The sequence below is a fragment of the Silene latifolia genome, chromosome 1 (assembly GCF_048544455.1).
Source record: "Silene latifolia isolate original U9 population chromosome 1, ASM4854445v1, whole genome shotgun sequence".
Taxonomy (NCBI): Eukaryota; Viridiplantae; Streptophyta; class Magnoliopsida; order Caryophyllales; family Caryophyllaceae; genus Silene; species Silene latifolia.
The window spans coordinates 105,633,999-105,706,087 of record NC_133526.1 but is presented as its reverse complement, the minus strand read 5'-3'; the positions used below and the strand labels follow the sequence as shown (position 1 = coordinate 105,706,087).

Below are 72,089 nucleotides of genomic sequence, written 5' to 3'. Positions count from 1 at the left end.
TTTTTTATCAAGCATGTGACTGTGATGTATATAGCGAGTTTATGAGTGACGCCAAAGGGAGGAAAGTCCTCATCTGAGAAAGTAACTGGGTTACTTAGCTTGACCGAGTCTTGGAAGACTAGGTTGACGACGTCATTTGGTGTAGAGTCGTGTGCTACATTTAATTTAGCCAATGCTTGCAGTAAAGCCTGGCGATGAGGAAATGAACTTGCAACTAGTTGCCAGACTGAAAGATCAGCCTTTGTCTTTTGAAGTTACTTCAATAAATTTTCAGCAGATGTATCTTTGACATCATTTGGTGTGACGACATTGGTGTTAGTAGTTGGGCCATTAGCAACTGGACCACTCGTTTGTCCTTGAGTGACATTTTGATATGGACGTCCCGAGCGAGTAAGGTGGTCTACATCTTAATTTTCACTAGCCTTGATTAGAGGGTGTTCTTTGAGGTAAACATCTTCATCGTCATCCGCCCATATTCTATTGACGATACTGAGCTCTCTCAAGCTTATGATTTCAGCTTCTAGACTGATTATTTGCTCGACTAGATTGTCGGTTACTGCGATCACTTGTTGCATTGTGGATCCTTGAGATAAGATTGGAACCACTGGCATGTCTCCCCTAGGTATAGTGCTCGGATTGCGTAGGGATGCCACTGTAGCTTCTAGCTTTGAAACTTGTCTACTTACACCCTTTGCCCATGCGACAAAATCAGCGATATTAGGGGAGATGGTGGAATAACTCTCCTCATTTTCTAGTGCATTGACCTCATTTTGAGCTGGAGAAATGAGGTGCGAACAATCCAAGGTGAATTCCTCATCTGTGATCATCAGAATTCCAAGAGGATTCTGAGTATTGCTAGGCTTGCTTGCAGGAGGTATAGGTAAGCGCCCATCTTCAATCATATCATGTATGGCATGCTTCAATTTGAAGCAATTCTCTGTATCATGCCCTTTGCCTCTATGGTACTCGCAATAGGCATTCTCATCCCAGAACCTAGACTTCTTCCCTGGGTCAGGTGTAGGTCCTATGGGTTGGAGTTTGCCTTGTTTCATCAATCTTTTTAGAGCATTGGAGTACGAGTCACCAACGTTGTTGAACTTCCTCCATGGGTTATTCTTCTTAGTAGACGATTTGACAAGGTTGACCTCGTCGGTCTTGCTAGTGGAGCCATAAGAACGACTCGTTGTGCCTTGATATCCGCGACCTACTGTTTTGGACAAGAGTCCTTTACGGATGTCGTCTTCAATTCTTGTTCCTAGCACAGTTAAGTCTTTGAAAGACTTTATGTTTTGGTACCTTAGATGGTTCGCTTAGATTGGCCTTAAATTGTCCACGAACTTTTCAACAAGAGTAGCTTCGTCTGGGCATTCGACGAGTTGCGTGCTAGTCTTTCTCCACCTACTTAGGAAGTCGGTGAAACCTTCTTTCTCATTTTTGATAAGAACCACTAGAGTGCGCATATTGACTTGGATTTCAGCATTATCTGCGTACCGTTTGGTGAACTCAATTGCAGCATCGTCCCAAGTAGTAATTTTCTTATGATCTAAGGAGTAGAACCATTGCTTATGAATAGTATCAAGAGATGATAAGGAAAGATCCTTAGGAACATCTCTGGCTTAATACCTTTGATAGACATATAATCTTTGAACACACGAATATGGTTCAAAGGGCTTTCATGCCCCTTAAACTTCGGGATGTCAGTCATGTTGAAGTTAGTTGGTAGTTGGGCATTTACTGCCTCATATTTGCGACTGTTTTCCCTATAGATGTCATCTCCCTTAAGATACATTAGTTGCTCCTCCAAATACTGGAGCCGCTTTTCAGCTTCAGTAGGACCTGGTGGAAGATTGACTTCTGGTGGTTCAAAGGGTGGAGGATTATCGTGTATGAGCGCGTCGGGAATGGGTCCCTCTGCAGAAGGAAGTCTAGTTTCTACAGCGACAATACGGCCCTCAATAGCGTTAAGGCGAGCATAAGCTAGGTCTTGGCTTGTCTGGATATGAAGGAGTGCAGCTAGGATTTGATCATTACCATTTACGGGCTTCTAGGGTTTACCATTAAAGCTTCCATGACTAGTTCCCACCATTTTGGACTAAGGATAAGAGATTGACGACGAATCAAACCACAATCGACCATTTTTGCACATTTACTCAAAAAAAGACTCGACTCGTGAAGTGGGTGTGTGCCACTGTGTCAAGTGGGATTTGAAAATGACAAATTTTGAAATGTTTGTCCTACACAACTGTAGTGTAGTTGTAGGAGTGCTGACTCGAAGTGAGTTTTGAAATGGGTTTGAGGCCCAAAGTTTGACTCGACATTTGGACAGAGTTTCGGCTTATTTTGCGCTGTTTTAGGCCATTTTTGAAAATGTTTATATTTTGAAATGGATTTTATTTTACAAAATATGGTTTTGTTTACAAATGGTGATCAAGTATATGATACAAACATACATGTGGGCATTATAACGGTATGCTGAGTGCATTTAAAGGGATTTGGCTTAAAAAGGTGGGTTGCCATACCAAGCAATCAAACCCTGGTCTGTGGAGAGGTCCGTGCCAAACATAAGTAAGGTCGGTTCCTAGTCCATTTCCTCGAGTAGTGAAAGCTCTCGATACAAACATGAGTATGTACCGCAGTATGGTTGACGTCAATCGTTATCCATCTTTAGGCCCAGATAGGAATTTAGACCGTCCGGACGGGACGATTGGTCGAATGGGTTGGTTTAGGGCCTAGGAAAACCAAATGAAACGACTTAAGAAGGTCGAGTAATGAAAATCGACAACTGTCTCATATAAACTATTCCCTAACCTTGTTCAAGTTTCACCCTGGGTAACACGTAAGTGTATCATCCCCATCGGAGTCGCCAAACTGTGGACAGGGGCCACCCGCGCGTTGTTGGTTTTGAGGCGGCGGCACTTCTCTCACGGGACCTTGGTTTGTCAAAGCACGTCATGGGCCATTACCGATTTGTGAGGCATTGAAGTCAGTGAAAGGTTGAATAAGCCTGGATTTGTGGAGTCGCCACCAATTTATTGTGGAAAAATTGGAAACCATTCGAATACCCCATGCCATGTCAAGACACAAAGTAATGACATGAACACTAAGAACTTGTTATCCTTAGCATTCTATGTCTAGAATGACTCTTGAGATGCCAATGGACACGGATGTCCAGAGATAACTGGAGTAATGGGTGAGGGTACGTATTAGGAAGTTCTTTAATTCGAACAACTAATCCCGCCGGCCTCGATAGCAGCCTCTACTAATGATTAGGGAAATTGTTCATATTTGATATGTCGTCGATGTAATGCATGCAATGCAACAAACATGGATTAATCCTAGCATGTGAAATTAGACTATGTAGGTTAACACGTGTTTTAGTAAACAATTTGGTCGAAGTAAATGTTAGATTCAATACATGTGAATGCCATACAATTAAATCATACGTAATAATAATTATGATAAATGAATTACAATAATTAAAATTACAAAAATTACAAGGTTCATTTTATCTACGTCAAAAGCACGTTCAAAGACGGGATTTCGAAGAAGAAAATAAAAGGAAAATAAAATTAGAATTAAAATGTGATAATATGTCAGATTAGAGGTGATAATATGAATAATAGTTGATTTAAACCGTAATTAGGAGCTACGTCAAAGCGAGAAAGAGTTCAGGGGCAGAAACCAATCCAGAACAGGCGCAGTATCTGCTGCGTCCTTTAGAAGAGGCGCAGCACTTTATGCGTCTGTTCTCGAGCTGGGTTCTGGCTGTGAAGTCAGAATCGCAACACCGTTATTGTTCGTTGGTAGATTTAAGATGGATTATCGATATAGACTCGAATTGAAGTGTTTTAACCGATTATATGTATCTGGACAAGTCATAAAACGATTAAAACGAGAAATTACAACGGTTTACATGATTAAGATTATACGATGAACTCGTGTCGGAAATACAAAAAATGGCGAAACTTGAGGTTAGATTAAGACGAAACTGGACAAATAAGATTCGGAAGAAAACTTATGTATCAAATTAGGATTCCAGAACCTCGACGTGAACAAGTCGAAACTCCGAAGAATCGATTTGAATTAAAACGGCAAAAACCCGCGAGTATTGAATTACTCGGGATTAAGGACGAAAGAAGCATTGTAATTAAAAGGGAATTGTTAAAATATGATTTATATACTGAAATAACAAAGAGAACGAAGGAAAAAGAAAGAATAAAGAAAAGGAAGAAACTTGCAGGAAGTTCGAGGAAGAAGAAGAAGAGCAGGAGCAGCAGGCAGCCTCTGGAAGAGGTGCTGCAAGGCTGCGATCCTTCCTGAAGGCACAACTGCTGCTGCGTTTCTTCTCGATGTCTGAGCTCTGCTGTTTCATAAGAACGGCTTTAAAAGGTGGATTTAAATCGATTTTCGAACGTGCTCTTGATATAGATTTCCATTAATTGATACAAAATAAAAGTACAATAATAAAATGGGATTTACACCCTTGGACTTACATGTTTGACGAAACGAGATTGACTAAAGTTATCGTTTAGTAATTGCTCGACTCGAATATGCGTAGAAAGTGCCCTCGTTAGAGGATTTAGTAGATTGATTAGGTTGATTAAAGGTGGAGTTGGTCAAATTGGTCGTCTATGCAACGTGACTGAGACTCAGAATGATCTGAGCTTACGTGGTCGATTGATCAAGCACGTAGGCATCGAAAGGCAATAGCGTAGTCTAGAATGCAAAGAGAGAGAGGGAAAGGGTGGAACACTCGCGTGCCAAATATGGAGGTCGAAGGCCTCTATTTGTACTAAACATATGGAAGAGTTTTGGAATGACACGGATTTGGAAACAAATCTTGAAAATATTCTGAAAAATGTGAAAAGAGGGTTGGAGAAGAGGCGCGGCAACTACTGCGATTCTTCGAAGAGGCGCAGGATTTGCTGCGTCTTTTCTCCAGAGGTTTCCTCCTTGGCAAGAAAGATTTCCGCGTTTTATTATGGAATTTCGGTAGATTTACACTTCCTTATTCCATGAAACACAATATTACGGTAGATATTTACTTAAAATATTAATTTTAATTAGGAATAAATATCTAGAGAATTCTAGAACATTTCGGAATATTCCGACTCGGGATTTAAATGGTTTTTAGAAAATGAAGCGGTTTTTGACCCGGACTCCAAATAAACTCTAATTACTGTCAAAACGACCGTATCGGTGCGTAGATGACGATCCAGGGGTTGACTTGAGTGTTTGAGCTATCACTTGACGATGAACTTACGGACTGTCATAAATCGTTCCGCGTATCAAACATGCGGCCCAATCATCACTCGGTGGTTGGCGGGAGGTGTAGAAATGAGGTGTCTACAAATGTTTATAGAAAACCGATTTTAAAAATCGTCAATATGACGGCCTAAAAAAGCGTGCTTTTTTTAAATGCAACGGTCGGCGAAAGGCCGAGGTTTGAAATGGCCATTACAACGGCGCAAAAGGTGTTTTTGAAAGTTTGAAATGACACGGAAGGACTTATAATCACATAACACATAAGCACTCGCAGTTTCATTATATTATGCATAATGCTGACACGGGTTTTGGCTTAAAAGGGTGGGTTACACACCAAGCGATCAAAGCCCGATTTTCGAGAGGAATACCAATCCAAACAAAATGTGTAAGGAGGGTGCCCTAGCCTCATGCACGAAGGAAATGAAAGCTCTTTGATGAAACAGAAATGTGTATCATCAACGGGATGAGCCAATTGGTCGATAAAGTTTAGGTTGTGGTCCCGGACAAGGAACCCGACTTATGACCGTAATATCAATTAATGCATTTCAACCAAGACCTCGTTCGAGTCTCACCATCTAGGAATCACAAAGACACAAGTGTCCTAGTTTTCCCCAGCGGAGTCGCCAATCTATGGACATGGGCCCACCTACACGCCAAGCCGAATCTGTGGACGTATAGCGGTCTTTTGAAAGCCACGCTCGGCGGCGTAAAAATGATTTCGACAGGATCGTTTTACATCGGTCGATTTCGTCTCGGCAAGGGTCTCGAAACGATGTAAGAGATGTTCGGAGTCGCCAACAAGCATTTGTGGGATGCTTGGAACCCGTTCGCATCCAGTTTATACCTAGGTCCACCAAGGCAAAAAGCGGTGTTTGACATAGGTACTAAAGATAAGGAGTCGTCCCTCTTTAGCATCCTATCTCTAGAATGACTCTCGTTTGCCCTGGATAAGGTCGTCCACTATCCAAAGTTTATGAGTAAGAGGTGAAGGTACGTATTGGGAAACCCTTTAATCAGACACCCAATGCCGCCCGCGGTAGCGGCCTCTACTGATCGATCTTGGTTGGTTAAATGCAAAAGTTGATAAAACGGGTAAATGCATGAATGTGCATCCACAAGTTTGAACCTAACATGTGAGCTTTCTATGTGGGTTGTTTTATCCAAGTATAAAGTAATTGATGTCAAGATGGATTTATTGTTGATTTGCATGCAAGACGGAAATTAAACATCCATTTACCGAGTTAGGTTTATGGTGCATAACGTGATCCATTTGTCTTAGAAAGGCGTTTTGCGAATACAAAGTAAAAGGGCAGTTTTGCCATCTGATCTGTCCTATATTCGGGCTAATCGAAGTCGGCATCGTCCTAGACAAGTGCTGGAAAGGAAGCAAGACCTGCATCAGGCAGCCTATTGAGGCGCGAGCCGTCAGGCGATGCAAGTAGGCCTGTCCTGGTTTGAAAACTGGAAAACAGTTCGCCAGTTTAGGCGCGGGGCAGTAGACGATCCAAGGGGACGTCTTCTGACTGTTGAAATCGTTTGTAAAATGGTTTGTAAGGGGGTGTTCAAACCCGTCTTTGTTTTAAAAGGTCGTTTAGACCGCTTTTATGCCAATATGAAGAACGGGACTTGAATAATCATCATTGCATTGACGATATTCGATGTCGGGTTCGATTTTTCAAGCTTGACATGAATAGTTTTGAAAAATGATTATGAAATAATTGTATTAAGTTCATTTATTTGTAATTAGTCAATGTTTATCATCGTACTCGGGTTTCAAACCGACATGGTATGTAGAACCAAGGATGACTTTGCATGTATGACTAATATGGTTGTTTTTGAAATGTAAAGAAATGAAATAAAAGGTTTTAAAATACCTTTTAAAATATAATTAACCAAATATTATCACCGAAACACGGATTAACCCGTCATGGAATAAGGAACCAAGGGTGAAAATGTTTTATGGTTAAAAACGTTTATCATAAAAATGATTTGAAACGGTAAAAACCGGTTGTAAAATGAGATAAAAAATGGAAAGAATGAACTCAAACACATTTGAGTTCTGACCTGGACACCTCATTGAGGCGCGAGGCACCTAGTGGTGACTAGGGCCTTCTGTTTTCAGTCAAAACTCGATTTTGGCTCATTCGGTCCGTATTTTGGACCATGTTATGCAAGTTTTAGCATGTTAAGGTCATAAAATAGATAAAAAGACATGAAAGAAGAGGATTATTACACCCTCATACTTACATGCTAGGTTTGAGATGAGAAATCGACAAAAGTGTGACAACTTGTTAGGTCGGAAAACTCGGTTGAAAACCGTTTTAGCAACGTAAATAGTGTTTTGTTTAGTTTAGTGAGTGTGTAGTTGGTCGAGATGGTCGGTTAAGTGATTTAATGCACGCTGACGGTACAAAACAATATGTATGGCCTGTATTTTCGATCGGTAGATCAAAAACACGCGTCGGTTTGTGACTTAAGAAGTCGAGTCGAGAATTTAAAGGGAGAAATGAGGGGGCGGACACTCGCGTACCTTCAAATGGTGGCATTTGAGGGGTATTTATAGAAGATTAAGTGGTTGTGTGCGTTTTGATAGACGTGGCCGCATGGGCTACCCGAAGAGGCGCGAGCCATTTCGCGGGTCTTCGAGCTGTCTTGTCACTATGGAAACTTTGTGATGTTTGTTTTTTGTGTTTGACTCGGTTTGACTCGTTGTTAGAGTCGGGATTTGAATTTTTGAGTCGGTTTTTTGTCCGGTGTCGGTTTTGACTCTAGTTAGTGTCATGGTGACCCCGTCGTCGTGTATTAAACACTCCAGGTACTTGTGAAAAGTTTTTGAAATGTTTTGTTTTTGAAATCGTTTTGAGTTTTCCGACGTATAGTTATACAAAACTGTCGATTAAACGTATCGATTCCTAAGCATGTTGTAGTCCGATAATCATCGGGTGTTTGTTAGAGACTCGACAGATAATGGGTATCTACAAACGGCAAAACATAACTATCATCTAATCTAACTGAACTTTTTATCGTCACGTATTCTCGAACGATCTCAATAGCTATTCCATGCCATCACAGATACACCGGAAAAGTCTCATTGCTTCCCATTTGCTAGCATTATCAAATGGATCACCACAGACACAGTCAGAATAGGACAACAAGCAAATAAACACCACACAAGATCATTAACAGCAAATACGATTAACCACAAGAATTACATACAGACAAGCAATCAGAATAAACATCACATAGCATCTCCAAACTCCGTTGTAACCTATGTTTGAACCGCAACGCGGACACTACTAGCTCTCATCGCAACGAGAAGCCTGGTTCCCTTTGCAACAGGTAACTAACCCTTGCCAATGTCAGACCGTAGTACTGGACATCAAAAGCCCCGCTCATTGTAACGAGCAAACTCAGATCCTCAATGTGCACACTCGCCTTGTGACGGGAGTCACAAGAGGCGATACATGGGGGCAAAGTTCATCTCCCTACATGGCTTCACAATCACAACCACAACCTCTATTACCATCAACAACACAAGAATAATCATGATACCACAATAATCATAGAATCACATAAAACAAATCATCTCATAATTAATCATACAACTGTACTGAGTAGGGAAACCTTATCTTTAACAATCTATTGCAATTGCAGCCAATCATATAAATGTATAACGAGTGATACTGTCGTTTCTGTACCAAAAATAAATACCTAAATATACTAACAGAAGCTAGTGATAAGTAGGGTCGATCTCCACAAGGAGGCAAGGTATCCATCTGAAAGTCCGTCTATCTAAGTCACAAATGGGGGTTTTGTAATTGATTTTCTAAACTACTAAAGGTTTAAGGGAAAGAGAAATAGGGAAAGAGCAATAAGGCATAAAAATAGTAGACAAGTGATCAGATAAAAGAGGTATGTCAGGATTTCGGTTCACCATGGTAGTCTATCGACTCAGCTGCAAATAGCCTAGACAGTCTACTGTGAGAAGAATACAGGAAAGGTCCTTCCGGTCTACTTTCTATCCTAGATTTCCGCTAACTTAACTTCCGTCCTCATTAGGGTAGTCTACTGTTCATAGCAGGTCTGTTCATTCCAATCTTCCGATCCAGGAACGAAATTAACCAGATTAATGTAATTTAGAAGCATGCATTCAACTAAATTGGTGTACAGTTATATTGCTATGGGGACAGATTCTCACAAGTAAACCATCTAGTCTATTCGCTACATCGTCGCAATCCTACCATGGATTCCCTAGTCCTAACATAAGAGAAATTAGCTACTCATATTACTAATGTTGTCAATATTAATTACAGTGAATGAACTAATTGAAAGCATGATGAAATAATAATAAAATTGCATAAATGAAATTAGGGCAGAAATTAATGATAAGAGAAACAAGGGATTAAAGCAATTAATAACAAGATTAAGATTAATAAAGAGAAGAGGGATTACAATCACAAGAATTCCGGCGTAAAGAACAACCCAAATCCGAGCAAAGAAATCCAAGAGCAAAGTTACAGTAGAAAGTTTAAGGGAAAGATTAAGAGAGTAAAGTGTATTAAGAGAAGTCTTAAAAGATAAAAGAAGAAGTGTCTATTAACCTAGTTACGACTCCCTTATATAGGAAAGTGAAAATTAACAAAACTAAACCAATCACGGGATAAAAATCCCGAGTATAATAGCTGAATACTCGATCGAGGACTTTTATATCACTCGATCGAGCAAATCCAAGCTAAAACCTCTCGATCGAGTACTTTAGGTACTCGATCGAACACTTATTAAATAGGCACTACTCGATCGAGTAGAAAAAGGAGTCGATCGAACACAATTGTACTCGATCGAGTACTTTCCCTGCACAATTCTTGCCACAAGACTTTGAACTTCAAATGGCTTCCATTTCTTCGTTACTTGGGCAAACAAGGCGTTTCTGGTGGCGTTGGAAAGCTAAGAGGACAAGATTTCCTCTCCAGTTAGAATAATCTGAAAATCTGTTGTAGAACTCGAGATATGACTCTTCAAAGTAATCACTAGTAATTTGAAGTTCTTCCTTTGCTCGCCTAGCTAACTTACTTCTTTGCGCATCTCAAAATAGTAGTCTTAAGGCTCCGACTCAACTAATCTCCTAAATGCATGCATAGGGACAGGTATTAATCTTGATTATGCTCCTATTTGATTCATTCCTGCAAATAAGACAAGAGAAACCAAAGTAGACAATTCGGGGGACATTTGTAGCTAAACACTACACAAAATGCATAGAAATGCGTGCAAATGAAGTACGAAATACCTATATAAAATGCACGCATCAAATCTCCCCAAACCAAACCTTTGATTGTCCCCAAGCTTAAATGCAAACTAATGGAACGGAAATGAAAACTCGGAGCTAGCTATAACCTGTCTACTTGAACCAAATTAATGCAATCAAAAATTAACAATCATAGCTACAGTAGTCAATACGCAAACGAGTTATAAGATGTCCATAAACAAGGCTGACCTATCGACCTTGCAAGACCAACAAAATCGGACTCTCACGTGGTCACTCTTCTCTCATGAAGCAACGGGTGAATAATTATGTGTAAGAGGGAAAGAGAATACAATCACTCACCTAAACTGCGACCTACATAACATGCATGCAACTAAAATGATAGACGATTCAAGTACTACGCATACAATCCAACCAACAATGTCCGTCACAGCCGAGGGCTTACAAATAGTATGGGAAAGTGAGGTTCAGGTGAGAAAGGCAAAACAAATTATGGAAATGTGAAGGTAAAGCGTCAAGCTAGTTCCTAAACAAGGTCATATAAGACCATCCGAATCTCAACTGACTGTAAAATAAAGTACAAGTACCCTTCATTGGCACACAACTCACTGTCCAAATACACTATCTCCTCAAAAAATGTATAAATAAGAACAAGGAGTAGACCGTCACAAGATAAAAGTAAACACAGACGGTCTCTTAATCAAACCAGCTCAATATTTTCAACTTTTCTTCCTCTGCTTGTCACTGCATTACGTATGATTTCATTTTTTTTCAATTTTTTTGCTTTTTTTTTTCTTCACACGTTTTCTCTTTTCTTCTTTTTCATGTCTTTTTTCATTTTTTTTTTCATTTTTCATCCTTCCTCCTTTTTCACCAACTCTAAACAACAAAAACGAGCCAAACTCGCAATGGATCAACATACCACAAAGACACACTAAACTAGCTTGACTGGGCAGGCTTAGTTTTGGGTGTAGCTAATGGGTTAGAAAGGCTAAATTTGGCTTAAGTGGAGCTAAATGGGTGAAAAATGTAAGAAAAGGAAATTTGCAAGCATCTCCCTGCATGTGACACCGACCACAAACCCGAATGTATGCATTTAACGAGAAATCGAATTTCATAAATGTGCAAAAGTAATGGACATGCTATGCAAGGAGTACTACTCTCAATTCCTAATGAACTGGTCATGAATGTCACCAGTTATATGGCTCTAAAACTCAGAATTTATAGAGTAGGTTGCCAATTTATCAAGTCAAATCTAAACAGTCAGCTAAATTTGAACAAAAACTCGTAGATATGCGCAAGACTCAGCTAATAACTATCAATTTGATGCAAGGCTTAAGTAAAAATGACAAGTTAAAGTGCAATTTCATCACGGAAATCTACCGTTCCGACTCAACCTATATGCAAAATGAAACGTGAATATTTTTTGATTGTTTTGAAAAAATTTCAATTTTTATGAGATTTTTGGATTTTATTAACAATAAACGACAATGCATACAGAAATTAAATGTGATAACAGAAATGCAATAAAAAACATAAATGCAGACACAGATATGGATGCATAACCTCCCCAAACCAAACCGTACAATGCCCTCATTGTACCCAAAACAGGGAAAGAAAATGCAAACTAAAAAGGAGAGAGAGTGTAGAAGCGGAAAACTTACAAGATAACGCGAAGAAAGGACATCCCCAAACCAGCCAGCAACATGGGAGGTCACAGCTAGCGGCTTCAGAGCAGCTAAGTTGAGAACAGAATGCAAGAGTACCTGCAAATTCGCAAATAGCAACCGCACAAAAGTACTGCTAAAGCAAAGAGGGCTAAATTATTCATTGTCTATAGCGGAGTAGGCTAATTATTAAGGCACATAACAAAACTAAATTGTTTGAAAAAAATAACTAAATAGTTTGAACTCCGGGTTGCCTCCCGGACAGCGCTAGTTTCATATAGGTCCCAGCTCGACCTTCTTCTTATCATCCACCGACAGAAATTAATGGCCCACAACAAGGTTGTTGGCTGAATGAGGTTTCCTCAGCATCCATCAGCTTGACCTTAGGTCTCCATACCATCCGAGCAACAGGAGAACAGCAACTTATCGCGGCGTATTGGCCTCCACTTTTGGCCCTCTTGCGCGCTTTCTTCTTGTACGGCCTAGCCTCGTCCATTCCTCCGCCTGGGTCATTAATCCGCATCGTTCCAGTCTCCAAGGTCAACGTATGATGCTCACCTCCTGGGTCCGTCAACCTATCAGTACCTGCAGAAGTAACAAAGGAATTAACCTTTATTGCAGAAATATCGTCTGAAATAAATTTAAACGACCATTCATTGTTATTAGCCAAAAAATTACTCGTTCGAGCACTTATGTAACCCGATCGAAGTATCTTTTCAGCATTTGTACTCGATCGAGCAACTTGTGTCACTCGATCGAGGACTTGATTTTCCTCATTGCTCGATCGAGAGCTTTCACCCTCTCGATCGAGTACTTCCTCAGTAATTTCACTCGATCGAGTATAGTAAGGCTCTCGATCAAGTGTTTGAACAGTGGCAGGTGGGACTGCTTTGTATCCTTCCTCTTGAACAGTGTTTGCAACATTAGTAGGCAGAACCGGCCCTTCGCAGGAAGTTTCAGTCCGGGCGTGGATAGCACAGACGGTCTCGGGCCGCCTAGAAATTTGCTCAGCCAATACTTGAGCCAAGTGAGCTTTAAGTGACTTTATAGTGGCGTCTTTAGTTTGAATAACTTCTTGCACTTGCAGTGCAAGTGTCTTCACTATAGATGTCAACTCAGCAATTTCATATTTCTGCTTATTAGGAGGAGGAGTTTGTTGTGGCGGCGGGCAAACAAATGGAGACTCTTGATAGCCTCTTTGCTGAAATGGATGTGGCGGCACATATGCGGAAGAATGACTAGCTTGTCTATGCCACCTAAACGCATAGACTACATCATCATCTGCTAGACAAATGACAGCTTCGTGCCCCGCAGTACCACATCTTTTACAGTGGACCATCTGTTGTGCCGTAGTATGGAGCTGAGGTGAACCACTCCAAGACTATCTACTCTCCAGCTTGCCAGATCTTGCATTTTGAGCTTCAAACTGTGCTATAATTCGGGAGACACTAGACATTTTGGTAGAAGGGTCAAAGGTACTCAAGCCTTCCCTTTGACGATCTTTCTCCTAGTATCATGTCTAGGTAGGACCTATCAAAACAACACAGAAGGAAAAAGATAAAAACTGCCTCTAGGAATAAATCCCTTGAGGCGGAAGACAAACGAAAATAAACAGATAAATAGGCCAATTGCCTCCCCGGCAACGGCGCCAAAATTTGATACTGTCGTTTCTGTACCAAAAATAAATACCTAAATATACTAACAGAAGCTAGTGATAAGTAGGGTCGATCTCCACAGGGAGGCAAGGTATCTATCTGAAAGTCCGTCTATCTAAGTCATAAATGGGGGTTTTGTAATTGATTTTCTAAACTACTAAAGGTTTAAGGGAAAGAGAAATAGGGAAAGAGCAACAAGGCATAAAAATAATAGACAAGTGATCAGATAAAAGAGGTATGTCAGGATTTCGGTTCACCATGGTAGTCTATCGACTCAGCTGCAAATAGCCTAGACAATCTACTGTGAGAAGGATGCAGGAAAGGTCCTTCCGGTCCACTTTCTATCCTAGATTTCCGCTAACTTAACTTCCGTCCTCATTAGGGTAGTCTACTGTTCATAGCAGGTCTGTTCATTCCAATCTTCCGATCCAGGAACGAAATTAACCAGATTAATGTAATTTAGAAGCATGCATTCAACTAAATTGGTGTACAATTATATTGCTATGGGGACAGATTCTCACAAGTAAACCGTCTAGTCTATTCGCTACATCGTCGCAATCCTACCATGGATTCCCTAGTCCTAACATAAGAGAAATTAGCTACTCATATTACTAATGTTGTCAATATTAATAACAGTGAATGAACTAATTGAAAGCATGATGAAATAACAATAAAATTGCATAAATGAAATTAGGGCAGAAATTAATGATAAGAGAAACAAGGGATTAAAGCAATAAAAACAAGATTAAAATTAATAAAGAGAAGAGGGATTACAATCACAAGAATTCCAGCGTAAAGAACAACCCAAATCCGAGCAAAGAAATCCAAGAGCAAAGTTACAGTAGAAAGTTTAAGGGAAAGATTAAGAGAGTAAAGTGTATTAAGAGAAGTCTTAAAAGGTAAAAGAAGAAGTGTCTATTAACCTAGTTACGACTCCCTTATATAGGGAAGTGAAAATTAACAAAACTAAACCTATCACGGGATAAAACTCCAGAGTATAATAGCTAAATACTCGATCGAGGACTTTTATATCACTCGATCGAGCAAATACAAGCTAAAACCTCTCGATCGAGTACTTTAGGTACTCGATCGAACACTTATTAAATAGGCACTACTCGATCGAGTATAAAAAGGAGTCGATCGAACACAATTGTACTCGATCGAGTACTTTCCAGCGCACAATTCCTGCTTCGCGCACTGAACTTCAAACGGCTGCCATTTCTTCATTACTTGAGCAAACAGGGCGTTTGCGGTGGCGTTGGAAAGCTAAGAGGACAAGTTTCATCTCCAATTGGAATCATCTTAAAATATGTTGTATAACTCGAGATATGACTCTTAAAAGTAGGCACTAGTAATTTGAAGTTCTTCCTTTGCTCGCCTAGCTAACTTACTTCTTTGCGCATCTCAAAATAGTAGTCTTAAGGCTCCGACTCAACTAATCTCCTAAATGCATGCATAGGGACAGGTATTAAGCTTGATTATGCTCCTATTTGGTTCATTCCTACAAATAAGACAAGAGAAACCAAAGTAGACAATTCGGGGGTCATTTGTAGCTAAACACTACACAAAATGCATAAAAATGCGTGCAAATGAAGTACAAAATACCTATATAAAATGCACGCATCAATGAGTACCATGATTTCTACCTACAACAATCATCTAAACTCTTTTACAATCAACATTTATCATTATATATGATACCAATGATGCTTGCAGCGACATACCTTCTCATTACAAGGACACGACGAAGGTAATGTCCCGACTATAGAGAATTGAATAATCTGATTGATAATTTTATTAATCTCAGTGCTTGGCATTTATACAAGTATACAAGACAATATATGACAACACTATAATACTGATTGTGTACAAAGATATTTGCTTGAGGAACAAGAAGAGTATTAGAAAACTATACAGCGTATATTAGAAACTACAGCTAGACGGAATATACTATAAGATTACAAGTATATTGGAATATCCTTAATACGCCCATGCAAGATGGACGACCCGAGAGTGAGACCAATCTTGAGGAGAAGAGAATGTAGACGGGGAGGATGCAATGGCTTAGTGCGAAGATCAAGTTTGTCGTCCCCTGAATTATGTTGGACCCGAAGGTTCCCTTGATGAACCTGCTCACGAACAAAATGAAAAGCAATAACATGTTTCATACGTGGGTAAAAGACAGGGTTAGTGGAATAATGTGTAGCTCCAAGATTATCACAGAAAACAACGGGAGCCGAGGAGGTAGTGACACCAAGCTCAGAAAGTAACGAATTAACCCACATTAGCTTAGTAGTAGCATCCGTTGCGGCACAAAATTCAGCCTCAGTCGACGAGTGAGACAAGGCACGCTGCTTGCGAGAGACCCATGAAATAGAATTTTTACCAAGGGAGACAATATAGCCGGAGGTAGAAACATAAACATCACGATCGCCACCCCAGTCTACATCATTAAAAGAATGAAGATTGAGCAGGGTATTGGAATGGAGCGATAGACTTACATCAAGGGTGCCTTTCAAATAAATAAGCAACCTCTTTAAAGCTATGCAATGCGATTCTTGCGAAACCTGCATCAATTGCGCTAATTTATGTAAGCTATATCTGGACGGGTGAGGGATAGATACTGGGGAGTACCCACTGCTGCACGGTAATCTGTGGGATTAGAAATGAGTGACCCAGCCGTGTTTGAGAGGATAGGGTATATGGCAAGCGGAGTGTTTGCAGGTTTGTAATCAAGCATATTGAACCAAGGAAGGAGATCGTTTATATATTTGGATTGAGTGAGTGACAAACAAGTGGATTTGGGGGTGACCTCGACACCATGGAAGTATGATGGAAAACCGAGATATTTAAGAGAGAATCAATTGTCAAAGGCAGTGAGAAAAATTATGAAGGAAGAGGATGAAGGACCAATGACGATGATATCGTCAACAGAAACAAGAAGATAGATAATAACATAGGGATGGGTGAGAAGGAATAGGGACAGATCCGAGAGAGACTGGCGGAAGCCATAAGAGGTGAGGCACGTTTTGAGTTCGGTATACGAGGCACGGGGTGCCTGTTTGAGACCGTAAATTGCTTTAGAGAGGTGACAGACGCGAGTGGAAAAGGACGAATTAATGAAACTAGGAGGCTGAGACATATAGACAGTGTCCGTAAGAGAGCCTAGAGAAAAAGCATTATTAATATCAAGTTGTTTTAAAGACCAGCCACGAGAAAGGGCAAGAGACAGAATGAGACGGACAGTGGCAGGTTTTAAAACAGGACTGGAAGTCTCCGAGTAATCTATACCAGGTCGTTGATGGAAACCTTTTGCAACGAGCCTGGCTTTGTATTTTTGAATAAATTGTCGAGATTATATTTTATACGAAAACCCATTTACACCAACAATGTTATACAACGGAGAGGAAGGAACAAGTGACCACATACCAATGTTGAGAAGTGCATTATATTCCTCAACCATAGCAGCGTGCCAACGGAGATCTAAAAGAGCTTGTTTAACAGTATAGGGAGTTTGGCTAGGAGAGAGAGCTTGCGCAATTTTAGCATATTTCGGATTGGGCTTGATAATATTGTGTGAAAGACGCGTAACAAGCCAAGGGGGCAGGGAGGAGGAGGAGGAGGAGGAGGAGGAGGAGGAGGAGGAGGAGGAGGAGGAGGAGGATGAGGAGGGGTAGGAGAGGAAGTCGGAGAGGAGGCAGACGAAGCGGAAAGGAAGGAGAAGCTGTAGAGGGTAAGGAGGCAGGGGAGATATGCGGAGAGTCAGCAGGGGTAGTGGCAGGTTGAGGTTTAGAAAGAATGGGAATAGAAACTGAGCACCATGTTGTGGGAAATTGGTGATCAGAGGTGGGAGATGAAGGACAAAGTTGTGAGTAGGGAAAGATGGACTCGACGAATTTGACGTGACGCGACGTACAGAAGATGAGTATTAACCGGGTCAAATGAATGATAGGCACTCTATGAGTTAGAGTAGCCAACAAATAGACAAGGACGAGAGCGCAACTCGAGTTTATTGGTGGTATAAAGACGAACACACGGGTAATAGAGGCAACCGAAGCATCGAAGCTTTAAATAATTTGGTGATTTTTTAAAAAATCTTAAAGAAAAGCGACATATTTTGTAGAGACTTAGTGGACATATCATTTATCAAGTATGCAGCAGTGAAAAAAACCATAGACCAGAAGATGGTAGGAAGACCAGTTTGTGAGAGCAGCGCGAGTCCCGTCTCGACGATGTGACGATGACGGCGCTCAGCGTACACATTATGCTCAGGTGTGTGAGGGGGAGAGGTTAGTTGAGAAATGCCATCGTGATTAATGGAGAGAGTAAGTTTGATGTATTATCCTTCATTATCCGAGTAAAGTTATAGTATTGGTTTGTTAAAAATAAATCAACAAGAGAGCGGAAGCGATTAAAGACAAGAGATGTATCAGATTTGCGACGAAGTGGGTGTAACCAGATGTACTTCGTAAAATGATCTAAAAATATGACATAATATTTAAAACCATCATGAGAAAGAGTATGGGAGGTGTAAACATCCGAGAAAATAAGTTCAAGCGGAGAGGACGACGTTAAAGAAAGGGCATTAAAAGGCAACTTATGGCTTTTATTGATATTACAAGGGTCACAATGAGACATATAATCCATGATAGATAAATTAAACTGACTACTAATTAAACTAAGTATGGCAGAAGATGAGTGATCGAGACGGTGGTGCCACATAGAAGAGGGAAGACCAGCTCTATGAAGGGCGAATTTCTAGGGTCGATGCCATTCGTAGAGACCATCCTTAAGTGCAGCTTGGAGAAGGATTGTGCTAGTGCTCCGATCCTTAAGACAGAAAGAAGAAGAGGAAAACAGAGCAAGAGCATTATTATCAATGCACAATTTAGACAATTTAGAAATAGACAGAATATTTTTAGAGATTTTAGGGACATGTAAGACGTCATTAAAAATAATTTTAGAATTAGACGTAAGAATAGCAAAAGAACCAGTATGAAGGATAGGCAGGGACGAACCATCGCCAATGATTATATCATGAGTTCAATCGTGTGGTGTATAAAGTGCCAAGGTATCAAGGTCGTGGGTGATGTGATGGGTTGCCCCACTATCAAGGATAAAGGGTGAGGCTATCGGGTAGGTTGTGGTGACAGTGTGTGTTTGCGGGTTAGTAGACTTGTTAAATTTAGGACGTGGGGGACTTGGATATTGGGAAATAATTGTTTGAAAACAGGGCATATGGAGAGATAATGAACGGTGGTGTGACACCATTGGCAAAACCCTTTAACGTTGGTGTGAAGGGCATAGGTTGCGGAGTAGGTGACGGTGGTGGGATAGGGGAGAGGGATAAGACCAAGGGCAGAGGAAGGCCGTGGGAGGGGTTAGAACGATGAGAGGTAGTGAAGGCAGTGGTGGGATAAGTGGAGACGGGTTCGGGTTTAACAGTTAATTCATGTTGAATTAGCTTTTCATGTAAGGCTTCAAACGAGATAAGTGTATCTCGAGCACGAATTACATCAATGATAGCTTTGTAAGAGGCAAACTCGAGACCATTCAGGACCTTATCGATGATGTCTTCGTTGGTAATGGGTCTACTCATATAGGCAAGCTCATCGGTGTAGGACTTGATCTTTTTCATGTAATCACTGATACAGAGATCAGCTTTGCAATAGATTGGAAGCGATCCTTGAGTTTAAGTAGATGACCACGCGACGGTTTCGCACACGTGTCCGAGAGAGTAGTCCAAACATCGTTGGATATTTTGGCTTGCAAAAGCAGAGGAGCAATAGATGAGTTGATGGTGCCAAAGAGAGCACCCTTAATGAGACGATCTTGTCGAACCCACGTAGAGTGCGCCGGATTGGGGATGACAGCTTTCTCGACGTTGGTAGTGGTGGAGTCCTGACAAGGATGACTTCCGTCAACAAACTAAAAGAGGTCATACCCGAAAAGGAGATCCTCAATTTGGGTAGACCAAGAACGATATGTGATAGGCTCGAGTTCGATATATTGATATGTTAATAAGAAGGAAAGGAGATAGGGGTTCAGCAGGATTGGGAATAGAGGAAGTTGATCTTGTCATTGTTTGAGAGGGACGAGAGATCTGTGTAGGGTTAGGAACGGTGTTTCGCTGATACCATATAGAGAATTGAATAATTTGATTGATAATTTTATTAACTTCAATGCTTGGCATTTATACAAGTATATAAGACAATATATGGCAACACTATAATAGTGATTGTGTACAAAGATATTTGCTTAAGGAACAAGAAGAGTATTAGAAAACTATACAGCATATATTAGAAACTATACAGCTAGACGGAATATACTAGAAGATTATGAGGATTTTGGGATATCCTTAATACTGACTCGCCAACCTGTTGCCCACACACTTGTCTTTTAGATATAGGGTATAGGTATAAATTATAGACGAATGGAAAGGAAATAGGAAGAGGTCTGTCTTTTAAGGTTAAAGGAGTGAAAGAAATTGGAAAAGAAATGATATAACTCTCGACTCTCGATCTTAAATGTAAACCGCTGAACCATCACAATCGGTCGACTATTTCACACACTCGACCGAGTAGCCCTTACTCGAGCGAGTCTACATGTATTCAATTTACTGACACCAGATAGGTCGAGTAAACTGTAACACCCCCATTTATTCAGGAGCCTTTAGCTAGACATCCCAAGTAAATGAGAGCGTTACCATGTCGGTTTCCCGAGGTAGTGAATAACAAAGTACAACAAACCAAAGTACTTTAAATTAAAATTTAACGATTGCATGTTTATTACAACTTAACCAAATTAAACTTAATATAAAATAAGATACAACTCGCGGCGGAAATAAATAAAGTGATTAAATAATCTATGTGGTCTAGACTTCTAGGTAGACTGGCCAAGTCCTCAGGCATCCCATAGCTCGCAAGTTAGCTAATCTTTAGTACCTGTCAAATCTGCTCCCCATTATGGCTCATCACATGTGTTCAAGAATACACAGACAACCACGAGGTTGAGTAGGAATAAATACTAACAACAAGAACCTACGATAGGCAATCCAATTCAATTCACATTGCACTACTCCCTTAACAACGTGCTCCTTCTTATAACTTATCACACCTCCCTTAACAACGTGCTCACATTACTTTGGTACCCCTCCCTTAACAACGTACCGCCATTATGTAATAGTACCCCTCCCTCACAATGTACATATTACCATCACCCCATAGTACAAACTCCCTCAAAAACGTACATCTGACTATCGCACAGCTTATCACAATTTCCACATTCACAATCAACGATAATAGTTAAATCACCTCATCACAATTATTAAATACAACCAACACAATGCAATATAATTCTCCCTTCCAACAATTACGATAATATCAACCAACACAATTCACATATGATCAATTCCACTTTAATATAAATCATCCATTATACCAAACATTAACGAACAAGAGTTGAGTAGGATTTATTCCTACCTGGCAAGCAATTCCAATTAAGCAGCTCAAGCGATCCAAATAATTAAAGCAATCCGAACCCGACTATAATTTCTTCACAAATCGACACCTAACATAAATATTATAATTTCCCATCAATTACTAATTATTACATTCTATTTTTATTTATAAATTATATTCATTATTCAAATTAATTTTTTATTATTATTATTAAAGGCTTATGATATTAAAAACCCGATTACTTAAAACCCGAGTCACCCAAAACTAAACCAACTAAAACCCATCACAAAAACACTCAATACCCTCCCCTTCATACACGGTTTAAAATCGTGTCCAACACTCCCCCAAAACACCCTTAACCCTCCACCACCCGACACCAACACTACCACCAAACTCCTCCCCCGCCAGCTCCCTCTTCCACCAGCACCACTCACCACTGCCATCGTCACTAATCACCACACACGACCACACTTACCAGCCTACACACACGACCTTACCATCACCACAGACAAACCCGCCTTCTCCCAACACCACAGGCCACCACCGTCACTACCCAACCTAGCCACTGTAATCCCACTACACCACGCACCACGCACCCATACACTCCCTGACCACCCATCAAACCACGACCAACAGGCCAGAAACACACGCCATACCTCCTCTACTACCCGATATCACAACACCAACAACACCCAACCCCCGTGTATAGAACCCCTCGCCAACACCACCACAGCCACCACTACTATTTATGGCCACCACCGTTGACACCACTGTCCCACGGTGACTCCAGGGGTGGTCCCCTATCCCTGATTGGTCAACAAATGAAGTCACGGTGTTTGTCTTAAGACGGTCACATACTCGCCCCTGTTTTTCCCTGTTTTACCGCCACCACCGTCACCAACCACCACCTGCCATCACACCGACACTTCCCCCAAGATCGACTCGGCCACCCCAACACAACCCCACCATTCCCAGGTCACGACATGCCCAAATATGGGTTCAACTCGCGGTTTCAATTACATGGCTACAACTCGTCTATGCCACGAAAACCGCCCTATCAACCACCTTACACATTCAACGACGGTCAAGGAAGGGTCATGTCAGAGTCACGGTGGTCCAAGGTCATCCTAGGTCAAAGTCACGAGTCCTATGGTTGTTCCTATGGTGATGTACGGTAGTTGTAAAAGTCACGGTTACAAGCAATAATGAAATTAATTAAGTTTAAGACGGTCTTACCTTTTATCGCTTAATTGCTCCTTCCGTCTCTTAAATCTCCTTCTTCTTTCTTTGTGAATTATTTTTCAGATATCTTAGTATTTATAGTCTAGGTTTAGAGAATATATGAGGCTAATTAGGAAACTTATTGCCTTATTCCGATTATTATTAGGAATTACTATATTATTATTGCACTTATTATATTATTATTAAATCGTGCTTCAAATCCCGACCACTACTCATACTAGGCCTAATATAATCAGCCCATATCTATTTCACACGGCCCAAGACATAATTGGCTTTAAGTCCAATTCTCGGCTCGCTTACTTACTTTACTATTTACTTAACGTCTTATTTGCATTTATTATTAGAAATGTCATTAATTAATTATTTAAATTACATAAATTATGCTCATAATTTATTATTAAATTACGGGGTATTACAGTCTTCCCCCCTTAAAATGAACTTCGTCCCGAATTCGCCCATAACTAGTATAACAACATCTATAAATATCTACACAACTGAGCACCATGCAACTTATGATAACACAATTATCCATTTACGATTATCAACTACACCAATCTTATCACAAGATGTCACAATAATAACTCAAAACATTTGTAGTATCACATTCCTTCCTCCTAAAAATAAACTTCGTCCTCGAAGTTCGGGATATCAAACAACAGGAATAAGCAAACCATTTATTGTAACCTCTCAAGAACACGTAGTACACATAAGACAACTATTATCTTTAACACAATATCAATTAATGAATAAATGAATAACAACAATTTTCGAATTAATAATGATCTTTTTTTTATTACTTTCGCGCTTATTTCTTACTAGCGAAGTCTAACTTAAACATGGATGCAATTAATGCAATTATATATATAGGTTTAGGGCAACACATTCTGCATATAACTAGACATGTTATTCTATTTCACATAATTTACCACATAAAAATGCCAAGGTGAAAGAAATAAGGAACAATTCTTTAGAAAGTTTAGCACAACTTACATTTTCAAGGATAAGAAAAACATGTTTCAACTTACAAAAATCATTAATAAATAATAACATAATTACTTATTGAGAACTTATACTTTTAAAAAAAACAGAGAGTTAACAACTCATGAGAAAAAGAAGCAAGGTCAAAGCTTATAAGATCAATTTATAATGAATTTTCAAATTGTTTGGTCGAAACAGAAATTTTACAACAACTTGTGAGAATCTTAGGTCAACTTGTAAAAATCACTATAAATTGTCAAAATATTATCTTGCAACGTGGCTTATCCATTTAGAAACATATACGAATCTTTTAAACAGTGGAGTTAGAATCATACCTAAACAATAAGTAACTTTTAAATGACAAATTTTACAAAAACAGTGAACGAAAACATAACTGTACAGGAATATTCTGACCACTGTCAACTAAAATATTTATTACTCCTAAACTTTATATTATTTAACCATGAAACTAGCGGCATATGAAATTTAACTCACAAGACTATTACACATAAAAATTTCGTGCATAGATATTAAACAGACCGTAAATGGCAGCCAAAGCAATCAAGGGTAAAATTACGAGAAATCAACCAAATCACATTCTTCACAATTCCACGCATTTTCCGTAATACTTCACATGTTAATCATAGTTACGCCTCCCACATACATGCCAACATACTTTTCCCATATCCACATGCTTATACCAATGCTTAAAAATCATATCACATCCTTCACCGTAAAAGCAAGGTTACGTCCTCGTAACCGCAGTCATGAAAACAATATTTAAACAAGGCAAACAAAACTCCTAAGACAAATAAACTATATTCATTTCAAATTACCCCACACTGTAATATCTCTCACGGTAACCGGTTCAAAACTAGAAGGGCCCAGGTACGAATTAAGGCGCGCTTCTTAACCGCACTAAGAGGGGCTCCTAACAGTTTCTACCCGGGGTTCATTTTATTTAGACACATCCTAAGTTCATTATTATTCATTGGTTAGGCCTGAGGATCATTTTGCTCTGATACCACTTTGTAACACCCTCATTTATTCAGGAGCCTTTTGCTAGACATCCCACGTAAATGAGAGCGTTACCATCTCGGTTTCCCGAGGTACTGAATAACAAAGTACAACAAACCAAAGTACTTTAAATTAAAACTTAGCGATTACATGTTTATTACAACTTAACCAAACTAAACTTAATATAAAATAAAATACAACTCGCAACGGAAATAAATAAAGTGATTAAATAATCTATGTGGTCTAGACTTCTAGGTAGACTGGCCAAGTCCTCACGCATCCCATAGCTCCCAAGTCAGCTAATCTTTAGTACCTGTCAAATCTGCTCCCCATTATGGTTCATCACAGGTGTTCACGAATACACAGTCAACCACGAGGTTGAGTAGGAATAAATACTAACAACAAGAACCTACGATAGGAAATCCAATTCAATTCACATTGCACTACTCCCTTAACAACGTGCTCCTTCTCATAACTTAGCACACCTCCCTTAACAACGTGCTCACATTACTTTGGTACCCCTCCCTTAACAACGTACCACCATTATGTAATAATACCCCTCCATCAAAACGTACATATTACCATCACCCCATACTACATACTCCCTCAACAACGTACATCTGACTGTCGCACAGCTTATCACAATTTCCACATTCACAATCAACGATAATAGTTAAATCACCTCATCACAATTATTAAATACAACCAACACAATGCAATATAATTCTCCCTTCCAACAATTACAATAATATCAACCAACACAATTCACATATGATCAATTTTACTTTAATATAAATCATCCATTATACCAAACATTAACGAACAAGAGTTGAGTAGCATTTATCCCTACCTGGCAAGCAATTCCAATTAAGCAGCTTAAGCGATCCAAATAATTAAACCAATCCGAACCCGACTATAATTTCTTCACAAATCGTCACCTAACATAAATATTATAGTTTCCCATCAATTACTAATTATTACATTCTATTTTTAATTATAAATTATATTCATTATTCAAATTAATTATTTATTATTATTAAAGTTTTATGATATTAAAATCCGATTACTTAAAACCCGAGTCACCCAAAACTTAACCAACTAAAACCCGTCACAAAAACACTCAATACCCTCCCCTTCATACACGGTTTAGAACTGTGTCCAACACTCCCCCAAAACACCCATAACCCACCACCACCCGACACCACCACTTCCACCAAACTCCTCTCCCGTCAGCTCCCTCTGCCACCAGCACCACCTCACCATTGCCATCGTCACTAATCACCAAACATGACCACACTTACCAGCCCTAACCAGCCTACACACACGACCTTACCATCACCACACACAAACCCGCGTCTCCCAACACCACAGACCACCACCGTCACTACCCAATCTAGCCACTGCAAGCCCACTACACCGCGCACCCATACACTCCCTGAACACCCGTCAAACAACCACCAAAAGCCCAGAAACACACACCCTACCTCCACTACTACCCGACATCACAACACCAACAACACCCAACCCCCGTGTATAGAACCCCTCGCCAACACCACCACAGCCACCACTACCACTTCTGGCCACCACCGTTGACACCACTGTCCCACGGTGACTCCAGGGGTGGTCCCCTCTCCCTGATTGGTCAACAAACGAAGTCACGGTGTTTGTCTTAAGACGGTCACATACTCGCCCCTGTTTTCCCCTGTTTTACTGCCACCATCGTCACCAACCACCACCTGCCACCACACTGACACGTCCCCCAAGGTCGACTCGGCTACCCCAACACAACCCCACCATTCCCAAGTCACGACATGCCCAAATATGGGTTCAACTCGCGGTTTCAATTACACGGCTACAACCCGTCTATGCCACAAAAACCACCCTATCAACCACCCTACACAGTCAACGACGGTCAAGAAAGGGTCATGTCAGAGTCACGGTGGTCCAAGGTCGTCCTAGGTCAAAATCACGAGTCCTATGGTTGTTCCTATGGTGATGTACGGTGGTTGTAAAAGTCACGGTTACAAGCTATAATGAAATTAATTAAGTTTAAGACGGTCTTACCTTTTATCGCTTAATTGATCCTTCCGTCTCTTAAATCTCCTTCTTCTTTCTTTGTGAATTATTTTTCAGATATCTTAGTATTTATAGTCTAGGTTTAGAGAATATATGAGGCCAATTAGGAAACTTATTGCCTTATTCCGATTATTATTAGGAATTACCATATTATTATTACACTTATTATATTATTATTAAATCCCGCTTCAAATCCCGGCTACTGCTCATACTAGGCCTAATATAATCAGCCCATATCTATTTCACACGGCCCAAGGCTTAATTGGCTTTAAGTCCCATTCCCGACTCGCTTACTTACTTCACTTTTTAATTAACGTCTTATTTGCATTTATTATTAGAAATGTCATTAATTAATTATTTAAATTACATAAATTATGCTCATAAATTATTATTAAATTACGGGGTATTACAAAACACCGTCAAGCATCTCAACTGGGTCTACAAACAGTCTCCCCTAACCAACAATGGTTCCCTAGGCACCTAAACAATCTCCCCTAACCAACAATGGTTCCCTATGCACGGAGGGTCTTACATAAGGTCTTCTAATAGGGCGGGTATTACAGATCTCACGTTAAAGCTCACAAGCTTGATAACGAGCACAAATTTTCAAGTACGGGTAAGCTCGAAATAGACTCAAGCTCGAATTTACGTTATGAACACAAGCCGAGTAAGGCCAAGCTCTTGCTCGGCTCGACTCTTATCACCCATACAATTTATTAATAAATACAACAACAAAAAAGTCAGAACGGAAAACACAATCATCCGAGATAACCTTTAGTTTGTTATTTAGTATACACAAATACTCTTGTAAAGACTCTAATTGATGTTATGTTATTGGATTTTCTTGATATATAAGTATCGTTGAAGATTCCTGTGTTTAAGTTTGAGAATTATATCATTCATCCTTGAGCGCTAAATTATCTAAGTAATTTAGCGTTGTTTATTAGATTACGCATCTACAACAGTGGCTCAATGATGTGACCATAATTAGCGCATATTTAGCCCCCGAATTAGCCTTGTTCCCATGCTTTTTAGTGCATATTTGGGTCATTTATTGTCTTTAGTTCTTTGTTTCGCATATTCTTTGAGGTTTTGTGTCCTTGGTAGGAAAAGAGTGTAAACCTTGCATTTTCATGGCAAAATGAGACTAAATTGATTGAATTCAATGACCAAGCATCAAGGAGCGACAAGATTAGAAGGCCTTTGTACATATTTTAGTAGACGAGCAATGTTGAGGAAAGATCCTTGCATCCCCAAGGAAATCCCCAAGGATTTTACGAAGAAAAGGGAAGAAAAGAAGAAGAAACAAGACTGAGGAGCAATCCGTGCGGATTGTCCTGAATCCGGCCGTCCGCAGCACCACAATCTGTGTGCCTTCCTTCAAAGACGCCCGGGCAGCAGCTCCAGAAGACGTGCGTCTTCTCCCAAAGACACACGGGCAGAGACCGTGGAATCCGCCCGTCCCGTGCCTAAGACGCACGGATTCCAGTCCAGCACAAATTCGTTTCTTCAAGCTTCAAAGAAAGAAGCCCTTCCTTCGAAAAATACCGGCGTCTCCCTGCTCAAATCTAAAAAGTGTAATTACTAGTTTAGCCCTTAGTTAACCCTAATGCATCCACCTAATTTCCACTATAAATACCCCATTAGTCCAATTAGAAGAGTATGTTCTTCTTATCAATTCTTAGAGTAGTTAATATCAATCAAATCTCTCTTTAGTTTTGTAATCAACAATTAATCAAGTTTTAATACAAGTTTTATTTCCTTAATTTCTCTTTTGTTCATCCTTTATTTTGGGTAATTGAAGATTATTTGGGTTATTATTGGGAGATTGACAACCTCTCAATCAAGCATCAAGTACTTCTTTTATTCTTTGCTTTATTATTGGAATCATTAATAGGTATAATTCTCTTAATCCCTTTTTAATTATTGTTAATTACTTTCATTTATTCATCATGTTTCATTTTGTTGGTATGATTGACAACCTTGCTAGCATGATCAACATGATAATGAGTGAGTAGTGACCTAGCTAGGGTTAATGGGTAATTAGGGGAAACCAACATGGGGAATGATTCATGCTTAAACTAATATGCTTTCATGGTTTATTTGCTTGCTTGTTTTGATCTCAACTCATGCACATGTTATGTTTGATGAAATGTGAGCCTATGAATCCTTGCATTTTTTACCCATCACCTATCTTTTCAATGAGACTTGTAAGACATAAACCAACTCGAGTCTCATTAGACCATGCATGTTGTTGAGTAGGGAAGATTAAGTCGACTTGTAGGTGTTGTACAATCTAATCGATTCGGCTCTGGGACCCAAACTTTCCTAGGATTATAAGACATAACCCAACTCAATCCATCACAACAATAATTGCTTGCTTATAATTTGAGAACATGTTTGTATGATAAATTCCCATGATTCCCCTATGACCCCATGATACCCTAGTGCTTTTTATCAATTGTTTACAACCCTTTCAATTCATCTTGCTTATTTACTTTCTTTGCTTTTTAGTTTAGTGTCCTTCTACATCAACCCAAATTGTGACACTCCTAAGACACCACTAGTTTCAATAGAAATCTCATCTCAATTCCCGTCCCTTGGGATCCGACCTTTACTTGCCTCTTTACAAATTGTAGAGTTGTTTGTGAAGTTATAAATTGTGTTTTTGTCTAGGTGCTTCCAACGACAATTGTTCCGAAAAATAGATTATAGCTCTGACTCCGACCAAAAATGGCGCCGTTGCCGGGGACGGTGTTATCTTGATTTAGATTTTCTTATATTGTTATTAGTTGTGTCTTTCTTTGCCTTGGGGAAGTACAACTCCTCAAGGTTTGTTCTAATTATTTTCGAGTTGTTTGATATTTTGCATGTCTAGAAGGTCACAAGGTGATTTGTTACCTTTTGATCGTGAAATTGAAAGAACTTTGACAACCAATAGAAGACTTGCTAGGAGGAATTTGAGAGGTATTAGTGAGGTTGTAGATATTCAACCAACTATTGAGTTCATCAACCCTTTTGCAAGAGAAGGTGAGGAGAACACAACACAAAATACCACACAAAATTAACCCACAATGCCTAAGTTTTCATCACATTCCGTACCCACCGAGGATAACCTACCCAACGGTACTCCCACACCACAACATTTAAGCGGAAATATTATTGCCAAATCCGCCTTTATCCAATTAGTCGAAAGGAGCCAATTTGGGGGGATGCCTAGTGAAGACCCTCATTCTCATATGGAAACCTTTTGTGACTATTGTGATGCGATTTCTCAAACCGGTGTAACTCAAGACCAAATTCGATGGGTCTTATTTCCTTTTTCTCTAATTGGCACCGCGAAACAATGGTTGAAGGGCCTTGATAAGGCCACTCTCAGAATTGATTCTTGGAAGAAGTTGGCTCTAGCTTTCTACAAAAAATTCTACCCACCGGAAAAAACTAACATGCTAAGAGCTCAAATTACGGGTTTTAAGCAAAGGGATGAAGAATCTTTGTATGAAGCTTGGGAGCGGTTCAAGGGAATTTGTCGCTCATGTCCTCACCATGGACTTAGCGAGTGGTTCTTGGTACAACAATTTTGGAACGGTCTATATGAAGATTCAAGAAACATTCTCAACATGGGATCAAATGGAATGTTCACCGAAGTTGATGACAATCAAACTTGGAACAAAATTGAGGAAATGGCGGTCCATAACTCACAATATAGTAGACCTCGCAAGGCTACTAGAGGAGGAAAGCATGAAGTGGACTCCGTTACTCAATTGGGTGCTCAACTTAGTGCTCACATTGACACAATCAATTTGAAGTTTGAAAAAGCTATGGCTAGACTTGAAGAAGTCTCAAAATCACCAAAGCATCATGTTAATGCCATGACGGCATCTTCATCAATCCCAAATGGGATATGTGAGAATTGTGGAACTTTGGGACATGACCAAAGTGAATGTAGGGGAACAAATGAACAAGTGACTGCTTTCCAAGCATACAAGAGTGGTACCCCTTATTCCAACTATTACAATGAAAACACCAAATTCCATCCAAATCTCTCATACAAAAGCCAAAATGTTCAAAAGCCTCAAACAACATACACCCCACCTCCCATGAGAAACCAAAATCAAATACCCTTTTACAACCAAAACCAAGGTTACCAAAATCAAAATCCATACAATCAACAAAATGACCAAGGTTTTGATGTTCAAAAAGCGGTCCTCCAAATGCAAAAGAATCAATAAGAATTTTTCACTCAAATGCAAAAAGATAGTCAAGCAAAGGAAACCACCATCAACAACATTCTAGCTCACACCAAGATGTTGGAAACCCAATTGACTCAACTAGCATCTTCAAGCTCACAAAGACAAAAGGGGCAATTACCACCTCAAGGTAATCCCCCAAGACATGAAACGGTTAGTACCATTCACTTGAGAAGTGGTACAAGATATGAAGCACCGAAGAAGCAAGTTGAGGATGAAGTTGTGGAAGCTAGTGATAAGGAAGAAATTGTGCAAAACTCCAAAGATGGGGAACCATCAAAAGAAGAAATTTCAAAGAAAAATGAAGACAAGGTCAAGGAGAAGGAGCCCATTGTGATTAGACTTCCTTTTCCAAGTCGTCAAGCCAAGCCCAAATTTGATGACCAACTTGGAAAGTTTATGGAAATTGTGAAGAATTTGGAAGTCTCAATTCCTTTCACGGAATTAATCAATCACGTGTCAGCCTATGCGAAATACATGAAAGACATCCTCACAAAGAAGAAGTCGATCTGGAAGCTTGAGACTATCGCCTTCACTAAGGTGAGTAGTGCAATACTTCAAGGGAGTTCACCTCCAAAACTAAAGGATCCGGGAAGCTTCTCAATACCGTGTACCATTAGCGACACCACGATCAACAAAGCCTTCTGTGATCTAGGGGCTAGTGTGAGTGTTATGCCGTACTCGGTGAGTAAAAGGTTGGGGATGGGAGAGCTTAAATGCACCAATATCACACTCCAAATGGCCGATAGATCGACGAAGACACCATTAGGGATATGGGAAGATGTTCCCGTACGAATTGGGAAGTTTTTCATCCCGGTGGACTTTGTCATTGTTGATATGGAGGAAGATTCCAACATTCCAATTATTCTAGGAAGACCCTTCTTACACACCGCGGGTGCGGTGATTGATGTGAAACATGGTGAGCTCACTCTAGAAGTGGGAGATGAGAGTATAACTTTCAACCTTGACAAGACTATGAGAGCTCCCCGTTTACATGAACCGTGTTTTATGATCGATCATTATAGTCGGAAGGATGATAGGAAGAAGTCGGAACTCCAATGGAAGAAGAAAATTGAAGATGCTCCATTCAAAGAGCAAGTGAATTGTGACAAAGAGAGCTTGAAAAGCTTACCAAAGTCAAGCAATGAAGAAGATGGCCTCATTGGCCAAGAAAAGAAAATGGGAGAGTTGTCTCCATCAAATCAAGAGATTTTCAATGATCAACTTAATGAAGTTTGTGGTCTTTGGGACGACGAATTTGAAGGGATTTTTAATCCCTACATTGGTAATGTCATCGATCAAGACCGACAACAAGGGCCAAGGTCTATTGAAGATCTTTATCATGACAATGAACAAGCTTTTGATTACTTTTTCAAGGTGTTGAGCAACATCAACAACACCTTGAACATGCCCCCTTGATATCTCATCGAGAATGAGAGTTTGGTGGAGTCCTCCCTAAACCACCATTTGTAAATATTTCTTACTCCCTAACTTGCATTTCAATTCTTATATTGCATTTTTGTCATTTTTGGATTTTTATACTTTGATCAAGATAATTATAATGTTTGAGAGAAGTGAGGGAGGGACTAATAATTTCAATTAATGTGTAGTGCTTTAGCTTAGTGTGGGGATGGCAATTGCCTAGGCTATCCATGCCTTAGTAGTGCCCCCACAATGAAGAACACGAGATATGAAGAATAATGGAAAAATGACAAGGGATATGCAAAGTACACGGATGGAACTGAATCCGGGTAAAAAGGGGCAGAACCCGAGCGGATTCAGGAGAATCCGCCCATCTTCAGGCAATCCGGGCATATTGGGTAGAAGACGCCCGTCCTCCATGAGCTGAATTTTTGAAATTTCTGACTGTCAACAAATCCGGGCGTCCTGCAGTAGAATCCGCCCGTCTTCAAAAATCCGCCCGTCCTGAAAGGAAGACGCCCGTCTTCTTGGCTGAGAAAAACAAGAAAAATCCCTGTAAAGGAATCCGCCCGTCTTCTGTAAAAGACGCCCGTCCCGTGTTTGCAAATCCGAGCGTCTTCACTGAAAGACGCCCGTCTTTAGGCGAGTTTTTCCCAACCCAGAACAGGCCGAATCCGGCCGTCCCGAGCAAAAACCTCCCGTCTTGCCCCTGCATTTCAAATTTTTCGGGTTTTATAAACCCCCTCCCACATTCATTTCTTCATTCCTTCATTCATAACACTACTCATAAACCCCATAACTCCAAAACCCTCATCCTCTCCATCACAAAAACAAGATTCCTCAACAACATTCACCAAAATCAAATCAAAACATCCTTTTAACAACAAATCAATCACTCCTCTTTCAACAAAAATCAAAACCAAGCACAAAATATTCATCCTTTGAGTCGATTTTTGAATTCATAAAGGCAAAGCCTTTCATCTTTAAATCGATTTGGGTACACTAGAAATTGAAGATTTTCACTCTTTTCTTGGTTTATTCATCAATGGCAAGGACTAAGGGAGCAACAAAAGCAACAAAGGCAAAGGCACCAAAGGCAAAGGCACTCTCATCAAGACAAAAGAGTCTTCAAGCAAAGAAAGCATTGGCTATGGTGGTAGCTAGCCCAAACTTGGAAATGTAACAACAACAACCTCCCCTGGAAGCAACAACATCTACTACTCCGGAAATTGATCAACTTTCGAATTATCCGGAGGTAATTTTCATTTCCAAATCCCATAGGGACACTTTTGCCAAGTTTGCTAGAAAATTATTTCTATCCACCAAGTTTATTTGTGAAGATACCTTAGATAAGTTGGGTGTCCTTGAGCAAACTAGAGCCTTCTTTAAAGCCATGGGGTTGGAGAAATTGTTTGAATCAAAAGAATTGACATACCCCTCCCTTACCTTAGAATTTTTGAGTTCTTTGAAAGTCAACAAGGTTGAGACTATGGAGACCATCGAGTTCCGTCTAGCTAATGTTAGTAGGCGCATCTCCTTTGAGGAAATGGGTAAAGCTTTGGGTCTTAGTGATTCACCGAGTTATTTTAAGAATGTTGGCAAGTATGACCCCGACCCTCTTTGGGAGGCGATTTCCGGAAGGAAATTTGAGGACTTTCATGCTAGTCGCGCTCTATTAGTCCACCATCCGGGCATTAGAGTGTGGCACAAGGTTATAGGGAACACCATCACTGCAAGAAAAGATACCAACCATTTCACCAAACTCGATTTTGTTCTTTTTGAGTCGGCTTTGAACATTGGAAGGGAATTCACCAAGCTTTTCAACTCTCTAAGACTTTTGGTGGATAGATGGCTAAATATTGATTGTGGGAAGAAAGGCACCACCGTTATCGTGAATGGAGGCCTAGTCACTATCCTAGCTAAATACTTTGATCCAAACTTCAACAAGGATAGCAAGTATGAGGCAAAAGAGGGTGGTCATCTCATTGATATTAATACTATGATATACAAGTACAAGTGGGTTACCCATAACTCTCTTGACACCAAGTATGGATGGCTCACTAGTGAGGCTAGATCTTTCACTTTGCCTTCAAAGATTTGTCGATTGAGTGTCCACCGGACCAACTATCTACTTCCCCTTTCAAAAGAGGCTGAGTACATTATCCGACAACAAAAGGGTGAAATTGAAATGCCCTCCTCTTCCATTGTCACACCACCCTATCCTTTCGAGTACCAAGAGTTCAAGCCCGAAGGCGTTGAAGCAAGAAATGATTATTTGACTCTTCTCATGCAAGAGATGCACAAGCAAGCTTTCGAGGATCGGAAAAATGCTTACTTGGCCCAATATCCACCCCTCCTTCATTTAGCTAGGCAAGGACTACTTGACCCTTCATGTCCTTTGCCTAGTTGGGCGGATAGGGAAGTCTTCTTTCCGAGTGCATCTAGGGTTGTTCCGGGTGATAATGAGGTTGTCGGTAATGAAGAGGTTGATGATAACATTGATGAAGAAGCTAGTGAAGAAGGAGAAGAGGATGATGAGCAAGGAGAACAAGAAAGTAAAGAAGAAAGTGGTGATGAGTCCACTTCTAGTGAGGAAGATGATGATAGTGATGATATGATGGAAGATTAGCAAGCTTTAGAGGCTCCTACCCTCTTGAGATTTGTCTATTTCTCTCTTTGTTTTATTTATTAATCTTGATCATTGTTGGAGTAGTCCTAGCACCATAGAGGACTAACACCTCGGCCCCATTGAGGTGTTCTCATTTTATTGTTCCCACCTTTTGAAAATCCAAAATGACAAATTAGTTTCATGCATTGCATAGTGTGTGCATGAACTACACCCAACCTTAGGACATTAGCAATAATGTCTAGATCGGTTTGGGGAAGTCAATGCATACACAACGGGAGGTAATCTAAATTATCCTCTCCGTCATAAACAAAAACCATGCATCATGTAGCGTAGATTAGTGTAGCTTGCATTTAGTGTAGAAATCATGCATCATGTTTGCATAATTTCCCATCATTTTGGCCATTGAGGACAATGCCCATATTAGTGTGGGGATGGGGAATTCTAACTTAACTTTTATTCAAAAATCCAAAAAAATTGAAAAATTTCGAAAAACCATAAAAATTTGAAAATTGAAAAACCCAAAAACATGTTTATTTCCTTTTTAGTGTAGTCATATATTGTTGTATATATTGTGTTTGTTCTATCCTTATTCACATTGATTGACTACGCCACATCCGAGACATGAGGATCATGAAGACCGCATGGTATGATCTTTCCAATCTCCTTTTTCCTCTTTATGTTAATGACTATGTGGCTTTATTTTGATTGATGCGGTATAACAATGTGAACTTAGGACTTGCATTTAGTTTATATGTCATATTAGTTGGTAGAATCACTTGCATTAGGATGTATATAATAGTTGCATCATGGCATATAGTTGCATTTAGATAAAATATTTTGAAAAGTGCCTAATTGAGAACTTTGACAAGAGCAACTAAGCCATTACAAATACTTTTTCAACTTAAGACTTTGTCTACTAAAATGGTTGTAAAACACTCTAGATTGTGTCATACTAGTGTCTTTTGACCCATGACCCAAAGCCTAGTCAAGGGTTTGCATGTGAGTCACCTATTCCAACCCCGTGATGCGATGTGGACTTGGTTAACTTGTCTAGGTGACCTTGATTGACCTTGTGGTAAGGCAACCCAAAAATACTTTCTATCAATAAGTTTGAAGTGCTCATTTCGAAGATTTTGTTATGTGGAAGTAATTTATTGCTAAGGAAACCTCAAATGTTATGAAATGTTGAAATGTTGAGAATTTTAGTTGTTTTGATGGAGGCGTACCACTTCGATGTGCTTTGGAGAGGGATCCATTGAATTGGGCCCCCACACGGTTGTGAATTCAACCGCCCAGAGACAGAGTGACTATCACCCCGAAAAGCTATTGTCTAGAGGTTAACCGGTTGCCTAATAAGCGATTGACGAAAGTAAAGGACATTAGCCCGGAAGGGACAAACCCCATCTCTCATTTTTGAAATGTGAAAGTTGAATGAGGTCAATTTTTGAATACTAGTTATATCCACCCTTATTTATAACGATTTGAGCATTTCATTCCCAAAAAGCCTTTTTGTCAAGCCACTTTGTCGAGCTTGGGACGATCCATGACCTTTACTTTTGTAGAGAATTCGAGACTTGTCATGTCATATGCTACTAGCATCATAGGGATCATCATTCCATACCATCCGATCGCTCTTGACGAAAGCATTTGGAAATTGAGGACGAAATTAGTCTAGTTTAACACCATTTGGAGGTGATTTAGTGCCATCCTCTTAGCCTTAGTAATTTGTTGAACTAGTATTTGTGACGGATTATATGCTCTTAAATTTGTTCTCTTTTAGTTGCCTCCGCCACTTGATAAGGAAGTGGCTATTCCTTTTGTAGATGCATCCATTATTTGATTTTGTGTGCTTAATGTTCGGATGTGTCGCCATTTTGGCAAGACCCACCTTGCCTTGCAAGAAGGCATCCTACCTCATGGTTGTCTTGTTGTGAGTTGAAGGGGCGGAGTGAGACCCGCTAATTGTCTCATATCGGCTATGTTATTAGGTTAGTTTAAATAATGGTCCTAGTCTTTGTCACCTCTTTACTCGGGACGAGCAAAGGTTCGGTTTGGGGATATTTGATGTGACCATAATTAGCGCATATTTAGCCCCCGAATTAGCCTTGTTCCCATGCTTTTTAGTGCATATTTGGGTCATTTATTGTCTTTAGTTCTTTGTTTTGCATATTCTTTGAGGTTTTGTGTCCTTGGTAGGAAAAGAGTGCAAACCTTGCATTTTCATGGCAAAATGAGACTAAATTGATTGAATTCAATGACCAAGCATCAAGGAGAGACAAGATTAGAAGGCCTTTGTACATATTTTAGTAGACGAGCAATGTTGAGGAAAGATCCTTGCATCCCCAAGGAAATCCCCAAGGATTTTACGAAGAAAAGGGAAGAAAAGAAGAAGAAACAAGACTGAGGAGCAATCCGTGCGGATTGTCCTGAATCCGGCCGTCCCCAGCACCACAATCCGTGCGTCTTCCTTCAGAGACGCCCGGGCAGCAGCTCCAGAAGACGTGCGTCTTCTCCCAAAGACGCCCGGGCAGAGACTGTGGAATCCGCCCGTCCCGTGCCTAAGACGCACGGATTCCAGTCCAGCACAAATTCGTTTCTTCAAGCTTCAAAGAAAGAAGCCCTCCCTTCGAAAAATACCGGCGTCTCCCTGCTCAAATCTAAAAAGTGTAATTACTAGTTTAGCCCTTAGTTAACCCTAATGCATCCACCTAATTTCCACTATAAATACCCCATTAGTCTAATTAGAAGAGCATGTTCTTCTTATCAATTCTTAGAGTAGTTAATATCAATCAAATCTCTCTTTAGTTTTGTAATCAACAATTAATCAAGTTTTAATACAAGTTTTATTTCCTTAATCTCTCTTTTGTTCATCCTTTATTTTGGGTAATTGAAGATTATTTGGGTTATTATTGGGAGATTGACAACCTCTCAATCAAGCATCAAGTACTTCTTTTATTCTTTGCTTTATTATTGGAGTCATTAATAGGTATAATTCCCTTAATCCCTTTTTAATTATTGTTAATTACTTTCATTTATTCATCATGTTTCATTTTGTTGGTATGATTGACAACCTTGCTAGCATGATCAACATGATAATAAGTGAGTAGTGACCTAGCTAGGGTTAATGGGTAATTAGGGGAAACCAACATGGGGAATGATTCATGCTTAAATTAATATGCTTTCATGGTTTATTTGCTTGCTTGTTTTGATCTCAACTCATGCACATGTTATGTTTGATGAAATGTGAGCCTATGAATCCTTGCATTTTTTACCCATCACCTATCTTTTCAATGAGACTTGTAAGACATAAACCAACTCGAGTCTCATTAGACCATGCATGTTGTTGAGTAGGGAAGATTAAGTCGACTTGTAGGTGTTGTACAATCTAATCGATTCGGCTCCGGGACCCAAACTTTCCTAGGATTGTAAGACATAACCCAACTCAATCCATCACAACAATAATTGCTTGCTTATAATTTGAGAACATGTTTGTATGATCAATTCCCATGATTCCCCTATGACCCCATGATACCCTAGTGCGTTTTATCAATTGTTTACAACCCTTTCAATTCATCTTGCTTATTTACTTTCTTTGCTTTTTAGTTTAGTGACCTTCTACATCAACCCAAATTGTGACACCCCTAAGACACCACTAGTTTCAATAGAAATCTCATCTCAATTCCCGTCCCTTGGGATCCGACCTTTACTTGCCTCTTTACTAATTGTAGAGTTGTTTGTGAAGTTATAAATTGTGTTTTGGTCTAGGTGCTTCCAACGACAATTGTTCCGAAAAATAGAATATAGCTCCGACTCCGACCACTCAAATAACCCTTGCATTCATGGATGAATCACAAAGTATAAGAGGGTAGTTACGACCTCCAGGGTACCTTAAGGTATTGTGCTTGTTTCCAAACAAACACCTTTAAATACAATATTTTTATAGCCATAAATATATGTAAAAGAAACTATAGACAATTATGATATGGTATTAAAATATTTACATTTATTGTAAAGGAAACTTTTACCAAATGAAATTTGTAATCAATACTTTAATAGAAATGCAAAAATCTATGATCAAAGTAGTACATCAAAGATCGCTTAAAATTAAAGTAGATTATCATTATAAAAGGAAGGGCGTATGAAAATTATCATGTATGTTTTACTAATATTTGATTATCCTAATTTCCTTAAAAAAATTCCCGTGTAATTTTACAGGATATTAAAATTAATTTCGAACATCAATTTAAGAACCTTTTAAATGTGCTAATCAATAACCCTAGCCATAAACCAAGTTAAGTTTGATTTTTAATTCCGTTATTCTGCTGATAATATGTATCTACTTTTGTAAGTTTTAAGTCTAAAGCTCTAATTAAATTAAATCGCCACTACTCAAGGACTATGCTATTTCCAACACGCATATTACTAATTCTCGCAAACCTTTTACGATTTTTTGCAGCTTTGACGTCTCTCTCATTTCTTACACACAAAAAACCCTAAAAGAGAGAGAAGAGGTCAATTAGGAAAGCCCACCAGCCGCTCCACTAGCCAAACAGCGATGGAGAAGGGAGATGGTCGATGGCATTGGCAAGTCGGTGTCAATGGTAAATTGACGAAGACAGGCAGATCGACGACGTTAGTGAATGAATGAGAGGGGGTGCTGGGTTGACGACAGGGTTGGAGATGGGATGGAGTTGATGGTAAGTAAAGCGGGTGGTTGGCGCCGGTAGAGGGTGGTCGGGACTATGGGGGGAACGGGGGAAAGGGGTGTTGGGGTTGAGAATTAAGGGGGTTCGTGTTTATGTTTTTTCTTTTTTCTAAGTGAATGGTAGTTGTGGAAAAAACAAGGTAAAATGTGTTGAATTTAGTAAAATTGTGTGTTTAATTTACACTAGTTAGGGCTGTAAGTGAACTGAACCGAGTCGTAGAGTTTTCGGAATCAGCTCGGTCAAAAGGTGGTTCGAAATCGGTCAAAACTGCTTTCAAGCCGAGGTGGATATCTGAGCCGATTCCGAACTTATAAGTGACTTCTATCCTACGTCAACATGCATCAACACCAACATTAATTTCAACATCAATCACAAAAATGGATTCTAACCTAAGTTAATTAACCTAATAAACTTAATTAAACAAAAATTAATTCAAAATAGATTAAAAATTACGTACTTAATTAACAAATAAATAAATAAAAGGAACGGTGATGAAGAAAGTGGCAACGGGTGGTGGGTGATGGCTGGCGCGGCGACGGCTGCAAAAAGAAAAAAAAAAAAGAGAAGAAAAGGAAAAGGAAGAGAGAGAGAAAGGACATACCTGGGGCGGAATTGGTGGTGTAGGTGGCGGTGGTGGTCGGAAGGAGGGGAGGGTGGCGGTGGTGGTGGTGGTGGTGGTTGTGGATTTAGGGGTTAGGGTTGGAGTAATTGATTTGGGGGAAATAATAGCGTGCTAGAGTGACGGGTGATTTCGCGTCAGATTTTAGATAAAAGAAAAATCCTGACGGAATTTCCGTCAGGACTTTCCAAAAGTACGGGTTCCTGGCTGAATTTATTTTCCTCTCAATTATTGACTTTCCTGACGAGATTTTTGTCAGTATTTTTCTCTCAATTATTGGCTTTTGGCCATTACTGGGAAAGGAAATTCTGTGATCTGTCAACAAAATATTGTCTTTCCTAACGGAATTTCCGTCAGGATTTTTCTCTCAATTAATGGCTTTTGGCCATCACTAGGAAGGGCGTATCCGACGGATTTTCCGTCAGTAATAATGATATACTGACGAATTTTATCCATCAGAAACTCGTCAGACAGTGATGGCGCCATTGCCATATTCAACACGCCATTTATCTATGACGGATTATCCGTCAGTAGACATTTACTGACGAAATTTCTGTCTGTTTTCCGTCAGTTTGCCGAGTTTGCCGAATTATCTAACGGTAGGAAAAAACTGTCGGAATTTCCGTCAGTTTCCCGAGTTATTTTAGTAGTGTTAGTAGAGATCGGAAACTCGTTTATTATTATTATTATTATTATTCTTATTATTATTATTATTATTATTATTATTATTTAATTTAGTGTTAGTAGAGATCGAAATCGGAAGCTCATTTATTATTATTATTATTATTATTATTATTTTTATTATTATTATTATTATTATTTAATTTTAACATTTTACAATTATTTTAATCTTAATAAAATGTTATTTGGTCAATTATCATTATATTGTTGTTATATTTGATAAGTATTTTATATGCACATATTTCTTAAAATAAATATTTTTAATTTAATTTAAAATTTAAAGAAAGTAAAGAAAATAATGGTTTAACCGACGTCGAGCCTTATTCGAGTTGATTCCAAGCTTTAATTTTTTAAACTCGGAAAATTTCGAGCCGATTCCGAGCTCAAGCTAATGTTCCCGAGCCGATTCCAACCCACAAAAGCTCAAACTCAAACCGGCTCGATTATGCCCTTATGTCACTACTCAAGTGATCCAAATGCTAGGTTTACTCATTTATCCTTTTATGTATTCTTGTCCATAGGACAAATTTTCATTATAGACGGATACTATCCGTCTATAATAAAAGACGGTCAAATACAATACCACTTTTCGAATAAGACAAACAACAACGGGGTGATGGGGACAAAAAATGTCACCACTTTCATTATATTTGAATCGTCTATAGCAATAGACAGATATACCCGTCTATAGCAAGACTAGCCGTGCTCATAGACTTATTCAATTCACAAATTCTCATTGAAGACGGATATTATCCGTCACAACTCACAAGCTGAAGACGGATAGTGTCCCTCTCACAAAATGCAAATGGATAGTGAAAGTGGGGGGAAAATGGATACCCCCACTTGCCCTTCCACTTGCATTTTGTGAGAGGGTCATTATCCATCTTTAACTTGTGACGGATAGTAGTCGTCTACAATAAGACGGACTGTATTCAATTAGGCAAGAGAAGTGGGCCCATTTCATCATTCTAGTTCATTTCATGCCTACACACACCATAAATTAATCCTCCACATACATACATTCGTAAGCTAAGTGCCAATAATTGATGCCCCAAACAATTATTTTCTCCACCCAAAAAAAAACATAAAATACTTAATTACATCACACACTATTATTAAGAAAGGAAATTAAAGATAAGACCGAAGGCCTTGAAAATGAAACGAAAAGAAGGTCGGTTCATTTCATATGCAACTTCCTTGGAGCAAACGTATCTTTCTAGGTTTGTATAACCCGAACCTAATAGTCCTTTTGTTCGGTCCCCTCCCAAAACCATTTTACAATAATTTATGGTAAAATCACCCTATATTTATCGGATACAATTTTACCATAAATTAATATAAAACCGTCTTATAAATGGAAGGATAAACACTGCCTTTCTATTTTTTTCTATATTTATTTTAATTAATATTATTATTATTAATAAATAATATTACGCCATCTACCACCTTCTTTTATCTCTTTTTCCTTATAATAAAACCCCTTCATTATCGTGTATACATTTCCAACCCAAAGCAAACGCCTCCACACACTCTCTCTCTCCAAATCTTTCTCTCTCTAAAAAAAATACAATTACTCTGTTTATTCCCCTGTTTTTCAAGCTGGCGATAGATAATCAAGAATCGACTGTTCGTGAAATTAAACCCAAAAATCGTCGAATAATGGTAAATACACTACATTCTACGAAGTTCCCATAACTTTATTTCCAATTTTAGTATATATATATATATATATATATATATATATATATATATATATATATTTTTTTAAATTATTATTATGTGGGTTATTAATGTTTAATAATATGGTTTAAAAATGTAAATTAGGGTGGCGGAGGACCAGATGATGAAGATCTAAATAGATGGCCAAGATGGTTGAAGCCATTGTTACGCGAGAAGTTCTTCGTTCAATGCAAATATCATCCCGATTCTCATAAAAGTGAATGTAACATGTTTTGTTTGGACTGTATGAATGGTTCACTTTGCTCTCTATGTCTTGCTCATCATAAAGACCACCGTGCCATTCAGGTATAATTTTCGCTACCTTTTCTAAAGTTTTAATTTTATTAGTCTTACATTACATTGTGTTTGTTTCGACCGTAATGAGCCACCAAGTCGGTATAATCGATAAAGTTCTCGTCTTTATTGGTGCGACATTATGGTTTTTGTGTCTTAATGAATCATAAGGTCAGTATAATCCAATAAACTCCTCATTTTATTGGTGTGACATTATGGTTTTCGTGTTGTAATGAGTCATAAGGTGGGTATAATCCGATATAAAGTTCTAATCTTTTATTGGTGTGACATTATAGTTTTGGTGTCATAGTGAACCACAAGGTCGGTATAATATACGGAGTAATTCAATAAAAGTTCTTATCTTTATTGGTTTTGGGTGACATTATTGTTTCTCATGAGGCACAAAGTCGGTACATTAGGGTCACTAAATTTACATTGTGTAGTTTATGTTAGGTCATTAGGTTTTCAATTTTGGTGTAAATTTTTGATTTGTATGTAGATTCCTTTATCTAGTGATGTTATCTTTTCCACATTTTGGTACATTAATTTCCACAAATGGGATTATCAAAGATTTGATCTTTCATTCAGTGCCTTTACCTTTTTTTTTTTCTTATAGTGTGTGCTATCGCATTTATTTCTCAAGTTTATTTCCAATTTTTATTTTCAAAAAAATAGGCTTGTTTTTAATACACAAATTCTAGAATGGGATTGTGAGACCGTCCTTTTTTATAACAAGTTTATGTAGTTTTAATAAATACGTTGTTTTTTTATATAATGAAACCGTTTCACGGTACAAGACCATCTCTCACAAGACTTGCAGTCTTTAATAATATAATAATAATAATTCTCCTATTCTCACCTCTTTGTCAAATGTGTTGGAAAATTAAGTTTGTGGAGGTTGAGCTTCTCAATTTGTTTCTTGTTAGCTTTAACAATGTTGAATGTTGACTAGTACTTAATCATACACGCCTAACTTTAATTGCGTCTTAAGAAATACACAAATTCTCATTGAAGACATGACATATCCGTCACAAGCTTGTGACGGATACCATTTTACCTCACAATGTACCAACTTTTTCTCTCTCTGCAATACTATTCATGTGGTCCTCTTTCTCCATTAACCCATTTTGTTACCATTTTATCTCATAAAATATCCGCCACAAATGGTAACCCGTCACAAGGGAGACCAATTGTAAGAAATAATCTCCTCTATATCTAAATATTAATTAAAATTTCCATAATTTATGACTTGGTTTTACTTAACTACACATGCTAAACTTTAATTGCCTCTCAAGAAATATTCTTATCTATAAATCTATTATATCTATATTAATAATTAATTAATACAGAGTAATATTTTGTTTCATGTCCACAAAATACAATGCTATATTAAATTTAAAATGATTGGTGGACAGATTCGAAGGTCGTCATACCATGATGTGATCCGGGTGTCGGAAATACAAAAGGTGTTGGACATAACCGGAGTTCAGACCTACATAATCAACAGTGCTCGGGTCGTCTTCTTGAATGAAAGGCCACAACCTAGGCCGGGTAAAGGTGTCACCAACACATGTCAAGTTTGTGAACGTAGCCTTCTTGATACCTTCCGTTTCTGCTCTCTTGGTTGCAAGGTAAATTATAATTACTTGCCTTTAATGCATTGTTAATTCTATTATTGTTTCCATAATCATATCTTTAGATCACATTTTCCTAGCTAATGAGAACATGTATACGGGTGGGCGCTATAATACATCGGGTGTACGTTAAATTTTTCTTATAACGAGAATAAATATGTTAAATCTCTTGTTTTTTTTCGAACTAGTTACAATTTACCGTCTTAAACAAGAATTTGTTTAGAACTTGATATTTGTTTTGTAACAATGGTTTTAACTCACAGTTGACTTATTATGCGTGCTCTGTTCATTTCTCAATTTGTTAAATTGATTTGGTTGCATTATTGGCATAAAATCTACCTAAATTGCAAGTGGAAGCTCATGCCTTGTTATAACAATATGTCATGATTTGGACATTTAGGGTGGATATTTCATCCTTTTATACTTTGCCTAAATTGGTTTGTCAGATTAATTTTCGACTAAACGAATTGGTTTTCTTCTGTAGATCGTTGGGACATCGAAGAAATTCCAAAAGAGGAAGAGAATGAAGTCGTCAATAGAGTCAGATTCCGAGGATTCATGTAGCACAAGTAGCACCACCACAAGGGAGGAGATGATGAACAACTACCACCACCACAACAACAACAAAATGGTGCAAAGTTTCACCCCGTCGACACCACCACCAACTTCTCTTAATTTCAGAACAGCCAAAAGGAGGAAGGGAATTCCACATAGAGCCCCTCTTGGTGGCCTCATAGTAGAGTATTAATCAATATAATAATTATATAGATATACACAACATAATATTTAATATTAAGTCCTTAAGGTTTGATATAATTGCACTAAACCCCTTTGTTATTATAGGAGTAGTTTTCTCATAGTGGTCCCTAATGATTGAGCTTTTTTCACACCAGAACAAAAGCCAATGTTGGGTCAAGTATAATAGTAGTCTGAAAATACCCCTTCTACCCTTTGGTGTATATAACAATGATGCAATAGCAAGTTGGACAAGTACATAATAATGGTTAGAAATGCAAATAAAGTGGAATGCTAAGTTTAAGTACTATGTGATGATGAATAGTTTGAAAAATGATGTAATTATATATATAGGGTAATTGCATATACTTTGCTTTTTGTCACGATAAATGTATATATTTTGGGTGCTTGTGTATAATATGAAGTATTCCTTGATTAAATATAGTTGTTGCTGCTTTATAATTTGTATTTATTATATTTGGGTGATTGAGGGAGGGTAAGAGCTTTGCATCCATTGACCTTTTCATATTTTCTCTCTTTTTCTTATTCGCCACATTTTTCACTAATTTTTACATTTTCCCTCTTCATTTTATTACTATCTCTTGCATCAATCGGATTTCCCAACAAATTTGGCTCTATTAGAAAGATCACGATGGTAAGTAGTTCTTCTTGAATTACTACCTTTGCCACATCAACTTTTTAAGCCACAACAATTTATTTCTGATTTTTCAACCGATGGTTAAGCTAATTTACTAAAAATTAATGAACTCACTTAACACACCCTCTATTTTTCTATTGGCAACATTCTTCAGACCATTAAAGCCTACTCATTGAGCCTTCTTAATTTCAATTTAAGCTAGTTTATGTAGAGTGCTCCAATGGTTAAGCAAGTAGCTTGTAATCTTTTTTATTTGCAAGCTAGTCCTTTTAAGTAGCCATTGGAGATGCTCTTAATTTGATGTATCCCACCTGCCACATGGTCGTGTCCCATTTGTTGTTCAATTTGGGAAGGTTCACTCAAACTAGGGGAGCCCCAAATGATAGGGAACCTCCCACATTGATGAGGCACCCCAATTAAAGAGAGAGAGAGAGAGAGAAGTGTATTTGGGGCACCAAAAAACAACCAATGCACATGCTCTAATGATAATGTGTTGACAAAAATGTCGTGTCAGTGATAGTTAGTCTTTCTGAAGATCACGACATCCGTCGTAACATAAATTGGGCTAATTATTATCCCACCTGATCATATGAGACAATTCTTTTGCTTTTCTCTGTGAATTCTTTTTTTTTTTTTTTTTTTTTAAGCCGTTTAAAGCTAAAGATAAATACCTCCGTCTTACACAAGATTTTGTTGTAGTATACTAGGTGATTAAGTTAATAGGATTATTTACAAGTTGAATATACTAACTGATGTATTTAAGTAATGTGATTAATATAGGTTTCATGTCGACTTTCTAACGAATTGTTGGAGATTTACAGGTTGATAGAGGTATCAATGGCGGCGGAGAGAGTCAAATTAGTGGGACACATGACTATCCATGATTGGTCAAAAGTGGAAGCTGATACAGTTCTTGATTCGTGGAATATGTAACTTCATCGACATGAATAAAGTAATACTACCTCCGTCCCGGTCATTTGTTGTCCTTTTCCATATTTGGGTGTCTCAATGAGTTGTTGTCCTTTCTATTTTAAGAATGAACTTGATGAGCAATTTGACCATTCACACTCAATTTATTCCACTTGTCACTTACTAATTGACTCATTTCTCTTTCATTGGTCTTTGTGCCAAAACCAAAGGACAACAAATGACCGGGACGGAGGGAGTACAAATCTTTATGTGAACAATTCTAGTGTAATTTCAATTAGTTTATGATGGGGCATATTCTGCACCGCTGACCAAGTCAACACACTGAGCAAGGTCAAAGATATCCACAGCAAGTCAACGACTTAGATCGCTTAGCCGTCTGACCCATCGGCTAGCTAGCAGTATCGGCATGGCAACCCGCCAAATGGGGCACATATCCGCGTACTCACATCCAAGACCCTCTACGGCCCGCCGTAGGTCCATCGGCCGAGGGTAGAACGGTCTTTCCACCTGATAAAGCCACTTGGCCACTTGGCCACTACGTGACAAAAGGTGAAAGCCTATAAATACTCCTCAACCTTCATTGAGGAAAGGATCCAAGACATCCCACAACTAAACCTAATATCACACATAAACTGGTATTATCTCCTCATCTCTACAATACATATCTAACCAAGTAACACAACTTAATCCCTTGAGTTTCGACTTGGGCGTCGGAGTGAGTACGCTGGCACAAAGCCAAGCCCTCGATTCGTTCATTGTTGCAGGAGAGGCCGAGAGGAACGATAAGGACAAGAAGAATCCAACCAAAGACATTATTCTACAAGCCACGGGTGGTAACGATACTTGCTCCGGAATTACACCGAACAATGGCGCCGTCTCGTGGGGAGAGACACTAGAAGCTAGTCACATTCATTCCCAAACAAAAAAAAAAAACCCAACAAAAAACCCACCCAAAAAGCTAAGAAAATGTCGAAACAACAAGATGCGATCGAACCGACGAAACCGCATTTTACCAAGATGATACTTTCAACAATTTCGAGTCATACGACCCTCCACCGGCGGTGTAGTCCAACCGGAGTTCGGGATGCCATCGATACCCGACACGCGCCGCTACCAACCAGGTCACCATCATGGGACATGTGGTTGACATAGCAAAACCGAAAATGCTCCTAGACCTAACCGCAGTACGCCCGCTCACACCTTGTCACATCGACAAGAGCGGCGGAAACGTCCGGGAGACCGGGGCCCAAAATGTGACTCGAGAAATTTGGACGGAGCACTAGGAGAAGCCGACCCACCAAGTCACCTGGGAGCCCAAAGTGGGCGCGGTAGACCTAAGTCCTTCCCGCACTCGTGGGAGGACGGCGTCCCGCCGCACGAACGAGGCTCACCCGCGCAGAGCCAGAGGAGTCCAACTCGGCAGAGTTGGAGAAGAAGCCCGAGTCGAAGAAGGAGCCCCTCCCGTCACGGGGAAGGAGCCGTGTTAGGGGACGCAAGGAGCCGATCGCCGCGTGTCGTTCGACACATGGTTAGATGACCCCTCAACGCCTACGTCCCGGAAGTCCCGGTGCCGAACAAGCTCAAGTTGCCACCTCGTCATACAAGGGAGATGGTGATCCATCGACCACGCCGAGGCTTTCGAGTCTTACATGTCGGTATGGGAGCGGCCCGACGAGGTCCGGTGCCGAATTTTCCCAACAACTTTGCATGGGATGGCTCGTAGCTGGTACAAAGGGCTTCCTGACGGCTCGGTGTATTATTACGCCGACCTGAAAGGCGCTTTCCTAGCCCAGTACTCCTGCAATAAGAGAAGGGCCGTAGAGACATCTGACCTCCTGACTATCAGACAGGAGGGGGGCGAGTCTCTCCGGAGCTACGTGAAGAGGTTTGATGAAAAGGTCCAGCAGATTCGAGAAATTAATCCCGAGCTGGCGGCCTTCGCGCTGATGAAGGGCCTCCCGAAGGGAGATTTAAAAAATGAGCTCATCAAGTGCGGAGGCCTGAACATGGACGCCGCCAGGCAGTTGGCCGACCAGGCCATCAAGGTAGAAGACTATCACAAGGCCTGGGTAGGCCCCAGCGAAGCCGAGCACCCAGGGGAAAGACGTCGTGACGACAACAGGTCACGGTCCGATGAAAGACGCCGTAAGAACGATAGGTCGCGGTCAGACAAGCCTGCCTGGAAACAAAGCCCAGCGGATGCCCGGGGGAGCTCGGGAACGTACTACAAAAAACAGTACGAAAATCACACCCCTCTGGTTGTATCGGCCGCCGAAGTTTTCGCTTTGAGCAAGAACGAGGGCCAGAAATGGGAAAGACCCCCTAGGCCGAGGAGTGACGGTGACACGAGCCAGTACTGCAAGTACCACGGCCACACCGGACACCTTACCAACGATTGCCGACACCTGAAGGATGCCATTGAGGAACTGATCCGAAAGGGGAGCCTCGGCAAATATGTTGCCAAAGGCCGAGAACCAGATACCGGCGGATCGAACAGCAAGTCCACCGCTGAACGGTTAGGAGTATCAATGTCGTCATCGGGACAACAAAAGCAAAGTGGGTCCGCTCATGGGCACAAACGGCCCCAGGATGAGCCTCATCCGGCCATCAACTTTGTGCCCAACACAAAGAACCCCGCTCCCAAAGATCCCAGACATGACCATTGGACAAGAAGACTACGATGGAGTCGTCGCTTTTCATAGCAACCCGCTTACAGTCCGCCTAGACATAGCCAACCACTTGGTGAAGCGATGCCTGATTGACACGGGCGCCTACACAAACGTTATGTACGAGAGAATGCTTTTCGGCCTCGGACCGAGGATCGAAGATCGAACCCCCGCACCGACCCATTGTACGACTTTTCGGGGACGGCCCGGTACCCCGGGGTCGGTTAGATTGCCGGTGAAATTTGGCGAGGGGAATACGACCAAAAGCGTTATGTCCGAATTCATAGTCATCGACGGCGTGTCCGCCCACAACGTTCTCGTGGGCCGGGTCACTTTGAGCGAGATCGATTTGTGGTATCCGTCGGGCCCGACACGATATATGTCTCGGACCGGGGGGAGGCGCAGAAGCTCACCTCGAAAAACGAAGACCCCGATTTATGGGAGGTTTACGCTAATAGCCCGAAGGCCGACATCGTTATTATCAGCCCAAACGGAGACGTGTTTGAACACGCCTTGAAGCTTACCCCATTGGCCTCAAACAATGAATCCAAATACGAGGCGGTAATAACCGGAGTTGAGCTGGCTAAAGCCGCCGGAGCAGAGCGTATCATGGTGACGACGGACTCACTCTTAGCGGCCAGTCAGATCAAGGGCGAGTGCGAAGCCCAGGACTACGGGACAATCAGGTACCTAGTGAGGGTGAGAGCCGTCGCTTCAGAGCTAAAAACCTTCCGGATACAGTATACCCCCAGATCCGGGAACGATCGGACCATCGGCATGGTCGAAGGAGCAGAGACCGAGGAGGTAGAGATTGACCCAGGCCGCACCATAACCATCGGTGTCGACCTGGAACCAAAATTCAGGGCCGACCTCCTGGACCTGCTGAGGAAAAATAAAGATGTTTTCGCATACTCGGCGGCCGAGATGCCAGGCGTGAGCCGGGAGGTAATTGTTCACAAGCTGAACGTACTCCCCGCCGCTCGCCCAGTCAAGCAGAGAATGAGGAACTCCTCCGCCGAGAAGGACGACGCCATCAAAGCCGAAGTAGATAAATTACTAGCGGCAGGATTTATCATGCCTTGTACCTATCCTGAGTGGTTAGCCAATGTTGTAATGGTGAAGAAGTCATCGGGGGCATGGAGAATGTGTGTAGACTTTACCAACCTTAATAAAGCATGCCCCAAAGATTGTTATCCCTTGCCTCGAATAGATAGTTTGATCGACGCCACGGCGGGCTACACCATCGAGCCTCTTCGGACGCCTTCTCGGGATATCACCAAGTGTTCATGGCCGAAGAAGACATGCCTAAATGTGCATTCATCACCGCCAACGGCACGTACATGTACAAAATGATGCCGTTTGGTTTGAAAAACGCCGGAGCAACGTACACCAGGCTGGTGGACAAAGTGTTCCAAAACCAAAAAGGGCGAAACATTGAGGCTTACGTCGACGATGCCATTGTAAAAAGCAAGTCCGACAATGAGCATCCGGCCGATTTACACGAGACATTTTGTTCACTAAGGAAATACAAGATGAAGCTCAACCCAATGAAATGCAACTTCGGTGTCCGGCGGGTAAATTCCTTGGTGTACTTGTCGTGCGAGGCATAGATGCCAATCCGGACAAAGTCCGAGCAATCCCGGGACTGCGGAACCAAGGAATCGAAAAAGAGGTTATGATCTTGACCGGGAGGATGGCGGCTCTCGCCCGTTTCATCTCCCGGTCACCCGACAAGAGCACCCCATTCTTCAAAGTGTTGAAAGGAAATAAAGACTTGGTGGGGGAGGAACAGAGCACGGCTTTCAAACAACTAAAAGCTCACCTTCAGACCCTCCCGACTGGTCCGGCCGATCATCGGGGGAGACGCTATACCTATACATAGCGATTACCTCGGCCACGGTCATTGCGCCGTGATCATCGGGAAGAAGACAACAAAGAACACCCAATCTACTTTGTCACCATACTTTGTTGCCCGCCGAGAGAAATTACCCACTAATTGAAAAAGCGACCTTCGCAAGTCGTCGTTGCCACGAGGAAGTTAAAACCTACTTCGATGCACACCCCGTGACGGTCCCGACCGATCACCGTTGGAGAAAGCCTTGGAAAAATTCGAGCAATCCGGCAGGCTCATCAAATGGGCAGTGGAACTTTCTGGTTTCGGCATTCAATACAAACCAAGACCTTCGATAAAGGGGCAGGCGCTTGCAGATTTCCTGGCCGAATGCACATATCAGGAAGAGCCAAACCCGGGCATATGGGAGGTCTACACCGACGGCTCCTCCACGACGAATAGCTCAGGAGCCGGCATCCTTATCATCAGCCCAAACGGGGACGAGTTTGAGTACGCCCTGAAATTCACCTTCTCGGCCTCGAACAATGAGTCCGAATACGAGGCGGTGATAACCGGAGTCGAGCTAGCTAGGGCTGCCGGAGCAGAACACATTGTGTTGAAGACAGACTCACTGTTGGTTACTAACCAAATCAGAGGGGAGTTTGAGGCTCGGGACGACGGAATGGTAAGGTACCTGGAAAGGGTAAAAACCGACGTAGCAAAATTGAAATCCTTCCAAATCCAGTGCGTTCCCAGATCCGAGAACAACCGAGCCGACGCTCTCTCTAAACTGGCCAGCTCAACCATCAAGAATGTCAGCCGAACCGTGCTGGTAGATATCAGGAATGCGAAAAGCATCACTGAGACCGTCGGCATGATAGGTAACATAGAGACCGAGACAACGTGGATGACTCCTATAATGAGATACAAGCTTACGGGTGAATCTGGGAGGGCCGCAATCCCTCGGCCAAAATAAAAGGATCGCCGCGGTACCTGGTATTCGATGGGGAAGCGTATAGGAGATCCGTAATAAGACCACTCTTGAAGTGTGTCGGTCCGGCCGACGAGAACTAATCTTGTGACAGAAATTCACGAGGGCATCTGCGGACATCACATGGGGGCAAGAACACTAGCCCACAAGGCTCTCCGAGCTGGCTACTTCTGGCCCACCATGCTTCAAGATTCCAGAACGAAGACCAAGAAGTGCACGAACTGTCAGATGCACGCCCCGGTGATACACGCTCCCTCCAGAGACTTGCAGCCGGTGCTTAGTCCCCTTCCCTTCGCGCAATGGGGGATGGACATGCTAGGGCCGTTCGACGACCTCGGAGGAAGGAAATTCTTAATCGTCGCCGTTGACTACTTCACCAAATGGGTTGAGGCCGTAGCAAAGACCAAAGAAAGACCACAAAGCCTCGCCGAAAGGTAACTGGGAAAACGTTATAACCCGCTTCGGATTGCCCCAGGTTATGGTATTTGACCACGGTCGAGAATTTTGGAGCGACGATAATGAACTCGGTTAGAGGAGCGGGCATCAAGTTTGCGTACTCCTCCGTCCCCGCCATCCGCAGAGTAACGGGCAGGCGGAGGCAGCCAACAAAACCATCCTCAACGGCTTGAAGAAGACAGTTGAAGACCTTAAGGGAAGGTGGGCCGATGAACTACCCGGCGTCTTGTGGTCCCTTCGAACCACAGAAAAAGAAGCAACGGGATACACCCCCTTCCACCTAGTCTACGGCTCCGGCGATCCCCCGCCGATCGAAGCAACAAGGTGCGACATTCAGAACGACCACCTTCGACCCAGTTGAAAACGAGGAGGGCCTAAGGGCTTCCCTGGACCTGGTCGAAGAGAGCCGAGACACAGCACGCCTGAACTTGGCCGTATATCAGAACCGGATGAAGAGAGCCTACAACCGAAGGGTCCACAAAAGGGACTTAAAAATAGGAGACCTAGTCTAAGGAAGTCACGCCACCAACAAAGGAAATATTCATGGCAAAGCGACGCCAAGCGGGAGGGTCCCTACAGAGTGGTTGAGGAGATGAGGCCGGGTACATACCGGCTGACAGACATGGGAGGTGTGCCCTTGATGAGCCATTGGAACACCGACAACTTGAGAAAATACTTTGTATAGCGGCGGAGGTATCCAAACCCATTGTGGACACCCCAACGCACAATCATAACATATAAATGAAGCGCCCAAGTTCTCCATCAAAGTGTCTGTCCCCCTCCGAAACTTGCCACCAGACGAGGAAAGAAACGCTATCGAAGCCGCAACCCCGATTACCTCGGTCAAAGCCGAGAGCGACGGGGAACACGACGGCCGATACGCTAAAAGAAAAACGTATACTCAGCGCAATTGAGACGCCAATCTAGCGGTCAATATGCCTACACGATTCGGACGCTTATCGAAGCCGCAACCCCGATTACCTCGGTCCAAGCCGAGAGCGACGGGGAACACGACGGCCGATACGCTAAAAGAAAAACGTATACTCAGCGCAATTGAGACGCCAATCTAGCGGTCAATATGCCTACACGATTCGGACGCTTCGAAGCCGCAACCCCGATTACCTCGGTCCAAGCCGAGAGCGACGGGGAACACGACGGCCGATACGCTAAAAGAAAAACGTATACTCAGCGCAATTGAGACGCCAATCTAGCGGTCAATATGCCTACACGATTCTACGGACGCTATCGAAGCCGCAACCCCGATTACCTCGGTCAAAGCCGAGAGCGACGGGAACACGACGGCCGATACGCTAAAAGAAAACGTATACTCAGCGCAATTGAGACGCCAATCTAGCGGTCAATATGCCACACGATTCACGACGCTATCGAAGCCGCAACCCCGATTACCTCGGTCCAAGCCGAGAGCGACGGGGAACACGACGGCCGATACGCTAAAAGAAAAACGTATACTCGCCGCATTGAGACGCCAATCTAGCGGTCAATATGCCTACACAGTTACGGACGCTATCGAAGCCGCAACCCCGATTACCTCGGTCCAAGCCGAGAGCGACGGGGAACACGACGGCCGATACGCTAAAAGAAAAACGTATACTCAGCGCAATTGAGACGCCAATCTAGCGGTCAATATGCCTACACGATTCTACGGGACGCTTATCGAAGCCGCAACCCCGATTACCTCGGTCAAAGCCGAGAGCGACGGGAACACGACGGCCGATACGCTAAAAGAAAAACGTATACTCAGCGCAATTGAGACGCCAATCTAGCGGTCAATATGCCTACACAGTTACGGACGCTATCGAAGCCGCAACCCCGATTACCTCGGTCAAAGCCGAGAGCGACGGGGAACACGACGGCCGGTACGCTAAAAGAAAAACGTATACTCAGCGCAATTGAGACGCCAATCTAGCGGTCAATATGCCTACACAGTTACGGACGCTAAAAACGTTGAACACAGTTGGGACATGCATTCAAACTGCCTCGGTCATGCCATGTGTAAAAACGAGCGCACTCAACTAGTAAAGTGGAAAAACAAACGAGGGAACCGTAATCAAAGCCCCGGCCAAGCCAGAGGCCGACAAAATAAGTTCATTAAGAATGATCACAACGAGAGTACAAACGACGGCCGTCCCCGTGGGGGTAGCCTAAACTCTACCTACCAAAGCATTACAAAAGCAAAGAAACAAAAGGAAAGCAAAAGATTACAGACTTAGGATTTGAAGCGCCAAAAGAATGGCAGGGAGAGAAGGCTCAGTAATTGGCCCGTCTCCCTATGCCTGCCGTTGCCCTCCATCAGTAGCAACAGCATCTTCGGTGGCCGGCTTGGAGGAAGGCTGACCGTCTCCGGACACCTCCTTGGCCTCAGCAGTCTGAGCCGCCTTCGCCGCCTCCGCCTTCTCAGCAGCCGCTTTCTCCGCAGCCTCAGCTATCTCATCCATGAACTGGTCATATTTTTCCCACGGGAAGGAGCCGTCGGGGACAGACCTTCTGATTGCCTCTCTGGCCGCCTCCTCGGCTCGGTCCCGAATCGGACGCACATTTTAGGGAGGAGATCATCTTGGAGCATCTCAATATCCTTCTCTTTTTGAGCAAGGATAGCTGCATGTTCTTGAGCTCCTCCGCCTGCTTATGGAACCGAGCCTCCCACTCGTCCCTCTTGGCAACCACAGCGTCGTAGGCACCTTTATACCTATTCCGCTCCTCCATCATCTTGGCCGTGGCGCCATCAGCATCCTCAACCTTGGCCCTCTCGGCCCTCAGCAGCTTCTCAGCCTCCTCCGCGCGCCTCACAGCAGCACGAAGATCCAGCTGAGCCTTCCCAGCTTCCCCCCTTGCAGCGGAGAGATCAAGCTTGAGCCGTGCAATCACCGGTCCAGACTGGGCCGTGGCCTTTTCTTGCTCCTGGATAAGGGACACGGCCAGACGACTCCATCTCCCCAGCCTCTTATATATCTTCTCGCCCTCCGCCACGAGCTCGGCGGGAGTAAGCTTCTGGGGAGAGGAATCCACGACGACGTTTTGGTCACCAGCCTTCTCAGTCGCCTTCTCAGGCTGCTTCCCTGCTTGCCGTTCGGTGAGAACGGCAGCCGCCGGCGGTTGATCTACAAAAAATTTACACAGAGCATCCATGTCACCTTGTGTCGACACGTCAGAAAGCCTGTCACCAGGAATGTCCAGCGAGCCGGCTAAATCCGAACCACAAGTTAAATCGTGCGATTCGAACCCTCTTAGTTGGAGTGCTGGTGGAAACAGGCTCCTCCCCGGCAACGGCGGAAGCAGACGGTGGATCTTTCCTCTTCTTTGGAGAAGGGGCCTTAGCAACAGTCACCTCCTCCTCAGAAATATGGATCACCTCCACGTGAACCTTTTCGGCCACTGGGGTCGAAGAGGGAGTTGCCATTGATACAGCCGCCGACTTGGACGCCGCCTTCTTCGATCTCTTCGGCACGCCGCCAAGAACCCGTGCCTGAGCCGTCTCCTGATCCAACGCCCTCGTATGTTTGTCCATGAGTTCGTTAGGGGATAGCCGGCGATCCTTCGCTTCAGCCGTAGGATGACGGATAAGAACTTTCCCGTCCTTATCAAGCCCCAGCCTCTTCAGGTCCTTCTCAGACAGATCCCGGCCAAACCGATCTGCAAGAAACCAAGCAAGAGTTACACAAAAGAAGTAAAAACAAAGCTCAGAAAAAGGAACATAACGAGCAAAGGTGGGCCTCACACCGACCCCACTCACCCCAGTTGAGGGCCGGTATGAGGCCGACGCGGCATAGCATCTCGTCCTGAAGAATAATCCGAGTCGGGGCGCCATCCCTCCTCAAAGCATCAAATAGCTGCATTGCCCGCCTCTCATCCGCAGAAAGAGGGACAAAAGTAACGTCCATCTTAACCTTGCTACCCCGGGAGACGTATTTCTCATACTCTTCCCGGGTCTCACACCGTAAGTGAACGGGGCCCTGAAAAGACCGAGGCAACGGGTAGTCATCCGGCACTTTGACATACACCCATCGCTCTTGCCGTCTTTGCGGGAAGTAAGCTTGTTTGAGAGACATATCCGGCTCCATCTCGCACATTTGTACCACCCCACCCTTCGGGCGAACGACGGCCGAAGACTATGAAGTCGGCGGAATAAGTCGACCGTAGGGACCTCCCCTTTAAAGAGACAGAGCCACACAAAGCCGATTATTGTCCTCACGGCCAACGGATGCAGTTGGGCCACGGCAAGATTCATAGCTCTGATGATGGGCACGACGTGTTCGTTCAAAGGAAACCGGAGCCCGTACTCCAATTGCCTAATGTACACGCCGATATGACCCGGGGGAGGACAGCAGACCGCCTGATCCTCCTGAGGGTAAACAATTTTATACCCCTCACCAAGGAAGAAGTGATCTCCGAAAAGAGTTTCCCCGGAGCTGCTTGCGAATTTATTTGTCCAGGCACGGTCAAGGCCAGTCGTGCAGGCCTCACCATGGTCTGGAATAGCCCTCCTCCCACCACCAACGGGAGCCCCCTCACCACGATCCGGAGTAGTAACCCTCCCACCGTCACCAGGAGCCCCCTCATCTTCATCCTCATCTTCCAACTCCTCCGGAGAGAGGCATCTCGGCTACGGGGAAGGAGACCTAGGGCCCCCAAACCTTAGCGGGATGGCCTCCAGTGCCTCCTCCTCATCAAAACGCGACGGGGAACCCCCCGCCGCAGAAGTACCAATCCCAGCATCAGCAGAAGACATGATTCACAAAGATTATTAGCAAGAAAAAAATGAAAGTTTGCTTGTTTACCTTAAAGAAAAACACTCGCCGGATCAAATACTCCGAAGATTAAGAAGAAGAAAACCCTTGAAAGTTTGGAGAGATGAAGATTTCAGAGAGAAATTTTCGAAAATTAAATGGAGGCCAAAATCACGGAATAACTGCCCTATTTATAGAGAAAAGCCCATGAAGAAGGACCAATCAGGGCACAGCCCATGAAGCGTCAACCAATCAGCGAACACACACGTGTCGCGCATGCAACCGCGGAATGTCAATCGTCGCAACAGTTGAATGTCAATCAATGCAACAGTGACCAAACGTCTTCAACACGCCTATTCACATCTCTTCTTCGACACTGTTCATCTCCCTCAAACAGATTCCTAGGTACCTAGTCTCCCGGCCATCGATCAACCAAGCCAGGAAGCACGGCCGGGGCAATCCAAATCAACCTAAGACTCTCGGCCCGGTCTCGGCCAGCGTCATGTTCTTTTCCACATCGGATACCCTTTACGCATCCATGTGGAGGGGGGATATGGTATATGGAGCGGCCTAGCAAGAGCCACGCTGGTACACAAGAAGACACCGATACAGAAAGATTTTCGAAATTTACTCTGCAGAATATACGCTCGGCATACATCGGAGCCCATACCACGGCATAGACTACGCTGGGGGCAAATTGATGGGGCATATTCGCACCACGACCAAGTCAACACACCGAGCAAGGTCAAAGATATCCACAAAGAAGTCAACGACTTAGATCGCCTAGCCGATGACCCATCGGCCGGCTTAGCTGCGAGTATCGGCATGGCAACCCGCCAATGGGGCACATATCCGCGTACTCACATCCAAGACCCTCGGGCCGCCGTAGGTCCATCTAGAGGGTAGAACGGTCTTTCCACCTGATAAAGCCACTTGGCCACTTGGCCACTACGTGACAAAAGGTGAAAGCCTATAAATACTCCTCAACCTTCATTGAGGAAAGGATCCAAGACATCCCACAACTAAACCTAATATCACACATAAACTGGTATTATCTCCCTCATCTCTCTACAATACATATCTAACCAAGTAACACAACTTAATCCCTTGAGTTTACTGACTTGGGCGTCGGAGTGAGTACGCTTGGCACAAAGCCAAGCCCTCAGTTCGTTCATTGTTGCAGGAGAGGCCGAGAGGAACGATAAGGACAAGAAGAATCCAACCAAAGACATTATTCTACAAGCCACGGGTGGTAACGATACTTGCTCTGGAATTACACCCGGAACAGTTTAAATTTGAAAAAAAGACTCATGTTGGAAGAGAACTCCAATAATAAACTACTCCCTCCATTCAACTCCACAAGGCTATTATACTTTATCACGTTTACCAACGCGGCTTTTACTAGTCAAATATCTTTAGTTACATATTTGCAAAAATTATAAAAGTTAGATATTTTTAACGTACTCTTAAAGACGAATCAAATAAGATTTCACATGAATATATTTTCACTTATGTATCAAGAGAAAATTGAAGTTGAATGTCGGCTTGTGAATAGTGTGCAAAAGAGATAATGACCTTGTGGAGTTGAATGGAGGGAGTAGTTGATACTAAACTTACTTTTATCACATCAATTTTTTAGTTACGATAATTTTAAGCTATAATTTACTCCAATAATTTAGTCAACTTATTAATTGTTTAATTTGACCTACTTAACAGACTTTTCTATTATTCAATCAATTTCCAAATTTTCGTCATAAAATTAAAACTTTATTAATATGAACACTATTTTCCTATTGGTTATATTTATCAAGTTGGTCTTTTTAAGCAAGTAGAAGCTACTAGCTCAAAATTTTTTGAGCAAACCTAGTCTACTTGGACAACTTCAATGGTTAAGCTATTAGTTTACAATTTTATAAAATTGCAAACAAATCCTCAAACTAACCATTGGAAATGTTCTAATGTCAACCCTCTCTCACTTGTCTTTCCCCATGCCTATTTGTCTCACGTCACAAACTTATGACGGATTTATGAGAATTTGTGATGATTAATATCTTAAATAATTTTATTTGATATCGAAATAAATGTAAATTAAAAGTGTACATATTTGTAAGTATTGAGCCGTCGAATGGGGGGTTATTTACACTAAATAAGCCGCCCCTCGGCTGATATTTGTTGGATGTACTTATCCGGCTTTTGGCTATATAGTGGCAATGTCGCAACTTGCCATCATTTTGCACTTACTTAACCTTTATTTATTATATTTTTAAAAAATGAAATAGGTTAGGTTTATCAGAGATCATTATCGGATAGTATAATTGACAATTCTTTGTCCGTCGACCAATATTAGTGGATGATAAAAGAGCTAATGTACGACTTGAATGAAGATGACCCAAGAACTACATATTAATCAAGCAATTTAATTAGTCATTTAAAGATAATTCGACTTTTGACGATAACTTGTCCAAACAAGAAATAGTGTATGCATTAGACGAAACTATGTTAAGCTAATGAAGTGGACATAACGACATGATTGCAATGTGACATAATGCCACTTATGGAGTTATGGCTAATGTGAACTCACTAAGGATAAGCATTTGATTCTTTATCTTCTAATTCCCTTTATAAATGGAACAATGACTCCTAATTCATTCATTATTCTCATCACATTAAAATACATCAGTCTTAAATTATAGCTTCTAGATTTGTTGTAGTTTAGAATGTTGATTTTGGTCAATTTTAACAGGTTTAAACATGTACTCGATGCAGCTAATATACGAATCGCCCCATCAGTTTCACTTGCTCGGTTACATTTCCCCGGCAAGTTTGACTAGCCTGGGACAAATTTGTGACGAATAACCACTCCAACTCGGGCTAGCATTGAAATTCCCGTTGTAGACCCTCACCCTACCTATCCTAAACTCAAAACTTTGATTGATTTATTAGTTCAAAACTAATAAAAAAATGTTCAAAGCCAGCCCGACCCGATGCACCCAAAGTCCCTAACCCTTCAACGCGTCAGGTCACAGTCTCGCCTTACCCATCTAGCCAATATACCCAACTCGCAATGCTTAAGGTTGGGTCAAGATTGTTCCAACGAACCCTAACTCGTATCCGAGTTAACCCAATTCAACCGACTCATGCCCACCTCAACATTTACCTAAGGTCATGACTAGACATGACAAAACTAGCTCGACCCAAATAACCTGATCTAAACTCGACCCGCACCAAATTGAGAACTCGAATCTCACTCAAAACCTAAATTGACCCGAACTTAATCAAGCTGACCCGAATGATTGTTATCGGAAACTGGCTGTTATCCCAAAATAATTTGAAAGCAATCTACCTAAAAATGACCCAACCTAAAATAACCTGATGCGGACCAAATTCTTGCAAATCGAATGAACCTTAACCCAACTTAATTAACCCGTTTACCAATTCAATAGGTCTTATTTGTGACGGGTTAAGTATCACCCACATGGCTAGATAAGACAAAAAGTAGAATGCATATGGACTCAAACAATGTGGATTTTATTTGACCTGCCACAAGCTTGTGAGGGATATTGGTCGTCACAAATGAGAATTTGTGTTACCAATTACCATGTCTAACTCATACTCCCTCCGTTCAACTCCACTTCGCATGTTTGCTTTTTGCACGGGTATTAAGGAACGGATTAAAAAAAACTATAAAAAGTACATAGAGAAAGAGAATGATGGGGTTAAAAATGTTAAAAAAATATAAAGGTGGGGTTTTAGGATGGATTAGTGTGGGGTATGGATGACATTTTTTGTAAATATAGAGTGTGAATAAGGATAAAATGGTCATTTTCTTGGCTTAAAAAGAAAACATGTAAAATGAAGTTGAATGGATGAAAAAGGAATACATGTAAAGTGGAGTTGAATGAAGGGCGGGAAGTAACAAATGTACTTGTAGGTGTTAGTTAATGTGAGTGTGAGTTAAGTTTTAGTCAAGAAGTAAGAAAAAGACAAAAGAGATTGAGGTGTGTGTATGCCATTTAGAAACGTAACTAAGAAGGGACACGTCAAGAAGCACCGGTGGAGGGTGGAATTTAGCCTAGGAAAGATCAAGAAAGATGAGGACACACACGTAGATTAGCTTCTCTACGCTCTTAATTGGTGGCCTTTATCTTCTTATTATTTTATTTATTTTATATTAATATATTAAATTGAGTGAACTATGTTAAGCCACGTGTCAAACCAAATTCTAGAGTATGTTATTGCTGGCATACTCTCGTTATAGTAACCTCTTCGAGTATCAATAGAGTTGCCATCCCAACGGTGATGCTTTGTCCTTCTCTGTCAAATACTTTACCCGAAGGCCTATATTTTTGAACTAAAGCTCTTTAAACTAACTGAATTAAATTTATTGGATTGAACTGAATAAAATTTAATGGAGTTGAATTAAATTAAAGTAAGAGTTAATTTGTGAAAAGAATAGTTGAACTGAACTAAATAAAGCTGAACTAAAATAAACTGAAAAGAACTAAACTGAACTAAAATGAGCTAAAATTAGTTCAAAAGAACAGGGTGTAAATGTCCCTTAAAACGGTATTATTCTTTTCAAACTTAAAACGGGTTAAGTACATACATGAGCGGGTTTAAAGGGGTTAATGGGGGTGAACCCTCACCCCCATTAATCTCGAAAAAAACAAATATATACGGAGTATTTATTTATGTGCCTATATTTCATCAAATCTTAGTGGCTTAGTGGTAGTAGAGGTGGCAATTATCGACACGACCCGAAAACCCGACACGAACCCGACACGAAGTTAGCGGGTTAGGGTTAAAATGTTGTGACCCATTTAAGTAATTGAGTTGACACGGAAACGACACGAAACGTAAATGGGTCGGGTTAGGGTTGAACTCTTTTGACACGAACCCGACACGAATAACCCACTTATTTAAAAGTATCATGATATATTTGGGTTGAATCAATAAACAACTTAAACAACTTAAAAATAAGTAATTTCATTCTTCATTTTTTGGATAATAGGCTTATAAACTTAGTTTATTTTATTTTTTTATTGGGTTAAATGTGTTAAAAATGACCCGCTAAAAGATCAATGGGTTAAACATGACCTGCCAAAAGATAAATGGGTTAAACAGGTCGGGTTGGGTTATAGAAAAATTAAATGAGTTGGGTTAGGGTTGAGACAAATGACCCGTTTATGTAATTGAGTCGGGTTAGGGTTGGGATAGTGGTGACCCGTTTAAAGTTGACATGAACACGAACACGACACGACCTGATCTGTTTGCCAGGTCTAAGTGGTAGTAGCAATATTCTACCATTAAAGCTACCCGAGATCAAGCCCCCATAACTGCATCATCATATTTTTAATTTACATTGATTCAACCACCATGACAATGAGAATATAATGATATTTTAGAGAAGCGTAATCATGTTTAAAAATAAGTGTAATACCCGTCCTTTTAGGGACCCTTTGACCATCGTTGACTGACCTTGGGAGCGGGAATAGTCTTAGAAGTAAGTGCTGAAGTCACCTTGGGTTGCGTGTTAAGAGTGGTACTCGATAGAGTAGAGGCTACTCGATCGAGTAGTTAGGGTACTCGATCGAGTAGGGGGCTACTCGATCGAGTATGTTGGGTACTCGATCGAGTACCCAGTTTTCAGCGAGGGTTTTATATCGCGTTTTGTTAAATCCGCAAATCACTTCCGTCACTTTCCTCCTATCTTTCAGTCGCCTCTTTCCCTTCCCTTCACCTCAAAACCTCCATGGAAACCTTTGTGAAGATCCTTGTGCCTTAGGAGAGCGTCTCTTGAGTCGGGTAGCGGTCTTTTGCTGAGTTTCTCCCTATAGGTATGTCATAATCATCATCCGTGTTCTTGTTCCTCATAGTTAGGGTTTGCTTGTTAGTAATCTAGAATTGTATTCTGGTTATAGGCGTTGCTTGATCGCTGGACATGTTATCTGTCGGCATGGATTGGTTGCGATGGCTTAAAGGTAGGTTCGCCTACTCAGTTTCTGTAGATGGTCTAGCGTGTCAGTTGGTTGTTGTGTTGTGTTGGTTTGTTTGATATAGTAATTGTATTGTCATTGTGGTTGTGATCGTTGTTGATGGTTCGCAAGGCGTGGCCTCGGCTGAGTGGGGTCACTTGCGGGAGTGACTTCACGCCCTAGTTTCGCCTTCTGTGGAACCCGCCACAGAAGGGATGTGCACATTAATGGACAGGGTTATCGCTCAGTAGAATGAGCGGGGATTTGGTGGGTACGGCTGCGGTCCCCCACTGGCAGGACTGGTCCAGTGGACAGTCAGTGACAGAGGATGTTGGTTTGTTGTGGTTGTATGTAAGACTGTTAGCATCGTATTGTGTCAATAGTTGTAGTCGTTATTGCTGCGTTGTATCTCAGTACTGACCTTGTGTGGTTTTTGTTTGTTATGTGTCTGCCGTGATCCCCTATGGTGAGCAGTCGGTCTTAGCAGGTGTTGATGTTGTTGATAGCTGGAGTCCGGGCAGGGATGAGTCCTCACGAGATATGATGGTCTTAGTGAATAGTCTTTGAGTTGTACCTTTATATTGTATTCTGGTTTAAATCGCTTGTAATAAACCTTAATAGTTCTTTTATCGACATTTGAATATTGCCATCCTCGGGCAACCGAGATGGTAACGCCCTTATATCCTAAGGAAGGCCTAGTTAAGGCTCCTCTGAATATGGGGGTGTTACAAAGTGGTATCAGAGCGACGATTTTGGAACCTGTAACAAATGAACATAATGAACGTAGGGAGTCTAATAAAATGAACCTGGTGTATGTGTCATGGGAGCCCCAGCTGAGGCTAGATTTTGGGTGAGTAGGCGCCCTCATTTCAAAATCTTGGTCCCATGATACTTAAGCCAGTCACGTGGTATGGGAATGTGGAGTCCGTGTGTATATGTGTGATGTGTATGTTAAGTGTACCGGGGCTACCTCCGGTTAAGTCTTTGTTAGAATTAATAGAGGTGTGATAGTGATATTTGGGCCGTGTATGGTAAGTATTGATGAGATTATTGAAGCTCTTTGGATGATTAGTGAGCTTATATGATAGTATGAGATATGTGACGAAAGTTTACGTAATTGCTATTATGATAGTTATAGTATAGTGAGTCATGATTCGAGACATAGCATATAGTAATGCGTTATGCCTTATGGGATGGTCGAAATTCTTCCGCTGCGTAATATTTGATTTGTGCAAGGTGAATTATTTATGATAGAATGTGAAACATGGTAGATTAATTTGTTTTGAAAGTATGCATTTATGTGATACGTGAAAGAAAGAATTACTGTTAATTATACGCTTCAAATTGAAGTGAACACGAGTTTAGTAGTAACATGTAAAGTAAGTTTAAGTGTATTAGGATGGTGGGATTATGTTTAGAAATGATTCGAGTTGGGCAATTTGTATGGCGTAATGTAATGTATGCTTTAATAGTTGAGGTGGTGCGTAGTAATGATAATGCATAAGCAAGTACGATAATTAGTGCCGAATTCCGAACTTAGTTTGGACTCGACACGTGGTGTTGTTTTGCAGGTATTTTCGGCTTACTTCGTACTTCTGACCGAGTACTTAACTGTATTTGACCGAGTGCGAGTGCTTACTTGACCGAGTAGACCTTACTCGATCTAGTTAGGAGGTTATGGCGTCGGGATGTGGGGAAATTTTCTACAGACACTCGACGAAATAGCTTCTACTCGATCAAGTAGGGTGGTACTCGATCGAGTATCCAAGGCACTCGATCGAGTAGGGTGGTACTCGATCGAGTACCCCAGGCACTCGACCGAGTAGGTTACTGTACAACAAATCCTACGGGTTTTCATAAAACCCCTACTCTTCCTATTTCTTTCCCATTCTCCTCATCCTTCCTCTATATTTCGATATAGCTGATACTGTCGTTTCGTACCAAAAATAAATACCTAAGTTACTACTAACAGAAGTCAGCGGTAAGTAGGGTCGATCTCCACAGGGAGGCTAAGTTGCTATCTATCTGTTTAATTCGGTCTGTCAGGGTGTCACAGAAATGGGGGTTGAATTGATTGTGAACTAACTAAACTACTGAAACTAGAGGCAAGAGAAGGTAATAAAGGAAATTAAAAATAAGAGAAAGGAAGTATGCTAGGAATCGGTCTACCGTGGCAGCTATCAGATCTTATACTATCGGGAATACTAAGGCGATTAGACTATTGATAAGGAGAGCTATGGTCGTCACCTTTCGGTCCTTAAACCGCCCTAGAGCGTAAACAGCTTAACTTTCGCCCTCACTGCAATACCCTATTGTAATTAAGCAAGCCTTCCCTTCCAATATTTCGATCTAGGTCGGGGTTAACTAAATTTATGGTCTCCTGCATGCATTCATTCGACCGGATAACAATTATATTGCCTAATACAATTCATATCGCAAGACTAATCTATATAAGTCAATTAAAACATCGCTACCACGGCTTCCCTAATCCTAACATACTAGGGGGAATTAGCTATGCATAATTAAGGGAGAACAAGAAATAAAGAAAGAACAAATAATAAACATTAAATTAAATTAAAGAGAGAAAAGGGAAGAAAGGATTATTGAAATAAATGATCCAGGAATTGAGCAAGAATAAAAGTAACAAAGTGTGTAAAGAAAGGGAGAAGAGTAACGTGCTAATCGGGTGATTACAAATGACATCCTAACTCCTATTTATAAGAAAATAGGAGAACAATTAAACCTAATGACGGAACTAGAGCAAAAAGCCCAACCCATCAGCGAAATCCACTCGATCGAGCACTTAAGGCTCTCGATCGAGTGATATTCCTTAGCATTCCTCTCGATCGAAGACTTCTTTCCCTTTAATCACTCGATCGAATAGAATTAGCTCTCGATCGAGCAAATGGGCTCTCGATCGAATAGAATTAGTTCTCGATCGAGCACTTCTCGCGTATGTAATTCCTGCTTCGCGCACTGAACTTCAAACGGCTGCCATTTCTTCGTTACTAGGTCAAACAGGGTGATTCCGGTGGCGTTGGAAAGCTAAGAGGACAAACTTTCATCTCCAATTGGAATCACCTGTATATCTGTTGTAGAACTCGAGATATGGCTCTTACAAGAAGGAACTAGCAAATTGAAGCATTCTCTTGGTTCGCCTAACTTCCTTACTCCAATGCGCATCTCAAAATAGTACTTTCCAAGCTCCGACTCATCTCATCTCCTAAATGCATGCGTAGGGACATGTTTTAGGCTTGATTCCGCATCTCTAAGCTCATTCCTGCAATTAATATAAGAACTTCCAAAGTATGCAATTCGGGGCATATTCGTAGCAAATAACTACTAAAATAGCATAAAGATGCGTGCAAGAATAGACTAAAAAGACTATATAAAATGCACGTATCAAATCTTCCCAAACCAAACCTTTACTCGTCCCCGAGTAAACTAAAATGCAACTAAAGGAACGGAAAAGATAACTCAAAGCTAGCTACAAATGCCCACTTAAACCAATTTAATGCAAGCAACTAAACACTTATAGCAAGACAGTCAAATGCAAACGAGTTGTAAGATGTTTATAATAAAGCTGAACCGTCGACCTTGCAAGACCTTTAGTAATGGACTCTCACGGGTCACTCTTTCTCTCATGAAGCAAAGGGTGAACATATATATGTAAGAGAGAAAAGAAGTATAGTCGCTCACCTAGACTACGACCCACATGAACATGCATGAAACTAATATGATAGACAATTCTAGCTACCGTTCACACATTCCAACCAAACAAGGTCCTGTCACAGCCGAGGGCTTACAAAAATATGGTAAAGTGAGGCAATAGGTAAGAAAAGGCAAAACATTTATGGGAATGTGGAGGTATAGGTGATCAAGCTAGTACCTAAACAAAACCATATATCGACATCCGATTCCAACTCAATTATGAAATAAGCACCATGCCCTTTATTTGGCATAAAATCTCACCAAACCGAACTAGAAATACTCCTCAAATGATATAAGATAGAACATAGGAGCAGAAACCGACTCATAATTAAACATCTTTTTCTTTTTCTTTTTCTACAACTTCACGTTTTTCATTTTTTTTTCGATACTTTTTTCAACTTTTTTCAATTTCACGTCTTATTTTTCTTTCTTTCCTTCATAAAATACCAACTCCGAATCAACAGAATATGCGCCAAAATTTGATACAATAAACAGTATACCGCAGAACAATCTAAACTAGCTTGACAAGGCAGGCTAAATTTGGGATGTAGTTAAGGGTCAACTGGCAAATTTGGCTAATGTGGAGTTTAAATGGGTAAAAATGAAAGAAAGGGAAATTGTAAGCACCTCCCTGCATGTGACTGATACGTGCATTTTATATAGTCTTTTTAGCCTAATTTATGCGCGTATCTTTATGCTTTTATCGTAGTTTTATGCTACGAAATGCCCCGAATATACTACTTTGGTGTATTTTGTCTTAATTGCAGGAATGGACCATAAAGTAGTAGATTCAAGCCTAAAACATGTCCCTACGCATGCATTTAGGAGATGAGTTGAGTCGGAGCTTGGAAAGTGCTATTTTGAGATGCGCATTGGAGTAAGGAAGTTAGGCGAGCCAAGAGAGTGCTTCAATTTGCTAGTTCCTGCTTGTAAGAGCCATATCTCGAGTTCTACAACATTTATTAAGGTGATTCCAGTTGGAGGTGAAAGCTTATCCTCTTAGCTTTCCAACGCCACCAACCACGCCTTATTTGTCCAAGTAACGAAGAAATGACAGCCGTTTGAAGTTCAGTGCGCGAAGCAGTAATTACGCGCTGAGAAGTGCTCGATCGAGAACTACTTCTATTCGATCGAGAGCCACCTATTCTGGATCGAGTGATTAAAGGGAAAGAAGTCCTCGATCGAGAGGAATTGTTCTCGATCGAGAGGAATGCCAAGGAATATCACTCGATCGAGTGCTTTAGTTAGTCGATCGAGTGGATTTTTGCTTCGGGCTGGGCTTTTTAGGTTTAATTCCGTCATTAGGTTTAATAAGCCCTATTTTCTTATAAATAGGGAGTCAGTATGTCGATGTAAACGATCTCTCACACGATATATACTCTCTTTTTCTCTCTGGTTCGAAGACATTGTTACTTTTGTTCTTTCATTTCCGGATCTCTTTAATTTAGTAATTCTTTCCTCCCTTCTCTCTTTAATTTAATTTAATGTTTATTGTTTTTATTTCTTTTATTCCTGTTTCCCTTATTTCCATGTCTAGCTAAATTCCCCTAGTATGTTAGGATTAGGGAAGCCGTGGTAGCATGCTTTAATTGTATTAAATAGGTTAGTCTTGCGATAGGAGTTGTATTAGGCAATTTAACTGTTATCCGGTCGAATGAATGCATGCAGGAGACCATAAATTTAGTTAACCCCGACCTAGATCGAAAGATTGGAAGGGAAGGCTTGCTTAATTACAATAGGGTATTGCAGTGAGGGCGAAAGTTAAGTCGTTTTACGCTCTAGGAGTTTAAGGACCGAAAGGTGACGACCATAGCTCTTCTTATCAATAGTCTAATCGCCTTAGTATTCCCGATAGTATAAGATCTGATAGCTGCCACGGTGGACCGACTCCTAGCATACTTCCTTCCTCTTGCTGTTAATTTCTCTTATTCATTTCCCTCGCTTTAGTCTCTAGTTAGTTAAAATCAATTCAACCCCCATCGTGACATTAGACAGATAAATAGACAAATAGATAGTACACCGCCTCCCTGTGGAGATCGACCCTACTTACCGCTGACTTCTGTTAGTTGTACTTAGGTATTTTATTTTTGGTACGAAACGACAGTATCAAATTTTGGCGCCGTTGCCGGGGAGGCAATCTATTTATTTATTTGTTTAATTTTATCTGTTTTTAGCCTCAGGGGATTTTTCCCTTGAGGCCGTTCTGATCTTTTTCCTTGAGTGCTGTTTTGATAGGCCTTACAGGTACTACCTAGACAGTTCTAGGTGAAAGACAGTCAAAGGGAAGGCTTGAGTACCTTTGACCCATCACCAATGTCCCATTATATGGAACAGCCGGTGATCTGCTACGGGAGATGTGGTTCTGCTGAGCACAATGCAGCCGTAGTTGTGCCGCCACATCCACCCTATCAATAGCCACCGCAACAAGATCCTCCTGACATACAAAAAGAAGAGATTGCGGAGCTGAAATCCTTGATGGAAATACTTGCATTCCAAGCGCAAGAGTATGTCTCGCGAGTTGATAATCTCGAGTCTGTAGTTGCTCAATTAGCAGCTGAGATGGAGAAAGAAGAAATCGCGGAGCTGACATATTTAATGGGGACCCTTGTATCCCAAATGCAAGAGAGTGATAGATATATGGACACTCGAATCCATGCGCTGAAGTCACAAATAGCTCAGTTAGCAGCTGAGATGCAAGAAGAAGAGGTTTATCTCGCTGAGAGCGGTTTTTCTCCTGAGGAAACCGTGTTCCCCAATGATGAGGATGACTTCTATGACTCAGACGACGAGTTCCTATCGTATTTCACTGCCCCACGCGACGATTTCAGCCCTATGCAGGAAGAATCACTCGATCGAGTGACTAAAACTAGTCGATCGAGTGAAATTTCAGAAGGAAGCCCTCGATCGAGTAGTATTTTTACTCGATCGAGTGGAATGCAGGAGGATAGTTCTCGATCGAGTGATTTTGTTACTCGATCGAGTGAAATGCGAGAGGAAAGTGGTCGATCGAGTGATTATTCTGCTCGATCGACTGAATTGGCCATGGGGAGCTTTGATTCGTCACTTGGGTTCACTTTGGATGACGATTTTGACGATGATGACGGTTACGGTGAACCTCCCTTATTCACAGCCGAGTCGGACGCACTTGAAGCTGCGATTTACGGGATGGATTCCACTGAAGAGGTTGTTGAAGAAGCAGCTGAGACGGTATTTGCTCCTAGCACGGATGAGGTATTACATTCTTTTGTCAGTGATTCCGTGGTTGAAAGCAACCAACCTGAGGTAGTAAACGATAATTTTATTATTGTTCGTTTTAATAGTATATTGCCTCGTTTGACTCGCGCTATTTCTTTTAATGCTATACCCTCTCTCATGTGGTCGATTAATTTAAAGAATTTTCACCGTCCTCATCATTTCAAAATTGTTAATCTGAAACGATACCCTACTTTATTGACAATTGCTCCCGCGCTCCTTTATTTTGTGGATAAATTTAGGAGCTCACATAGGAAATTTGTTCGACTTAAACGGTTTTATATTTTAATTTCCTATTCTGTTATTCCACTTTGGTGCTACTTATGCTGTTGTGTAGCACATGCGCAGCTATTTGACAGGTTGCTGCGCGCTTTGAGCTGTTTTGATCGTGATTAATTATAGAGGCTCAAAGAAAAAGAAGGTCGAGCTGGGACCTGACTGAAGCTAGCGCTACCCGGGAGGCAACCCGGCGATTTTATTTTACATTTTTATTCTATTTCAGTTGTAATAAATGGTTTTTATACCATAGACTATCTCAGTATGCTTGTCTTGTTAGTTTGCGGGCTGGTTTTCATTGCATTCTGCAGGAATACGCTGAGGATCACTCGATCGAGTACTCTTTGTACTCGATCGAGCACTTGTGCTGCCAAATCCTCTCGATCGAGCAAATATCTACTCGATCGAGTGCCTGCAGAAAGAAAACCATTCGATCGACCACCATCCCAGTCGATCGAGCAGTTTTAGACGCCCACTCTACTCGATTAGCTGCTATTCCTCTTGGTCGAGTGTTATTAACTTGGATTAGCTTCCTGAGACGGTTTTCCGGGCCCTTAGCAACCTCCCATTTCATGGTCGGTTTGGGGAGGTCCCTTATTTTGCGTATCTTGTGAGTTTTCCGCATTTACTCTCTTTCTCCTTCAGTTTACGTTTCCTTTCCATGTTTTGGTACAATGGGGGCATTGTCCAGTTTGGTTTGGGGAGGTTATGCATCCATATCTGTGTCTGCATGTTGTTTATTGCATTTCAGTAATCACGTTTAATTTTATGCTTGCATTGTTGTTTATTTTCATAAAAATTCAAAAATTCAATAAAAATCAGAAAATTGTTAAAAATTCAAAAAAATTTCACGTTTATTTTTGCATATAGGTCGAGTCGGAACGGTAGATTTCAATGATGATATTGCACTGCGTTTGTCTTTTTGCTTAAGCCTTGCATTAAACTGTTATCTTTTAGCTTTGTCTTTTGCATGTCTACGAGTTAATGTTTAATTTAGCTGAACGAATAGACTTGACCTGAAATTTTGGCAACCTACTTATATATTCTAAGGATTAGAGCCTTATAAACTGGTGTCATTTATGACCAGTTTCATGTAGGATTGTGAGTAGTATACTCCTTGCATAACATGTATCATCAATTTGCACATATATGAAATTCAATTGCTTTTTGCCGTCATACATTCGGGTTAGTGGTTGGTGTCACATGCAGGGAGGTGCTTACAAATTCCCTTTCTTTCATTTTACCCATAAACTCCACATTAGCCAAATTTGCCTGTTGACCCTTAGCTA

General features: G+C 41.2%; 1 protein-coding gene and 1 non-coding gene across 2 annotated transcripts; one reads left to right on the top strand and one right to left on the bottom strand.

The window, feature by feature from the left end:
* Positions 1-30,066: 30,066 nt before the first annotated feature.
* On the bottom strand, positions 30,067-30,173 carry LOC141625412 (small nucleolar RNA R71). Its single transcript, XR_012535199.1, has one exon. It is a non-coding gene; the product is annotated as a small nucleolar RNA R71 (small nucleolar RNA).
* A 12,231-nt stretch (positions 30,174-42,404) lies between these two features.
* Positions 42,405-45,749, top strand: LOC141608357 (protein RGF1 INDUCIBLE TRANSCRIPTION FACTOR 1-like). Its single transcript, XM_074427720.1, has 4 exons — positions 42,405-42,589; positions 42,752-42,952; positions 44,356-44,571; positions 45,059-45,749. The coding sequence occupies exons 1-4, from the start codon at positions 42,587-42,589 to the stop codon at positions 45,320-45,322; spliced, it is 684 nt and encodes a 227-aa protein (XP_074283821.1). The 5' UTR covers positions 42,405-42,586; the 3' UTR covers positions 45,323-45,749.
* The last annotated feature ends 26,340 nt before the right edge of the window (positions 45,750-72,089 follow it).

Bases quoted from the DNA above. Each gene is read 5' to 3' on its own strand.
- LOC141608357 (XM_074427720.1), top strand. The intron at 42,953-44,355 runs GTATAATTTTCG...ATTGGTGGACAG, and splicing joins AAGACCACCGTGCCATTCAG to ATTCGAAGGTCGTCATACCA. The intron at 44,572-45,058 runs GTAAATTATAAT...TTTCTTCTGTAG, and splicing joins TCTGCTCTCTTGGTTGCAAG to ATCGTTGGGACATCGAAGAA.